This window comes from Centrocercus urophasianus, unplaced genomic scaffold (genome assembly GCF_019232065.1).
Source record: "Centrocercus urophasianus isolate 14NV4802_14NV808 unplaced genomic scaffold, USGS_Curo_1.0 seq_47, whole genome shotgun sequence".
Lineage (NCBI taxonomy): Eukaryota > Metazoa > Chordata > Aves > Galliformes > Phasianidae > Centrocercus > Centrocercus urophasianus.
Genome location: NW_024885055.1, coordinates 2,724 through 55,938, shown reverse-complemented (window position 1 = coordinate 55,938; position 53,215 = coordinate 2,724). Strand labels below are relative to the sequence as shown.

The window sequence follows — 53,215 nt, the reverse complement described above, 5'->3', positions numbered from 1 at the left end:
TGTGTGCTCATGCACTCACTAGCTGGGCTGCAGCATGCTGAGTGAACGGAGCAACACGCCTCTGGCAGAAGAGCAGGAAGGCAGAGGAGCATTTCCAGCCCCGTCTGTCCCTGTCCTACTGGCAAGCCCTGCCCTCCAGCTGCTCCCACACTGGAGATAGACTGCCAAGGTCCCTGTGGGCTGTGCCAGCGGGACCAAATTCAAACTTCCAAGCCCCAGCTGCGTTTATGGTTCTCTCCCTCTTACACTGCAGCACGTGGCAGCCAGACATGGACACAGCGGTGGTGCGAGGCATGCTCCTGCAGTGAGGCTTGGAGAAACCCTCGCAGCCCACCCAGCCCAATACCTCCCAGCACCAACCACTGCTCTCAGAGTAGAAACAGAACCTCTGGGAAAACCAGGAAAACCTGCTAGGTCTGCCTCAAGAGACACTGAAATTTGGGCATGGTCCTGATACCACAGGAGTGTCCATTCTTGTGCTGTGCCCACTTGAGGAGCATGGGCAGGGCAGCAGGAGGACAGCAGTAAAGCATTGCAGCCCCACAGCTCTGCTCCCAGACTGGCTCCAGGTGAGCCAACCCGACTGCACTCCCCTTGGCTGAGGGCTGGAGACTATTTTTGGAAGCTCCCGAGACATCCAGGGAGGGAACCGCCTTTTCTTTCCCTTCATTCACAGACAGGGTCATCTTGATTCATTCCATGGGGTTCTTTTTATTGTTATTTATTTATCTTCACTTCTACTTTCAGCATTAGGAAAGTGGAGCTGAAATGCAGCAGAGCTAGAGGAGCAGGGTTGGGCTCACCTGTCTGCAACCGCAGAGAGACATGAGCATCCCTGCCGTGATGCATCTGCTCCTCGTGTCCTGCTGGGGGCACGTGCCAGCTTTGGGGTTGTACAAGGAAGGAGGGCTCATGCAGGTTTCCACCAGGACTGCAGCCAAACCTACAGGATCTCATGCAAAGCTCCAGGTTCCCAAGCAGCTTGGCTCCATGTCTGATGGGGCTCTGGCCTGACCCTGACCCAGGACTTTGGGATATTTATGCCAGGGATGCAGCAGGACCCCACAGCAGACCCAGCTTTTAGGAGAATGTGACCTTTAATGTTGTGGGCACCAAGGCTGGATCCACACCTGGAGGCAGATGTGAAGGACAGAGGGCAGTGCTGGATTTATGGCTGATAGTCCCACTCACGTGCCCACACTGGTCCCAACCCTGTCCCATTCACTGTGGCTACACCTGGGGACACCTTCCACCACTAAGGTGACAGCTTCTGTGCAGGGACAACCCAGAAGAGAGGGCTTCACACCCAAGGCAGGTGCTTCCCTCAAAGGACACCCCTTTCCCCTCCTGCCCACAGTCCCTGGCTTGCAGGAAAGGACAAGAAGGACAATTCAGCGCCATGGATCATGAGAGCAGTGGAAAGATCAGGGGTGTCCACTCAAGGCTCCCTCCTTCCTCTCATTGCTCCAGGTGGCATTGGGCCCCTCTGCTCCCGATGCTGCTCAGTGCCTCGCAGGATCCAGGATTTGCCCTTAGGGAAGGTGCCACCAGGGCACTGTGGTCTCCCCATGTGGCCCGGACTCAAAGTGGCTGCCCCTCTGCAGAGACATAGCAAGCTCCATCCACAGGACATTCTGACATGTGAACGTGTTTGTTTCATTGGATGGAGATGGGAAAACAAAGCCCCGGCAGCAGTAGTGGAACAAAATCCCCTGCAGCCACCCCTGGCTGGGAGCTGCCAGCTCTGATTCCACAGTGCTTTTCTGCCTGGGACCAGCATGCATGCAGCTCCCAGCCTGCCTGGCCAAGGAAACAACAAAGGGCAGTAATGAGTCTGTGAACAATTAACACACATGGGGCCAGGCTCTGCTCGGTAACCTTGGCGTGAGGCTGGGGTTGGCGGAATTTCTCCAGCTCCATGCCAGGGAGGCTGTGAACAGGCTATGGTCCCGGGGAGCAAAGGCAATAAAACAGCCGAAATCTTGCTAAAATAATGGGATGGAATGGATTGCAAGCAGGTAAATCCTCCAGTCCCCAGTGCCCAACGCTCACCGCCAGGTACGCAGCCAGGAACAATCCCTCCTGACGTGCTCTCCCTCCTCAATGCCCTCCAGTGATGTCTGCCCTTGTCAACACACACTGGCAAAAGAGAAAAATCTCCGAAACTAGCAGGTGTCCTTAAGTCCTGTCAAATCACATCAGCGCTGTCTGTGGAGTGGGGCTGGCAGCAGAGCTCAGCCTGACCCCGGGTCCAGCCGCGCTGGTCCCCGCAGCACCACTGTAATTAGCGCTGGGGAAGGAGCGGGGCCAGCGGAGGGGAATTCCCGGCCCTGGGCCCATTGCCTTCATCGATGGGATGACCGTGGTGCCGGGGGTACCTCTTGTCCACACCCAGGGAGGGGTGAGCATCTCTCGCTCAGAGCTCACTGTTAATCTTTGAGATTGAACAGGGGTTAAGCACTCATTTCTCCAAGGCTGATGGATTTCGGCGCATGTAGGCTGGAGGTTCTCCAGGGTGCCTGATGTTTTATGTCTTTGGGATGTTTTTGTCTTCCTTCAGTTGTGTTCAGTGCTGGTATCGTGTTTATATCAGCAAAATTCTGGATTATTGCCTCTTTTTTTTTTTTTTTTTTTTTTTTAAACAAACATCTGCCGCTTCTGCTTGTACGCTGTCACAAACTGCTCACGAATGGCGTTCTGTTGGGTTCCAAGTCGTGAGCCGTGGGAGCCCATCAGCCCTTGGGCACACATCCCTGCTCCCGCATCATCCCGAAACTGCAAGAGAAGAGGAATGTGAGCAAACAGGGACCTGCCAGCCCCTCCTGTCCCAGATTCCATTCTACACCATGCTGGGCAGGAGCAGTTTCAGTGGCAGCAGGTGCTTACTTATGGATTCCAGACAAAGGGCTGCACATCTCCATGCCTGTGGTCTGGGACTCACAGCCCCTCCTGTCCCAGCACAGCTCCCCTTAGTCAGCCCCTCTCCATAGTCATCTGCCTGCCCTTCTCTCCCTTCCTCTTTCTCTGCATTCACTGGAGAGAAAAAAAAAGATAGGGGAAAATGTAATCAAATCAAAAGAGAAACGGAAAGAAGCACCTCAAATTTGCTAGACAGGCACTTTCTTTGTGAGATCAAGGGCCAAATTCTGCTTTCATCACACTAGAGAAAAATCTGGTCTATCTCCCCTCAAATTAATGGCATTCCTTCGTAAAGGGAACAGAATTTCATTCATTTGCGCCTTGTACAGCAGCAACGGGGCCATTAATCCTCGCAGCTTCCAGTCACGTCCCAGCCCAGCACTCCAGCATGGGAAGTCCCAGATCATTTGCTTGCATCCTTCCTTGACTTGTCAGCTCATGATAAACAGCATCTCGTCCCGATCCCACGCGGACAAGCACACAGAGTGATTACATCACCTCTAAACCCCTTCCAATAAGATAAAATGCAGCTCGCATCCAGTTGGAACAACTCGCTATTCCCAGACGGGCTCTCCCCACTCATGTGCAGTGCTCAGAGCCCAAAACATGGTGTCTGCTGAAGCATCATTCTATCATGTCTATCATTCAGCATAGAGCCCCAGCTCAAAACTGGGGCCAAGAACACCATGGGGGGAGCCCGAGCTGCCCTGTGGGGTACCCTAAGGAGCCTCCAAACATCTCTGCACAGCTGTGGCAAGGAGGGAGAGCACTAGGAGCCTGAGTTGCTAGTGTGCCAAGTGCCAGGGAGGGGGAGATGAATGCAAAAATTCTTGGTGCTACTGAAACGTCTGGGCTTGTTTTCTTCGGTGTACCCACAGCCACTTGGTGCACCAGGACGCACCCTGATAGGCTCACCTGGACAAGGCCTGCACTAGCCCCAATCTCTATGTAAGCTCAGCTCAGGTCTGTTCTGTTCTTGAAGTTGTGCCTTGGGGTGCAGGTACCTGCTGTGCTCAGGTCATCTGAGATGGTTGGGTTGGACTGGATTGGATGATGCTTGTCTGTGCTAATATCATGGATTGTAACCATCTTTCTCCTGAGCCTCACTCCTGGTGGGAAAATAGCAGTACATTTTCTACTGCAGTGGGGTTTTATTTTTGCTTAAAAGATACAATGGAAGTACAAATAGCTAAAGGTATTAATGATAAATATGGAAGGAGCTCCTTAACATTATGATTTGCATCTCTTTGAAATTTGATTCAGCTCCTTTAAAGCTCAAGTCGGTACCCAATTTTTGTGATGAAACAGGTGCTCTTCTTCCCAAAAGGAATAATGGGAGCACTGCTGAACCCTGCTCCCAGCCTGCCCAGGGCATGTGGCATGGAGTCAGCCTGCAATGGTGCTGTCATCATCCAGACTGCCTCTGAGCCATTGCACCTCAAACCCTCTAAGAAGGTTGAAGTGGACCTGGAGCCACTCAGCTGGAGAGGCAGCAAGTGAAGGATTGTATTATGTGGGCAAGCACTTAAGAAGAGTGCACAGAAAGGTGCTTGGTGGGTTTGGCTCAGCACCTCACATCAGTTCTCCCCATGAAGCAATCTGGTGCTGCCCCAGCACTGCAGGCACTCTGTAAAATCAGTGAGGGTGGAGAACAGCATCCCCAGAGCCCTGTACTTTCCTTCCAAAGCACAACTCAGTTTGCTTGATGAGAACTAGGGCTGTATGAGAAAGTGGCTGCAAGAATTCCCAGCACCCCCCAAGCAGTGCTGTGGGAGCTCAATGGCTCACTGACCCCAGTAGGTTGGGTGCATAAGGGTTTCTTGCCCTCCAGCAGCAGTCACCTCCTAGCATACAAACCCAGAAATTGGCCATTCTCAGTGACAGCAGTCACAGGTCGGAGCGATCTGGGGGCTGGGAGGATCCCTGACCCAGCAGAGAGGGGTCCGTGGGTTCCCCTTTGTTTTATTTCACTCGATCGATCTGCAAATGAGGCAGAGCAGTCCCACAGATGGAGTCACCCCATTGATTTATACAAATTCCTCCAGATTTATGCCAAGGTTTATGCTCTACAGGCATTTGCATTTCTGCAGTCTGGACAGAGGCTGGGAGCTTTTATTGGGTGGATTCTAGGAAAACAGAAGCCAAGGAATAAAAATAACCATTTTTTCTGGGCTGGGCTGATTGCTCTCACACCGGCACGAGTCCAGGCCAGCTCTATTGATTTTTAAAGAGTAACTGGGTTTATGTCGGTGTAACTGTGTCCCCAGAGCTGCATGAAATGTTCACAACAAAACCTGTAATTACGTGAAACCAGCAGAACTTCACTGTTTGGGGGTTTCATTACAAATTTGAATCTCAGATCGAGCTCGTCAAAGGATTCCTTAAGGTTCATGAACCTCTCAGTCAAGCTTTGGCCTCGAGTCAAGCTGAGCCTGAGCTGATTTATAGTTCTGCATTGAAATAATGTGAAATCGGTGGTTTTGTTTGGTCTCGGAGCTGAAGCTCAACACTTGCTTGGCTTTCAAGAGGTCAGTTCTCTTTGAAAGCTGAGCTCCGAACCAAATCTGCAGTGGGAGCTAGAGGAGAGGCTGGCTGGATGAAAACCATAGAGGAAGAAGGATGAGGGCGGCGAATGCTGCCCAGCCCTGATGCGAAAGAAACGAGGTCTGAGCTGCACTATGTACATCATCTCGCTGCTCTGGGGCAAGGATCAGACGCGATTCATTAGGACACGAGGGCAAGCAAGGATCACTTGATTCAGCTGGCTGCCACAGCGAGCTAAGTGCTATTAGTGCTAATCTGGCAGTCCTGTGCCTGCCCCGCGGAGAGGCAGGAGATAGCAGCACTGCTCTGATATTCTGCTTCACACTTCAAAGCTGGTGTTGTTCCCACTGGTTATATATTGCCTGCGGGATTAAGATTCACAGGCAGCAGTGAAGCAGCTGACAATGTGGTTTGGCAGCGCCGGGACAGCAGCACATGCCTCCTGCTCGGCCAGCGCTGGATGCAGCGCTCGCGGCAGCCCCGGGAGGAGAGGAATGCAATGTTATGGCTCCCTGAGCTGTGTGGGGCCACACTCGCAGCCTGCCCAGCCAGTCGCTGTGGTTTGTTGCTTTTCTTGGCCAAGTCGGGGTGAGGAAAGCCAGGAACGCTACATTCCCACCTTGCACAGGACTGGTATAGGGCTGGCCATGGCATGGTGTGTCTGATGGCATGGAGTGTGGTGGGACGCATGGCTTCATACATCATTCTTTGGATGATATGACTGCCAACATGACTAACAGCAGTCTTGTTCAGGCAGTCTGGGGACTGGGCTTCACTGGCCAAACTACACTTATCTAATCTGAGACTACAGAGGGAGGCATGTCATCTTCCTGGGCAATCACAGATAATGAGTGCACTTCATACACTAACTTCTGGCCAGCCATGCAGAGAGTAAACAAGCCAAAATGAGATTAATTGAAAATCAATGAAAGGGGCTTGACATGTACTCATGGAGATGGCCCAAGCAAAACTAGAGGCTAAATTCAATGGATAAATAACTCATTGTGAGTTATTTGCTCGGCTCTACTTAAGTGGTTGATTATGTGGGTCTTTGGTTAATTGACTTACTGAGTGGCTGGCGTGGGTTTTTGGCTGCTTGCTCACTCCCTGCACATTTTTGCTATTAACTCAGCTGTTTGGTGGAACAAGTAGTCTATTGTCTATATTTTGCTGGCTAGGTTGGTGTTTGGTTGGATGTTGGCTCTTGGGCTAATCGAATACATCTGCTGCTGGCTGTATGGTGGTTTTGCCAGGTTCATCACTGGCTCTGTTTCATTGCCTGCCTAACATGTTGGTGGCATTGCTTGTCACAGATCTGGTGCTCACCTACCTAATTTCCTGCTCCTTCACACTTGCAAGCCAAGTTCTCACTTTTTCCCTGCTTGCCACTTGTTTGCTGTGGGCTTCTTCCATGATGCTCAGACTCCAAAGCAAGGACTCCTTGGCAAGCTGCATGCAGTATCTCATCTCCAGGACATCTGAATATTGTCACCGGGAAGGATGAGCCACTTTCTGGAATTCTGTTCCCAGCTGTAGCTCTGTTCTACAGCCCTGGCGTGGCTCCATCCTGACCTTTTATTCTTTTCATTGAATTCCTCGTCATTTTTCTTCTATGCCACATTTCCCAGCAGAAGCTTTTGGTTTAGAAACAGGTGGGTTGCTGGCTCAGAGCAAGGCTTCAGCTCAAGGAGAACAGAGGAGGGAAACAAGTGGAGCAGGGAAGGGACCTAGTCAGGAAATGATCTCTGAAAATTTAATGATCTCAGCTGATTTGATAGGCCCATTTCATGCTCTTCTGCTTGCTTTTGGCCCCGATCTTACTTTAATTTCGGGGTGAAGGAATATTTTTCCACTGTGTAAATACAACTCCTCCAAAATGCATGCTGTGTAGGCTGGGAATCAGCATCACATGGTAAAAGGTATGTGAGAGCAGAGCCAGGAGCCAGCTGAGAACTTCATGGGGGACATGGGTGGAAGGAGAGAGAGTGTTACCTGCTCTTCTCCTCCTCCTGCTGAATCTCCTGACTGCAATTAGCTCATGGGCCCTTAGGCAGCCTGGCCTGGCTGGTCTCTGGCTGACATGAGGTGTTGACCGTACTGAAGCTGACTTGACAAGGCCCTGGGGAGATGCTCAAAGTAGCTCCCTTACAGCTCTCCTGCTTTTGTTTCGTCTGCCATGTCTGTAAAACAGTTTTGGAGCAGACAGCAGTGCTCACATCCTGCTGTGAATAATAGAATCATTAATGTTAGAAAAGACCTCTAAGATCACCAACTGTCGACTCACTCCCACCATGCCCACTAAACCATGCCCCATGTGCCTCCTGTTCTGCTGAGGGGTCTCAGTGGGATGCTCAGTGCCTTGTGGAGGTGATGTGAGAGCCCCCAGGGTCTGTGGTGGCCCTTTCATGGTGTAACCAATACCTCTGGATGTGATGGATGGCAAATGCCCATGGTACCAGCAGTAAGGAGTTCATCCTGAGCCTGGAAACCTGGGGTGAAAAAAGCCACCCATGAGCAGCCACCTCTTGCCATCCCTGCCTTGGGCTCTGTACTGCATGAGGCCGTGGCTCAGGGAGCATCTCCCTTGTCCTTCCAAGGACTGTCTCAGGGATGTTGTTGTTTCCCTGTAGTGCATTGTGAAACCCCTGGTGACTGAGTGATGGAGAGCTGCATGAAGAACATCCTCTGTGCTGGAGCAGCTGTGTGCCTCAGCTTTCTGCTGCAATTCCATACAAGACATCTCTCGGCTCTGTTCACCCCACACCCCAAACACTGTGTTCTTCAGGTGAGCTGCATCTGTGAGCTTGACCCACAGCCCCGCTCTGTCTGTTCAGCTCTCCAGCTTAGTGACAGGAGAGCAAGGGAACACACTGCCTGTCTGCAGCTCCACAGAGGTCACCAAAAGGTAAGGGAATAGAATAGGCTGAATTCTATGCATTTTTGCCGGTCTGAAGCTTCTCCTGTCTTGGAAAATGCCCACAGGGTCATCTTGCTGGAATCCTTCAGAAAAACATGGGGCTTTTGGAGGGCAGATGAAATGAGGTGGCTTAGAGCTTGGAAGGTTGTTTTTTTAGCTTATTGGAGGGGCAGCAAGAAAGAAAACAGTGATGGGATGATTCCCACTTAATGTCAGCTTGAACAAGGGAGATAGACAGGAAGAAGGAGGAAAGGAAATGGGAAGAGACTAGATGATCCACTGCTTGCACTCCTTGGATTTGGGCTGGGGTAATGGGGTGTCTCACTCTCTGTTTTCCAAGGCAGGGCAGAAATATTTCACCTGCCAGCAGTCTCATGGCTGGAGCATCAGGTGAGGTTGGCTGTGCAGGGTGCAGAATGCTTCCAGCACCATTAGTCCTCTGGATAACGAGGCAATAAAACAGCAGTTCTGGTCAGGGATGTCATGTCTGTCCTTGAGCCACCACAAGGACTTTTCCTTTTGAGCCTTTCCCAAAGCAGCCCAGTCAGCAGCACACGTCTGATTCCCCACATCCCATTTGGACTTGTCTGAGTGGAGCACAGAGCTGCTCCATATTGCAAAAAGCCATCCAGAATGGTGCTGTTAGGACATGAAATGTAGGGGGAGGACAAAAGATCACTGAAGGATCCAGAGACAAATGCCTGGGTGGTGTGGAAGTGCCCAGCACAGCTCTGTGGCACAGGTATTGATTACCCTGAGCCTCCAAACTGGGTTTTTTCAGCCAGGTGGGGTGAGAGTGAGTACTCATGTATGGATTCTTGTATAGCAAGGAAGAATTTTCTGGATGAAAGCTTTAATTAGATTTGTTTGGACCATGTTCACATGCCTCCTGGGCTCACTCTCTGTGAATACTTTAAATAACAGTTTTATTGGCAGGAATATTTGTGCAAACTGCAAATTTGGGGTCAGCATCTCAGCTAATATAAATCAGTGCAGGCAGCAGAGGTCCACCAATTTACACCCGCAGAAAGGCAGACTCCCTGCATGAATATTGAGAAATTACTCTTGGAACATAAATCTGGAGTGAAAACCTCCAAGTATTTGTGCTGGAAACTTTATCCTGAGGCTGCAGCAGTTTTCAAATGGCAGCAGGGAGCATCAACCACCGGTCAGCAGGAGTCCTGGCACACAGACAGCTCCGGCATCTCTTTACCTCTGTCTCTTCTGGAGGATGGGTTGGGAGGGAGGGGCGGCTGCAATTCATGGTTTCTCCCCATACTGCAGTGCTCTGCTTCCATCCAGCCCTCCCCATACTGCTCACCTTCCTGCTGGCACCTTCTGTGTCTGGACCCTCTGTTTTTTCATCCCTGTAGGTACACACAGCACTCACCCCTCCGGGGCTCAATCCAGCCCAGCGCGGGGCTCTGGGGTGTTGAAGTTGGATGCTTAAGGGATGGAAATTGTGGGGGAGGGCATTGAGCCTGGGGACAGTAGGAGAAAAAGGAGAGGGCCCCTCTGAACGCTATCTCCTGGAGGAACTGGAGTGTGCCCAGAAACAATAAATGTCCAGCGATGATTTGATGTGAGTTAAGATGGAAAAGCATCACAGGGCGCGTCTGAGACGAGCTCTCCCTTTAGACTTCAGTGAACTTTTAAACAAACCCGTGTGCTTGCAAGGCTGTGCTCCAGATGGGCTGGTGCTGGGAGGGGGCTGCTCTCAGCCCCATCCCTTGGACACAGAACTGCCTGGGGCAGCAAGCTGCAAATGGGCAGCTCAAGAGACTGAGGGAAGGTTTTATCCTTCAGCGACCTAAGCAGATTATTCTTGCTTCCTAGGCCAGGCATCCTGGAGAGGATGAGGAGTGCTCTTCAACAGGTTATTCTGCTCATTGCTGCTATTCTTCACACATGTCCAAGGGCAGCAATCTGCCTTCCTCTCTGCTGCTCCAGAAAGGTGGAGGAATTATTTGGAGAAGTCCCCATTTTGCCATAGGGTTGGGGTGCAGGTGGGCTGCAGTGATCCCGGCCAGGACTTGCCTGCTGTGGCCCATTCCAAGGGAAAGGCAGTGGTGCCCTGCTGGTGGGCAGAAAAAGTGTTCTGCATCTCGGCAATCACTCAGAATGAGAGGGAGAGGAATGTAAGGGGAACACACTTGGAGAAAAGGGGCAAAGAAGGGTGCTGAGTACCTCCCAGGGGTGCTGTGAAGGAGCAGCACTCCTTTGAGAATGGGATTCCAGTCCCCAGCATGAAGAACAAGCACCTCTTTCCCACAAGGCTCCTAAAGTCCCTTCTCTTGGTTTGCACTTCTCCTGCATGTCCACACAGGGTTGCATGGCATCCCTGCACACACATACATGCATGGATGGCCCCATGTGCTGCTGATTGGAGCATCCTAAAAGCTGGCCCAGGTCCTTCAGTTCCTTTCTGGCGTCGTTTTGGGGTGGGAGCAGAGGGAGGCCGGATGTGTGGTAGCCCTGCCCTTACACCCAATAAAATGGATCTGTCTCTGGTTTGTATCTAAAGGAAAAAAAGAGAAAGGGAGAGAGGGGGGAAATAGCCTCTCCTAAATGAGATTCCTGAAATGACAGTGTGCTGACATGCACCGGAGTGTTTCTGGCAAGAAATGGGAAAGCTAAGTAGGAGCTGGGGCTCGCAGGCACCATGGGGGCTGGTGGGGTGCTGGGCTGTTGCTCCCCTTCCCTGTGTCCCCTGCTGGCATCACTGCTGTGCTCCAGCCCGGCCAAACAGCAGACTCTGCACCTCAGGTTGGTGTTCGCCTGTTTGTTTCTTCCTTCTGTGCTGTTGCTGTCCCCCCATCCCTGCATAAGCCATCAGAGAGGGGGTGGGGAGGAGCTTCAGCTCCTCTGTGGGAAGACCTTCAGGTTGTGGTGCTCAGCACGGGATGGAGCAGGGTGGCAGATGCATCACATCCCAGTGTGCCGGAGAAGCAGCAAACCCACACTGAGCAGCTCCACCCTCGACGCCTTCCCTGCGTTTGAGAGCACTGCTCCGCAGCCAGCTTTCTCCGCATAACGAACTGTTTGCTCTGCATAACAGTACAGTGAGGCTGCATCCCGGCGGGGCAGGGGGGATCACAGGCACATTTTCAAGCATCTGGCGCTTGAATATTTATAAAGTAGAATTGCAAACTGAGCTGCTGCAATCACAGGAAACCCAACCTGATGCTTGGAGGCACTAAAGTGCTCAGGAACTGGCTCCTCCCCCGGGGAGGCAACAGACAAACCCATCAGGCAGCTCAAAGCTGCGGGGACATCGGCGCAGGTTTATTTCTTTGGTCTCTCTCTGTTTATTTGGTTTTATTTTAATTATTTGTAGTAGTTTCTCTGAGTGCTCCCTGCGGTTTTTTTTTTTTTTTTTTTTTTCCTTTTCTTATTTATGGGCTTGAGGAAAGCCGGAGCAGAAGGGAAATGCTATCAGCCAAGCTGGGATGTCTACCACATGCGTGCATGCAGGTCCCCCCCGCCCGTCACCACCTACATGCTCTGAGGAAGCCAAGAACACGGTTTTCTCCAGGCAGCAGCGCCTTGCCTGTATTCCTGCACAGAAGGAGAGCTGTAAGGACCCCCACAGGACCATGGGCAGTCTGCATTGCGTCCACACTCAGCTGCTGGTGCTGCTTCAGGAAATCAGGGGAAATCTGGGGAAGTGGGGTCACGACTTTGCACTGCTTGCCACCACAACAAAACGAGGCAATACGCCTTGTTTCGTACAGATCATCATACCAGCCATATGGGAAACATTGCAGGCTTGCAGGGTGGGATGCATCCCCACTGAGTGCAATGGGGCACAGCAGCCCCTCCCAGCACGCCTCTCCCCTGCTTTCCATCCAAACAAACTGTCAAGCTCTCAGCAGCTGCCCCAGCACCGAGCTGGTGGTGCTCAGACAGGCATGACAGAAATGTGTCCTACCTTCCTGGGACCAGGTGGGACAGAGCCCAACCACTGTGGTTGCCTTGAGTCGGATGGGTGGAAGGAAAAGCAGGAAGTGGGAGTGCTGGTGCTGACAGAGAGATGCCCACAGTTGCCTCTGGTGGGAGGGGATGCAAATCCTCTCAGTCCCTCTAGACTGGCCCCCCACTAACCCTAACCATAACATTTTCCTATTGCCAGCTCCTTCTGCTTCGGTTTTACCTCAGTGGGATCTGAGAAGCTGCCAGAAAAACACCTGATCTTGGTATGCCAGACAAAAACAGGAGCCAGGAAAAAACGTGGGGTGAGCCAACAGTGTGATACCTGTCTGCACATCCCTTTCATGTCTGGAGGGGAGCAGGGAATGCCAGCACTCCCGCTGTCCTGTGGAGCAGGCACCAAACCTGTGGCTGACTTCTGCTGGGGAGCATGGGAGAGAAAAACGCCGAAGAGGAAAGAGTGAGGGTCACAGCAAAGAGATGTACTGCCCTGGGGTGTCCTGGCTGCATCCCTTGCCCTCACTGCTACATTCTCCCAATCTTCTTCCCCATTGCAGAGGGAATCTGGCTGAGCAGCCTGGTCTGACATCATCCCCCCAAAAAAAACTGAGAGCATCAATATGTGCAGCAGGAACAGTGCAAACGCAACCCATCTGGTGCAGCTTTCACATGGAGACCCAGCCCACAGCTCCGTCTATCCTCGCAGGATGGGTGACCCACACCAGTGCTTATGGGGCGGGCAGGACTGGGTATATCACCAGGGCTGGTGGAAGGTGTTGGGGGGGGGTCCAGGAGGAGCTGCAAGTGGAAGGGTTGGGATACGTGGGAGAGCCCAGCAGCAGCATGGGGAGGGGCAGCAGCCTTGGGACACAGAGGAGTGACAGCTGGGAGGAAGGGATGGGGATGGGTACAGGTGTCTGAGCAACCCCTGGTCCCCTCCTGCAAGGAGGGACAGAGGAACCAGTGGGGCATGAAGCAGCATGAGACAGGGAGGAGCAGCAGCCCCACAGAACACTTATATAAACAATTTAATAAGACAAAAACATGCCTCTCAGCTGAGATTCATCAGGGAGAGCTTTCCAGGAGTAATAACATGGCAGGCAGCCCCCAACCAGCACACCAATACCTACATGCCACTGGGGAGAGGTGCACTCCTGGGAAGGAGGTTCAGCAGCATGAGCCCTCCATGGGGCTGGGGCAGGAGGAGTCAGGGGCCGCTGGGGTCAGGGTTTCCTGAGATCCATTTGCAGGGGCCCCAAAGTGTGCTTTAACCCCAAAAGGCTGTGTGCTGCAGTGGGTTCGGGGCTGGGAGTGGGCTGGGGGAGTGGGAAGATTCCTAGAGTAGTGCTATAGGTCCTAAAAAGGGAATTGTTGGAGTCTTTACCAAAGAAGGAAGGGCGGCGGCGGCAGCAGCAGGGCGGGGGGGGGGGGGGACAGGACAGACTGCAATACAGGTGTGGGGCTCACTGTATGCTTGCTGAACTCCCTGCCCCAGCACTGCCCAGTACAGACTGGGCCAGCCCCAGTGAGAATGAGCCAGGGCTGCGCCCGAGCAAGAGCTCATAATGGACACGGGTCAGCTGCATTAGTGAGAATGCATTATTAGAACTCAGTAAATGCACTTTTAACAACCATCTGGCCCATCTTTTATATGCAATAACCATCCCATTGCACTGAAATAAAATTCACATTGGAGGTACTTAATTGCATGAGCAGCCTTCAGCTCTTTCTCGTCTCATGAAACACTTCTCTCGTTCTGTCTGCAGGCCTCCAGCCTCCCCTCCAGGCAGCATGGCTGCATGGGAGTTTGCTATCATCTGACGTGGACCTGAGCAAAAGAGAAATGCCATTTCTGGAAGGATTTTAAGAGTCTCTCAGGCTGGCTCCCCTCCAGCCACGAAACCCATGGGACGGAAGCTTTCACAGAGGGCCCAGATGTGCTGCTTGCTCACTGCAGGCTGAGAGGTGATGCAAGCTCTGCCATGCAGAACAAAAGCCCTTTCTAGGACACAGTGGTACAATCAGACGCTCTGAGGCACAATGCTTTTCCTCACATTTTTCCTGGCAAAGCTTTGCAATGCATTTTGGAGGAACTGTTGCTTCCCAAGGGGAACAAAAGGGAGCAGTGGGTTTGCTGCATAAACAACAGGTGAGGCAGCCCAGTGCAGCCTAGGGATGAGGTCTGGGGCAGGAGAAGGTGTGGGATCACAAATGTTCCTGTGCTGCCCACCCCCTGCTCAGGGACAGGAGCATCGTGCCTATGCTCAGCCTCCTAATGAGGTGCTCCCAGGGGATCTTCCCAGCAAGGCCCAAGCACAAGTTCCCGGTGCCCGCTGCAGGAGGAAGCGCGGCCCTTTCCCCCAGTTTTGAGGCCAAGTGCTGGCATCTGCTGAGCAGAGCTGGGGCTGGGGGCACAGCATGGCGTGAGGAGGCACTGTGTGACACAGTACAACATGACATGATGCAGCATGATACAACATGGCACAACCTGGCATGATATGACATGCCATAACATAACACAACAAGTAATGACATTACACGCCATAACATGACATGAGATGAAAGGACACGCCAAGACAGGACACGGAACGACAGGACACGGAACGACACACAGCACTTTCCCGTCACGGCCCCTTTAAGGCTCTGTGCCGCGCTGAGCGCCGCGGACGGTCCGACCAATCAGCGCAGCCCACATCCCTGCCAGGGGCCGCCCCGCCCGCTGCCAAGGGCCGCCGGAAAGACCGTACCATTCCTCGATGTAGGGGTGCCCGTTGGCACTTTTGGATGCTCCGCCTCCGGCCCGCCGCCGGCCGCCGCTCGCCCGGTCCTGGAGCTCTATCATTTTCTACAGCTTCATGTCATCCCCGTTTGGCTCTTGTGGAGCGGAGGCCTCCTGGCGAACGATGTCTTCGCTCCGCCCCTTTCCCCCCCTCCGTACCGCGGTGGTGCGCGCCGGACCGGAAGCGGCACCGTGGCCTAGCGGACAGCAGCAACAAGATGGCGGCGCCGGGTGAGGCGAGGGCTGCTGGGGGTCGGGTCGCGCTGCGGGGTAACGCGGTGCTGACGAGATGTTCCGTCGGTTCTCTGTTCGCAGGCCGGCGGCTGCGCCTGGTGGCGGCCCTGCTGCTCCTCGTCGGCGCCCAGGCCCTCACTCCCAGCCACCACCTCACCGCGGGGGACCTGGCCCGACTGCGGGCGGCCCTGGAGCGGCCCTTCGCCGACCTGCAGGCCGCCTATCACTCCATCGTGGGCCTCCACAGCCTGGGGCTGAGTGTGGCGGACGAGAAGGTGGGTGTGCGGTGTGCAGTGGGGCTGGGCGGAGCCGTGAGGGAGAAACCGCTTCTCCGATGGGCCGTGCAGAGAAAGCAACGCAGCCGGGTGTTCTTCGGCGTCAGAGCAGCGCCTTGCGTGTCTGCGGTGCCTGAATAAAGCTGTTCTATCGCTCTCTGGGTCCATCGTGTCACAGCTTGCAGTTTGCTGGTTCAAAATGGCAACCTCGGGGTTCATTCACCTGCACTGTAATTACACCTTTCTGTGGCAGCAGTTTCTGCCTGTGAGACAGGAGTGCTCGTTGCTTTCTTTCAGATCCATTGCCATACTCAGTCAGGCTGCTCAATTTTGCTGTTCTTCTTTACAAAATACATTTTTCTATGTGTAAGTCAGAAAAAAAAAAAGCTGGTGGCATCAGCGTGATGCTTACCAGCTTTGATAATCTTACAGCCTTAAGTGTATCCCTTTTGAATGCTCTAGTTTGTTCCTGTGCTCTTACTGAGGTGTATTGGATCATTAAGGTTGGATCAGACCTGTAATATCATCTAGCCCAACCATCCATCTAGCACCATTATTGTCCATTAAGCCATGTCCCTCAGTGCCACATCTCCATGGTTCTTGAACACCTCCAGGGTCAGTGACTCCCCGATCTCCTCAGGCTGCTGTGCCACTGCATCACCACTCTTTTAGAGAAGAAATGTTTCCTAATTTCCAACCTGAATCTCCCTGGGCACAACTTGAGGCCATCAGCTCTCGTCCTATCAGTGTTAGCTGGGAGTGGAGGCCAGCCCTTGCATCACCACAGTCTCCCTTCAAGGAATTTTAAAGAGTTATGAGCTCTTTCCTGATCCTCCTCCAGAGTGAATAATCTAGTTTCTGTCACCAACACCTAGCTGTGAACATAAGTTTGTTCCTCATAATTTCAACTAAGTTAGAGTTGTGAAACCATTCGGGCTTTTTTCTTTTTTTTTCTTGGGATGTTGTGTATTTGTACGACAAACTTCTAACTGAAGGTGCTGTGTTTAACTACACTCTGTACCACGTATGTTTGGTCATCTGTGGGCTTCTCCTGGAATTGTTGCTTTACCTTTTGTCTGCATGGCTGGGCTTTTTACTGGTGCCTACTTTTGACAAAGGTAACATAGCCTTTGCATCTGCAGGTAACCAGTCATTTCTTTTGTCCCTTAAAGTTTGTGTTGACAATGACTTTTCTGGGCAGTGTACCTCTTCTCAGCGTGAGACTGTTAAAGAGGTAACAGTAGTAAAAATAATAGTGGTAAAAATAAGCATAAGACTGGAACATAACATTCTTGTGTATCTGGAGCATAAAGATCCTGTCCCACTTGTTAAGGCTTGCTCTGTTCTAGGATATTTTCTGATTAAAATAGGATGCTAATGATCCATGCAGTCAGTCAGTAATGTGCTTGTTTCATACTGTAGCTGTTTGCCTGTTTTTTCTCTTTCTATATGCTTTGAAATTCTTTATTTTGCATCCATAAGTACATGTGTGATATACAGCTGGAAGCAAGTTTTCCTGCAGAATAACTGCTCGTCTGTTATCTATCCCCTAAGCTTTTATTTAGTAAAGGTATATGGATCTTTTACTTTGATAGGTGTTCTGTAGTAGAGTTAATTTGAAATTCATCCACCTCTTTGAACAGGAGCTGTGTTCTGCTGCGTCACAAATACTGAAATTCTTTTGTTGCTTTATATCTTTTTCAATACAGTAATACACACCAGCACACGTGAAATCATCTTTAAGAGTATAACTGAAAACTCTTCTTGGTGGCTTAAGACTGATGCATAATTTAAAATTCTTTTGCAGGCTGCCTGCAATTTCATCAAATCCCATGTGGACTCCAGCAGTGTTGATTCCCTTTTCTATGCTGCACAATCTATCCGTGTCCTGTCTGGTTGCGAGGTGAGTTTAGAGCCCTAACTTCTGAAGACAGGTTTACCGAGTAAACATTTACCTTAATTTCTTTATTCATCCATTTTGTAAGCATAATTTCTATATGACTTTCTCTCAATGGGTTGTGCTCTATGTCTTAAGGAAATAATTTACAAAGCATCCCAGACATGGCAGAGTTCAAAGATAGGAGGCAAGTATTTTTTTCACTGCACCCCTGAGTACTTGATCCAATACTGTCTCCTCAGACACTTTCTGATGTTTTAACAGGGTAGAAGTTGCATCTCTCAGAAAGTAATGCTTTGTATTTATTTCCATGGAAACTATAGCAGATACTAAAAGCATAATAACACTGTTTGATAGAGCACATTCTCAGCTACAAAACAAGATTTTGTCAACAGTGACACCATTAGTTATCCATTTTCACCAGCAATGGACAAGAACCTGCACCCTACATTCATCAAAATCTGCAGCCAGCAGAGATGCCCCACTGTTGCTCTTGCCACAGCTGAAATGCACCACCCACTGCTTCACTGTGCTCACATCCACTGTTTGATCTCCATAAATGTTCAGCAAGTGTTGATGAATGTCAGTGGGTGCTGTTTTTTCTGCATGGAGGAATTCAGTTCCACTTCTTTGTTCATACATACTCCGTGTCAGATGCTGTTCTGTCAGACTGCCCCTCTGCTGCCATCTGTCACACAGAAATGTAACAGAATGTTGGCTGGAAGGTACAGCTCCTGCTGCCGTACCATCACTGTCTGGCTCTGGTATCACAGGCCAACATCATTAAATGGGAGGCATTACTTTTGGAGCAGCCTTCATATTTTGAACCTTCTATTTTGAACATCGTGTCAATCAGTAAATGACAAGGCTAGGCACTGCTGTAAGAAGTCATTTTTTGTTAAATCTGGTATGTGTAAAATCTGTTTAATCTGCTGCATCTTCAGAGGTGTCATCATTTCTCTGCCCTGAATGACATGGAAATCTAACAGAGGGTTTCTGTGCCTGGCCAATACCAACCAGATAACTGAAATGATAACAAAATGAGTAAATGACTTTACTATTCCCTTGTCTGTGTGTCACACTTGGTATCCTTCTTGTTTTCTACTCCCTTTTTACCCACCCAATTCAGCTCTTTCCTGACTCTGCATGATGGCTGGCTCTTTCACCCAACACACAGTGAATTAGTTCAGTGAACGGTCACACTTCTACAGAAGTAAATAGTTCTTCACAGAACTGATAGTTAGAACGTGGATGGCTGTGAATGCTCCCAGACACTCCTAGCATCCTCGAGCAAGATGTGCACATGAATGCAGAGCTGATCGTGCATGCAGCACAGCCAGCTTGTAGATAAGAGTGATAATAGAGAAGGTTGGAGGTCAGGTCTCTCTATGAGACATCAGTAGCTATGGAAAAAGAAGAGCATTTGAATAGGATTCACCAAAGCACCAAATCACTCACAGTCTTTGGAAAGATTGTAAGGTGTTGGAATGAAAGCCCAGTATTGAAACACTGCAGTAATACACACAGACCACACTTATTAGTAAATTGCAGTTGCGTCGCACACGCCTCACTTTTCATCAGTATCAGTGGGTGCTGCACCATTATGTGAGGTAAGATGAAAAGCTATGTGAGGTAAGATGAAACTAAGAAGTTACCAGGATAAATCTGAACTGTGGATTATCCTGACTAATTGAGAGTTGACAGCAGTGTTTAGGTACTTAGTTAAACTGAAAGATAATGAGTGATAAATGTCTTTTTCTCTGCAGCTGATAGTAGTTCACCAGTCAAGCGTACTGCCCCAGGAGGAAGTCAGTGGAAAGACTGAAGAGATTTGTTCTCAAGTGTAAATCAATGTATTCCCTGTGCTCTCCCTCAGGTTACCATTTCAAATGAGACCAGGGAGCTGCTGCTTGCAGCTGTCAGTGAGGATTCTTCAGTCACCCAGATCTTCCATGCTGTTGGGGCCCTGAGCAGCTTTGGCCTTCCTTTAGCATCTCAGGAAGCACTCAGTGCTCTTACGGCTCGCCTCAGTAAAGAAGAAAACGTGCTGGCGTAAGTCTTTCAAACAGAAATGTTTCACTGTTGTGTGTGTACTTTCTAGTCAATTGGATTTTGCAGTACAGGGTATTTTAATGTTTGGTTTGGTAATCTGGTTGTAGTAGACCACCCTGTATTTTCACTTGGGATATTTGTCCAGTTCATTATCGACTCTCTGGGAAAATTTGGAAAGTGTGTTTTGAACTGTTCTCTGTGATTTTGCCTAAATCTAATCTACTCAGTTTAGTTCAAGTAATGGTCAGAGGATGATGTGTGCCAAAGAGGCCTCTTCTTTTAAAAAGATTCAAAACAAATTAAATCAAGACATAGTTCTTGATTATTTAGAGTTGAGATATGCTGGATGCTCTTCCTTAGACTTTTTTCTTTGTAGGCTGGGATGCATGTACTGTGAGGTGGAAGAAAATGTGCCAGTAAGCAGAAGGAGTCTTTGCAATTACTACCAAAGCATTGCTGAAGTAGTTTTTACTGCAGAGGAGAGAATAGAGCTCTTAAAAGCTGGAAAGAAAGGGAAGCTTGTAACGACTTGGCTTCTGAAGCCTCAGCAGCATGTTTGGAGGACTGTGCAATACAAAGATCAAAGTCTGGTTTCTTCTCTGCCTTTGAATCTATGAGTTTATTGCAAAGCTGATACAGCTAAGGTGGCATTCTCTAAGGAACTCTACATTTCCAGTAAATCTCATCGTGTTCATTGTGTGGGGTCAGCTGAACTCGTTAATGGCTACTTTACACATCATTTGGAATAGGGGCTGTAGTTGCTTTCATTTGAATGATGTATGACTTCTTAGGAACAAAAATCATACAGTTGTTTGTTTTTTATTGTTTCAGAACCATCCAGGCTTTGGAGACAGCATCTTACTTGTCTCAGCAGGCAGATTTAAGTGGCATTGTTGAAGAGATAGAGGTAGGGAGACACTGTGGTCTCCAATTACTCTGGAATTTCTGCTAGATGTCTGTAATGCTGAAGGATGTGTTAATATGAAACACGCAGTGAAAAGCCAATCTGGCTAATTCCTTTTCTGTATCATGTGAGTTGGCTTGGCTCTTAATTTCAAGCAGTTATTTCCTCTGAACTTCAGCTGTGTCACACTGTGACACAAAGTCTGTTGACTAAAATATAATTAAATTCAGTTAAAGCCAAAGGCATTTTTTTCTTCCTGTTTCTAAATTATGTATAAAGTACTCCAATGAATCCACTACCAATACTCTTGATTAGGCACTGAATGCTACAGTTAACTTCTGTGGATCCACTGAATGCAGTTTAAATAGAAATGACTCTTTCTGTCAGGATCTTGTTGCTCGCCTGGATGACTTGGGTGGAGTTTATCTGCAGTTTGAAGAAGGAATCGAGACCACTGCACTGTTTGTTGCTGCTGCCTATAAGCTGTCAGACCACGTGGGAACAGAACCAGCAATGAAGGAGGTCTGTACCTGCCTTTTCCTCCCTTGCACGCTGTGGCTCACAGGAAGGACCTGCCTGGTCATTGTTGCACACTGCAAGTGTGTGTCATAACTAGGTAGGATTTCTACTGGAAAAAGTAACGAGCACACTTTGCAAAAAGGGAGTGTGAATGTTGAATAACAGAACATAGAAGGAAATTTCATCTTCAAGTTCATAGGCTGAATTTGTGGTGTTTGTTTTCTTTCTCCAAATGTACAGAAGGGAATTACAAGTGAGGCCTGCTTTTTCTTTGTTGAGAGAAGCTGTTGGGAGGGAAAAAAACCTCTTGTTTCAGAGTTTCTTCAGGTATTTGGCACTTCCAGGTACTTTGCAACACTTCAGAGCGTTTCACAAATGTTATTTACTTATGACAAAATACAGACACCCTCATTAATGGTGTCCAAAAGGGAGGCAACATCAGTACTGTACGTTTTCAGGAATCCGAAAGCTTGCATCTGCACTGAAATTGAAGATTGTTTGGAAATTCCTTCGGAGATTGATCGAGCTAGAAATTATTATTTCAAGTTCTCTACCTGGTACTTTTTTTTTAACAAGTAGATCTTTTGATTGAGAATGGCAGCTTCCAGAAGGACAAGCCAAAGTGTCAGGATTGAGACAGAAGCAGTGTGAGGTGTCTGAGTTAACTGCTGGCTCTCTTCCGTGCTGCTGCCAGCAGACTAACTGCAAAGTAATGTTTGTAATGTCATCAAGGTGGTGATTCTGCTGCACACCATTCTAACAGGCAGCATCCAAACAATATAAGAAAAGAGTAAAAAGACCAATTAAGGAAAACTTAGCATTGATTCAGAATTGGGCTGTCAGAAGCATTGTTGTTAGGACTTTAAAGCTTTATCTCCTATGAATGGTGGAAGTGCCTCATAAAAGCCACAAAACTTGCTTTAAAAATTAACAGATTTTGTATGTGAGAAAGTGGGAACTATTTTTTTCTGAATTTAAATGTGTGTGTCAGTTGCTGGTTAATGTATGGAGCCATGCCAGTCACTTCACATAAATGAAAAGCTGTTTGCATTACGCAGGTTCTGTAGCATCTGTCTGAATGCTTTCTGTAATCATGTGCTGTGCTCGAGGGCACTCATGTACAAGCTTGAGGCTGAACATTTGAGGTGCAGTAGATTTCATTTAAAAGTGTTCCTTGTCTGCAAGTCATGAAATGTTGTAACTATTGCTTTATTTTGGATTCTTTGATCCTTCTCATTTCTGATAACAAGTTAGCCCACTGTTTCCTCTGTTTGGATCAAAGCACAGGTAACGAAACCCTCATTTTCCATACTAGCAGGAAGTAATGGAAGAATCTGTATAATACAGTGTAGTCTGCAGAGAGCAGTGCAGGTGCATTAACACTACAAAGTCAGGGTGCTCCTAGTCAGATCTGTGCTCTCAGGGGTACTGCTTTAAAGCACAGCCTCTGAGCTTAGGGATGCTACTGTGCTCAAGGGGATAAGCCTGCGTGGGCCTGGACTGGCTGCTTCTAGAGCCATTAGGATGTTTGCATCACCACTCTAAGGTTGTCCCAGTTTTACTGGTAACCAGAACAGGCTAAGCTGTAGCTTAGCCCTTCTCTGCTCTATGAAGGCAGCTGATCTGCTCTTGGAGCCCTGCATGAAGTCTGAATAGAGCCAACAGCATCTTCCATTCTGAAACATGTAATCTGAAGAGGTAGATCTAAATTCTGGTTCTGTGCATTTTAGCACAATTAAAATGATTGTGGTTGGAACCTTCCAGCCAAAAATAAGAGTACTAATGTGGCATTCAAAGGATAGCTAATTTTGGGTACCTCGTAGCTTCAGCTGTTTTAAAATGAAACAGGAGAAATTAAGCAGTTTACATGAATGGTGTTTTTGTTAATAGCGTTTTACTGAGCCAGCTGTGGTAAGCTGCTGGTGCTAACGTGTGTTTTTTCTTTTGTCAGGATCAAATTATCCAGTTGATGAATGCCATTTTTAGCAAGAAAAATTTTGAGACGCTCTCGGAGGCCTTCAGCGTTGCTTGTGCCGCGGGGTCGCTGTCCCACAACCGCTACCATGTGCCTGTGGTCGTTGTCCCTGACGGCCCTGCGGCTGTGTCTCACCATCAGCCCGTACTTAGGGTCAGTCCTTATGTGAAAACCTGAACTCATCTCTTGGCTCACTCTTTTGTCTTGTAGATCTGGGCAAGCTGTGTGATGTGTAAGGTGATACCTTTAATTGTAGGCTCGGGGCCCAGCCTGCTGTCAGTTTGGTGTTTTAGTACTTCTGTGAAAACTGTTAGAAACCTCTGCTTACCCAAGGCTTAGCAGATGCTACATTGAAAAAGCACGCTGAGACCTTGTCCAAGTCAGCTTTTTTACAAACATTAGCTTTCTCCACTGTGTTAAAAGGGACTGAGGCAGTCTGGGTCTCTGGGCAGGAGAGAAGCCTGAGTACAAAATATAGAGGGGGGCAGCCTGTGCAGCTGCAGTCCGTGTGAGATGGTGGATTTCACAGAATTTCTTGTTTCGCTCTTCTAGCTTCAAGTGACCAATGCTATGTCCAAGCCACTCACTGGAGCTTCTGTAAAGCTAGACTATGCCAAGTCTGCATCTACCAAAGCCACTGTCCTCCAGCAGACAGCGTTTGCTCTGTCAGGGTAAGAACTTATTCTAGAGTTGAGGGAAAATAAATGTTATTTGAACAGGTTTGTATTTGCTTCTCTTTTTTGTTTTTCTACCAAGTGTATGCTTGTATGATGGAAAACCTCAAATGCTGTTGTTACGTTTTGTTGATGGTGGATGACTGAGCACTGCTGTGATGCTGAATTTCTGTTGGATAGGTCCTTTGATTGCAAAGTTGCAGCATGCTCCTGACTTTGAGGGAACTTTGAGCACATTTCTCACCCCACACTAATTAGTTTTAGTTCTATGCAGCATTTTTTTTTGTCTGTTTAATAGATTGAGAGACATCTGGGTAGCAAGATGTGTTACTTATTGTGTGCCACTCTGTTCATGTTCTAGAGGGTTCTTAACACTTTGCTTTTTTTTTTTTTTTAGGGAGGTCTTTGAGCTGAACTTCATGAGTGTCAAACCTGCAAGTGGGTATTATGATTTCTCTATCAGTGTTGATGGAGACAACAGATTTATTGCTAACAAGGTTGAGGTGGGTGTGTGTTTGGGTGGCATTTCATTTTTGTGCTATACAGTGAAATAGCTTTTTATTTGTCTGCTAAGAATGTTGCATGGCATTTTTAGCATGTGTTTTCCTGGCACATGGATTGGATTTTGGCTCAGGATTACGACCAGTAACCAGATTAGTGATGATCAAAAGAGATTTCTGTGAACTTCAGAACCAACTTACCACTTAGATATTTGCTGATTTGACAGCTTGTGGACAGAGGCTGGTAGTGGAAGTGTTCATGTAGCAGCCCGTATTTTTAAGTAGCTATGCAAAGACAGGTGCTAACAGTGTTGTTCAGAGCATTCGGGTCAGAACCTGTAAATCACAAGGCTTGGCTGGCGGCTGAGTGATTGCCTGGAGCTTGCCTGATGTCTGGAAGTTGAGCATTTGGTGTCATCTGCCTGCGGAAGCTCTCGAGCTTTACAAAAAGAGCCTTGCTGGTCTTTTGGCACCTCCTAACTGGGTATGAGTATCTCTCTAAAGGGGAGACTTGTGTTAAACATTTGGTTTTACTTTCCTTCTCAGGTTGGATGGTGAGAAGCATGCGTCCTCTGGCTGTTCATGTGTTCGTTGTAGTGTCTACAGCTGAAGTGTCTATTCCTAGGGTTAATTTTTGCTTTTAATTGCCCTACTTAAGGAAAAGATTAGCTTTTAAAGTCTTGCAACATCATCAGCGTGGAGTGGAGGAAGACACTGACTTACAACTGCTGACCTTTAGCGTGTGTCAAATTGATGTTGTCATTGTAGTAGTAATGGCACTTAGGAGTGTCAAAAGGGGATTGATTGGCCCTGCTTAAGCTCGCTGCTGGCACACAGAGGTACCAGTAGGAATGCATTAACGCTGGGGTGGCTTTGTGTGAGCCGCTTCTAATAAGACACATTGTTATGGGGGAGGACTGCTGGGGGAACTGCTTTTTTTTCCTTGCTGTTATTAGCATTAATTGTCCTTAATGCACCCGTCGTTTTTGACAGTAATGAGCTAAACCAGTGGGTTATTACTCCAGGCAGAGCCTGCATTTCCTGACATTAAAATATTTGAGAGATGTTTGTGTACTGTTCAGTCAGAGGGGCTGTGTGCAGCAGCTCTGAGTTGTAACTTTATTTTTTAATGGTTATTTCATCAGTCCATCTTTCTTTGCTCCCACCTTGGAATGAAATATGCTTTTGTTACAGTTAGTCTGAGTAGTCTGTATGCAAATGAATCCATTTTCAGTGCCAACTTCTTTATTAAATTACACCTTTTGTTGTAAAGGAACTGTCAAAATTGTTGTGTTTGAAGTCAGACCTGAATGGTTTGGTGGAGGCTGTTTCACATGAGCAAACCAGCAGCAACAAATTGTAGTATATGATGGAAAATATCTTGGCAGTGAAACTGATTCTCCTGGGGAGCATTTGTAAGTTGTGAGAACAAATGTGCTAATTAATAACTACACACTGTAGGACCTGCTGGCGTTTGAGAGGAGGTATGGAGTTGGCCAAACCCACTGAAGCTCACTGTCTGTGGTTTGGGGTGGGAGGGGCAGGAAATCATTGCTCTGCTTGGCTTTGTAGAGCACTCAGCACAGAAGAGTTGTGACAAATGGCAGAGCCTTATTGGCTGCCAAGCACTGAATGATAAATAGCAAGCCTTCCTTCAGAGGCACGGTTTAAAAAAAACAAAAACAAAAAGCCTGCAGATCTGCAGGAATGATTTGGCTGTTGCCTGCTGGTAATACAATGAAACCAACAGAAACCTTTTAGGCTTTAGGAGCCAACGCAGGCATAGCTGGCTGCTGTCTGGAGACTTCCCTCATCTCAGGTTGCTGTCCAGGACACAATGCATGCATGTACAGCTTCACGTTGCATGTGATGCCAGATTTAATTGCTAGCTTCTGCTCGTGTAAGAGGAAAACTAGCTGGATGTGGATATTTGGAGTGTTTCATTAAAAACAGTGCTCCAGGGGGAGCCAACTCCTGCATGGCTGAGAATCAGCTGTCTTCAGAGATGGCAGCTTGTGGAGGGGAAGGGAGTGGGCTGGGGTTAGTGACTGATGTAGGAGCTTTGCCAAAAGGGAATTTGCTGTAGATCTGCCTTTCTGATTGGGTTCTGTCTTGGCTTAGTGAGGGATTCTTTGTGGGGAAGGGGACAGAAGAACTAAAGCTTCTGAAGTGAACTTGACCATAATTAATAGGAGTGGTCCCAGTAACTTTCTGTTGTGTTTTGTTGCAGCTGAAAGTAAAAGTGTCCACGGAAGTTGGGATTACTAATGTAGATCTTTCTACTGTGGATAAAGATCAGAGCATTGCACCAAAAACAACCAGGTAAAACACTTCACTGTGACTCTAAGGGGCAATTCTGGCTCTAGACTGCAGGTCTACAAGCTTTACCTGCTTAAGCTAGATCAGGAAAATCTTGCCAACAAAACTATACCAGTGCTATTCCTCTTAAACTCTTAAACCCCAATTTTTTCTCTCTGCATTGTGTTTGCGGGGGGGGGGGAGGGGGGCAAATAGTGATTATTTTTATACAAGGTTTTCCTTAGTGTTAAAATAAGTACTAAGAGAAACCAGGCAACCTTAATCTTCTGCTCCTCCAGTGTCGAGTCTCTGTAGCAAAAGCAAGTTAAAATATTTGCTTTAATGTTTCTGTTATTACTGAACTTTGATAGAGAAGCTCTAACACAATGCACAGTGTACGTGGGGGGTTGATTATGTTGTGGCTTAGGTTCACTTGAACTTTTAGCTGCTTTTTTGACTGCCGTCAGTTAAAACATAATGGATAGAATTTAACTTATTTGCATGGCTTCACTGAGGTCCTCCCTGCATTGCTACAGCTTTCCTGTGCTGAAATCTGAGTGGGTTCTTCTGTTACGCTGCCATCACACCTTGTAGCACAGCTTTGTTTAAATGAAACCTGGGGTGTAGGATTAGCAAAATTTTCTTTTGTGTTCCTTTGAACTCTGCAGTGAACTAATGTTTTACATAAAAACATGCAAGGTATGGAGCTCACAGGAGTAATATGGAGGAATTTTGTTCCTTTTTTTTTATTATTATTATTATTCAATTATGTCAGAACAGAAAGGCATACTCGTTGACCTGACTTTTTGTTAAAATAGATCACTTGTGCCTGGTAGACTACAGTGCTGTTAGTGCAGCTTGCACACCTTGGTTTCACAGAACACCAGGCCTTCTTTTGGATGATCACCTCAATTCTGTTTGTTTTCTGCTTCCTAGGGTAGCTTACCCAGCCAAAGCCAAGGGCTCCTTCACCGCTGACAGCCATCAGAATTTTGCTCTATCCTTCCAGCTGATAGATGTGAACAGTGGAGCTGATCTCATTCCTCACCAGGTTAGAACAAATTCTTGTCATTACTGTGTCAGCACAGTGTTCCATTTTGTAGCATCTGAGATGACAGTTGCTCTTGGAAAGATTCAGTAGGCTTCGAAAAGCCTTATGTTTTTGACATGGACTGTGGAAAAATTACTTGTGTTGGTGGGAGGGAGGTGGATTCAGCCCATTTGTTCTGTCTGCATGTTCCATGAAATCTCTCACTGCTCAGATGCTGCAGGTACTGCAGCAAAATAAGCATCAGTAGTTTGCACTGTGAACATTTCTGTCCTTTGGAATATAGATTGAGAAAGTCCACGATTGCAGTGTTTATTTTCTTAATGTATAATTTTTTTTAAAAGAAAAGCAGATATGCATGCATCCCTCGTGTGTTGTTGTACTTCCTCTCTCCAGTAGCATTCATTATACTGCCCTGTACCTCAGGTAGGCCTCTGGTCGGTGTTGATCCTGTGTTAATAGAATTATTTGAAGAGGCATTGTACTTTCTGATTGTTCAGGAGTGGAGGCAGCAGGCCTCCCAGCTCATTCCCAGTCTCTCATTTCACACAGTGAGATATTCCAGCAACGTTTTAATCCTTCCTTTCAGACTTTTGTCCGACTTCACAACCAGAAGACTGGCCAGGAGGTGGTTTTTGTTGCAGAACCAGATAGCAAGAATGTATACAAGTTTGAACTGGATACCTCTGAAAGGAAGACTGAATTTGACTCTGCCTCTGGAACCTACACTCTGTACTTGATAATTGGAGATGCCACTCTGGAAAATCCAATCCTGTGGAATGTGGTATGGAGCTGGAAGTGTGGTGATGTGGTTCTGAGATGACTGACAGTCTGGCAGGAGGATTTTGTACAGGCTTGGAATTTTAAAAAGGAAAAAAACTCAGATGTTTTTGTTCTTGTAGTGAAACAAAACCTTTTTGGCCACTTTTGGACTCTGAGGTTTGTTGTTTAAATATTCAAACTCCAAGTGAGCTTCAAAGTGGGTTTTTAAATAAATGTTTATTTCTTCACAGCGTAGATTAGAAACTTGAGAGTGTTAATGACTTTGATTATAAGTTCACAGCAAATACTTCAAGGCTTAGGCTTTCTGTGCTCACTGTGCTGGAAGTAAGTCCAACTTCTTCTGTTTAGGAAAAGTTTCTTTTTCAATTCTGGAGGCTTTTTTGTAGATTCCTTTAAGACAAAATCGGTCATGATTGGCAAACTGGCACCAATAATGTAGTAGGTTTTAGAAAACTTAAAAAATATTAAAGTTCCTGAAGTTATGTGATTTCATTTTAGGCTGATGTTGTGATTAAATTCCCAGAAGAAGATGTGCCATCCACAGTCCAGTCCAAGAACCTCTTTGTTCCCAAGCCTGAAATTAAGGTACAATCAAAACCAAAAGCCATGTGCAGAGACTGGAGGGAGGGGGCTAAACCTACCTTAGCTTATCTAGTCTTTGTTCTCATTATAACTTTGTTTTGATTAGTAATCTCTCACGGAAGTGTTAATTGTGTAAGTAATGTAATTAAAGAAAAGAGATTTACCACTTAATGGGAAGAAATGCTTTGCAGTCCTCTGCTTTATGAATAAGCTGTGTGTCCTACCAGGAGAGAGCAACTGTGAGAAGACTCAAACAAGAGAAGTAGAGCAGGTAGTGGGCACCACAGAAAGCTTTCTGCATCATTCTGAACACTTGTGCTGATGACAAGTTAACCACTGCTTCTGTGAGCATGAGGAAAAGTTAACTGAGTGAGAGATCAAATGTTCAGACTGCAAAGGACGCTACTTTAGAGTTGTGCTTTGCCAGCAGAGGAATGCTCATCATCCAGAACAGCACCAGACAGCAGCAGGGCTGCAGCTGGCCCTGTGTGGAGCTGAGAGCGTGCTCTGTTGAATACTTTCTTACCAGCTGAGTTTGTCTGTTTACAGCACCTCTTCAGGGAACCTGAGAAGAGGCCTCCCACTGTGGTATCCAACACATTCACAGCACTGATTCTCTCACCACTGCTCTTGCTGCTCATTCTGGTGAGTGAACTGAGCCACAGAACAAGGAGAAATCTTCCCATTCAATCTGAAGTCACTTTGAAAGTCAACCATCTAAACTTTATGTTATAATTCCTAGTTAATTATAATCAGCACAGCACTGCTGCAGTAATAGCTAGCCAGTGTCTGTGCAGAATGTTGGTTTGTTTTGTCTCCTAAACTGTTTTTCAAGTTTAGAGTAAAAAGAGAAAAATACTGTTGTCAGTTAGAAGTGGGGTTTCTCCAGTGTGGTTCTGCAAGTCGTGCTCAGTAATGGTGAGCAGATAAGTTGTAACTAACGTCAGACTTCTACAGGAGAGAAGCAGTGATTCTGCCTTACATAACCATCACAAAATCTGTGTTACTTAATCCCATCAGCCTGATTCCCATTTCTAGACTTAATTGGTATTTGTCTATTGGTAGTTGAAACATCTAGCTCTATTTCAACTGCATCAATTCAGTGTCTTGTACTTAATGTGTGTCAGATCTCATCTAGTCAAGTTAAATTATACTGTTTGGAGGGTAAACCTGATACCTTACTTGCTTTGCAGTGATTTCCCTTTAGCTGTTCTCCGTGAAAGTTGGCATTCAAATAGTCTTGTCTGCTGCTCTCTGCAGTTAGCAGTGCGTGTGCTGATGACAGACCACTTCAGTGAGGAATTTTATTGCTACCATCTTTCTCCATCTTTCATGCCTTTCTCTTCCATTCACTAAAAACTGAAGTTGTTCTTATGAAGAAAGATCTTTGCATCTGTAGGTGGTCTTTTGTTCTGTCCAAAACTTGAATGCTACCTTTTTTGTTTTTTTTTTTTTTTTTTGTTGTTGTTGTTAATTGAAATTAATTCAGCTGGAAATAAATGACATTATTTTTTCTGGAAAACACAGATTTGGAATAATACCCTCTCATTGCTTTGAGAAATGAGGAACTGCCTTTGCAGACTTAAGCAGTAGGAGAAGTTTCCACTGAAGGAGCTCAACAGTGCTGTCTTTGACAAAATTACTGCTCTCCCGTACCAGGAAACAATGTGTTTCTGTAGAGAATACACTGTATTCATTGAAGAACTTAAGTATCTTTGACGACTGTTTCCTTGATGTTTGAAATGAAAGCTTGTGTTTTACAAGGACAGTTTGTTCAGGTTTTCTTTCTTTTCATTTTAGTGGATAAAGATTGGTGCCAACATCTCCAACTTCAGCTTTGCTCCCAGCACTATTGTTTTCCACATGGGACATGCTGGTAAGTGTCAGAGGCTCTCTGCTATGTTTGACCTTCTCACCTGGGAGTTACAGATGTGAGCCGTGTTGGTAAATGGGCTTGCAGCCTATTAACTATAATGACATAATAGCATAACGTTTGTTCTCTTGTTTTCATCTGCCTTCCTGCTTTTCATGATTGTTAATATGATGATAAATCTGTCTTGGCCGTCAGCTTATAACAGCGGTCATTATCTGGGCTCCTCTCACAACTGTTCATCAGTACTTAATAGAACTTCTTATTTCCGGAGGTCACACTTCTGTTATTGCATGTTTATCCTTTGTAAGTAGAGTTTCTGTAGGGATTGAAACATGTGGGACTACTCTCTACATCTTTTCTTTTACACTGCTTTCTGTGAAAATCTTCTTAGGCTGGACCAGGTTTTGTCATCAGTTTTATTGCACTTTTGGTCACATAGCTATTTATTGCCTTGGTAGACTCTCAGAAACACAGCAGGTCGGGAGAGCATTGGGATCTACTGCTTTCCATATGACAACATTCTGCTTAATCCAAGCCAGTTTCCTTGAAAGCTTTATAAGCTCTTAAAAGTAAGCAAAGATTAATATCCTCTGTTACAATCCAGAATACCCTCCATCTTTTAATAGCCTCCAAACTCTGTGATATGTCCATAATTATGCCACTGGAGGATTTGTTGCAAGCTGTCGGTGTCACATTTTTCTGAAGTATGGAAACCCAGATGCCTCCTTCTCCTGGCAGTTATACATACACAGTCCTTAAATCTGTCCCTTTGGAGCTTCAGAGACAAGTTAGAAACCAAGTGCTTAGGTGTGGCAGTGCAAGAATCGTTCTGGGAATAGCTAATGGTCTGTCTTTGTAGTACAGTTTCAACTCTGGACTCTGTCTTTTTTCACAGCAATGTTGGGACTTATGTATGTCTACTGGACTCAGCTCAACATGTTCCAAACTCTGAAGTACTTGGCCATTTTGGGTGGTGTCACGTTCCTGGCAGGCAATAGGATGCTGGCTCAGAAAGCAGTAAAACGGTAAGCCAGGCATAGATGCATTGGTGGGAGCTGCTTTTAAATTTGCAGGGAGGAGAACACATCAGTGTATATCAGTAACTGGTACAGTGACAGGCGTTGCTTTTAGTTCCTCACTCTTGGATGGGGGGACTCTTATGCCTGTTTTCAAGGTAAGCCCTAGAATGAACAGACTAGGGCAACAAGGTTCCCCCTGAGATGCAGCTGCCTGCTCCTTCAGAGCAGATGGGCTGCGTGTCTTCTTGTTGAAGTGGTCAGATGCGTGGGAAAAAGCAATGAGTGAAAGAAAGCATATACACTGTGACATGGGGAAACCCACTTTTGGACAGATGTTCCCTGACACTACTGTTTCACTTAGTTGTGTACCAAGTTTTAATAATATTAGGTAATTAAAGCTGGTATAAATGCAGAAAATCTATGCTCCTATGCAACTGTGCTTGTGAGGTACATTTTTAAGAGGAGGAAGGTAAGTTGTGGATTATCTTACTGCTGTCTTCTACCTGAAGCAGAATTAGAAAAGAGAGGTAGCTGTTTTTTGAGGCATTGTAACAGCAGAAAAAGTGCAGCACACACAAGGAGCAACATGGAACATTCTGACGAATGTTAGGGATGCAGAATTATTGAAGGTGGACAGATACTGGAAAGGAGGATTTAAAGAGATTGTAAAACCTTTATTTCCCTGGAGACGTTCAGAACTTGGCTGGATATGATCTTGAACAATCTGCTTCAGCTGTAAAGTTAGCTCTGTTTTGAGCTCACAGTTGGACCAAGTAATCGCCGCAGGTTTGTTCCAACTGAAACTATTCTGTGATTCTCTAATAAATGCACTCAGGTATCTACATCAAGCAGTGTGAAACACCAGCCAGCCCTGGGCAAGATTTCTCTACAGCTAGAGGTTGTAGAGCTAACCCAGTGTGGTTTTGTTCCTAAGCTGTGCAACCCTGCTGGAGACAGGGCTGCTGCTGGGACCTGTGCCATAGCAGCTCTGTGTCACTGAGTTGTACTGTGCACACCTGGGTGGGTACTGCAAGCGTGGTACAGCAATGCCTTACCCAGTATGGACAGTCTTTGTGTGGATGCTTCATCTCTGTGCCCTGTGCCACACCAGGCAGCCTGCAGTCTGGTTGCTGACCCAAGCTTTCCATACTGTCTGTTAATCAGAAGTTGGACTCTTATCTCGCCTGCACTTCTACCGCATGGAGTTTCCACAAGAGATCTAAATTTTAGCACTTTTGCACTAATACAGAATTTGGATTTGAAGATGATCTCATGACCTGCTTTGCCATCAAGCCTGTGCTTTTCTTGCTTCTTCTTTTTGAGCCATTAGAACTCTTTATCCTTGCACACCTATTTACATAAGTGGCCCTGAACTGTCATATTTTTGTTACACTTGTCAAGAGGACAAGAAAAGTTCAAAAAAGTAAAGATAAACAAGAAAAAAAGCACAGCAACAACAAAACAAAACCTCACAAACACAGAAGAGTAGAATTTTCAGGGGTTTCATGCTGGTGTGTTGCCTTTCAAACATCTCTACTTGCATGGCTGTAGCAGGGGGGACAATTATAATTAGCTCTCTACATGCTGTCCTTTCAGCTGCCTCAGACTTGCTCCCTTGAATGCCCAGCCCTCTGCAGTATGGCAAGTTCTCTTGTTTATTTTAATAATGTTTCACTTTTAATTTCACAGATAACAATAAAATCATTATTAACAACAGATTTCTTAGCACACAGATGCAAGGGGGAAAAAAATACAACAAAGTTTACTTCTAAGTGTCTTAGCTCAACCAGGGCTTCTGTTAGCAAGTAGATGCTGATGGCTGGTTCCTACTTCAAAACACTGCAGGGGCTGTCTCTGCTTTTTCATTGTACATGACATGAATCTGTGACCACAGTGGCAGATTTGAAAGTAGAACCTGTACCTTAGGCTAAAGTTAAACCCTTTGTACATGACTTCAAAGCTCCAAAAGACAACTTTGTTAATGTGCGGCAGGTCTGGCTCAGATGTTAAGTGCACTGATAATTAACTCAATAGCACTTGGAGGCAAAGCTGCTGTTCCACTATGGAAAATGCAGGTAGGGGTTGGAGGGGAACTGTATATAAACCATATTTTTTCAGAAGTTACCAGAAGGCCTGGTTTTGCTCTTTGCATTTCTGTCATGGGCTCTGGTTCCCAGAGCAGAGCTGCTTTCCTCCTTCCTGTCTTCTCTGAACCTTTCTTCCTCTCTCCTTTTGGCAGGATCGCTGCAGAGCAGAGCAGTAGGTTGGCAAAGTATAGAACGCTGCGGTAAAAAGGGCTTTTGCTAGTGACCAACTCTTCTAGAAGTAAGGGTCTTTTTGGAATTTGACTTTCTTGGGTGGGCTGTCTGCTTCATTTCACTTCATTCCTCATTTCTTGCACAAAAAGGTACCTGAGCTGAAGCTGCCTCCTTTCAGCGTTGTTTATTTGGCTTTAAATCAGTCTTTGGGTGACCTTGGCTACAGCTGGGTTTGCATACTAGCAGTGTGTGTCCCTGAAGACTAAATGGTCTTCATGTGATTCCTTAATAATCTCGTCTTGTGGTGATATGTGCATGTTAATATGCTGGGTGGGTGTAGGAATAAACATAGTTCAAGCAATATTGTTCCTGTAAATAATTAGCAGTGCTGGCTAGAGGAGAACATAACGAAGGCGGCTCGCATCTGAGCCTTCCTGTCCTGCTGTGGGTACTCCTACCCCACCTGCAGTGTCCTGGCTGTTCAGCTGCTGGCACTGTCACTGCTGGTGGAGCTCAATTAAGTCCTTGCTCGGGTGGCAAGTGCTCTGTATGCTACAGAAGCCAGGTCAGCACAGTCTCATTCAGCTGAGGACATGATCCAGGATTCACCCTTCAATTAGACTGAACTGGTCACGATGGCTCAGTCAGTGGCAGCAGCAGCCAGCTCCCCATGAATGAATACAAGCATGTGATAGGATCTCCATTAGCCCGTGCTAATGTAAAGCCCTTCATTTCCTTTGACTCTGACCAGGTAAGGTCCCGGTTTGTTACATCCACAGTGTGATGGGAGGCAGATCTGCTGCCGCTCTGCATGTTGCCCATTTTGTGTGTGTGGCTTCGTTTCTTATTCACACATTATTTCATGAAGGGGAAGGGAGAGAGAATGTGGGACAAGTCCAGGGGACAGAACTACTGCAGAATGTGCTGGTGCACCCAGTCTCGTGTTCATAGCCAGCACTCCAGGTATTCACACAGACATTGGACAGAGCTCTGTTTTGTGGTGCAGGGCAAAACAGTGTGGGTGGCTGCATCTCAGAAACCGTGTGCACTGTGCTATAAGCTCCTGTTTGCACATCAGATAGCATGGAGGATGGCTTCAGGAGAATTACCAATGGACTATGAGCATTGTATCCCATAGGAGAAACAGCCTGGCACCACCTCTGCTCTCCCTGGAGTATTTAGAGGCATAATAGCAGCAAACAGTCTCTGACAGGTTACTGGAGGTGCATGTCACTTGTCACTGTGTTCTGGTTGCTGGATGCTTCTCTTTTTACCACAGCTCGGAGCCAGTGTTTTTCAGCTTTAGTGGCCTGTTGCCAAATACTTAGGAAGTGTGTTCTCCACAGCTTGCAAATTTTCTGCTTCTCAGCTGGGTATTTTAACTCCTTAATTCCCTGTGGGCTATGAGTAATCGTGGAAGATCTTGGAAATAACTCATCCACAAACCGTAATTGCTGCCATGTGCAGCCACAGCGCTTTTCCTCACTGCTGGGTTTCTGGTGCCCCAGATATGTCTGCTAAGACTGTATTGCTACCAGCATCTGGGGTTGGACTGTCAGGTGCACCCAGCTACGCCTGTATCTGTCTCCTTGAAAGGGAGAAGGATGCTAAAAAGGTGGACTTACTGTGCCCACGTTGTTGAAGATCTTTCCTTTGTGTTTACCAGCTGGTTGCAATTGGATATAATGGTCCTGTTGAAAGTGGAGGAGTGGTAGAGCGGCTGCAGGCTACTTTGCATTCAGCCCTGCTTTTTTGTCCAGTTTTGTGTTTTTCAAGGCTCATTTGTTCCTTTTGCACCAGACCTTCATTTTGCCTGAACGTTTCCATACTGCTTGTACTGATTCCTTGGTTATGTTGTAGTGCTGGTTTTATCACCCTCCTCTCAGAGAAGCTTCCTTTGAGAGAGAAAAAGGGGCCTGGGGGCACTTGTACTATGTGAAGAAGTGCTTTGTTGCCTGGGAGAGCTAATTGTTTTGGTTTCCCTTTCCAGGACACACTAGCACCAGAAGAATGGAAGAAATGGGGAAAAACAGAGCAAATGCCTTCAGAATAGAAGTGGAAAAGTAATTGAAAGAGCAGAAGAATGAAAGCAGCAGCAGATTTTTTTTATATATATATATAAAGTCAAGAGGGTTCCAGTTAAACTTTTTTTAAAATCTTGATTTTTTTCACTGTTGTGTTCATGCTACTTGAGTGTTTTTCATATGAAACCAGAAAGTCCTTTCTTCCTTGCATCCCTGTCCCCCTTCTCTGCTCTTAGAATGTTTTAATTTCTTTTTGAAAAAGAAGGAAAATGTAATTCTGCCTTTCCCCAGGTGCCCTCTCCTCATACTAAACAGTTTGTGAATAAAGAGGAAAGAACGGTCCTGAGTTTTGTTTTGGCTGTTTCAGAACCTGTGGTTGGAAGTTGGGCTCACATGAACAGAGCTTTTTCTGGTGGGTAATTTTTGTGTATTAGTCACTGTGGTGAGGAGCTTCCTGTTCTTTTCTGCCCTTTCCCAGAGGTACACATTTATTTGGGGACACTTCCCACTCCTGCCTGTCCTCTGTGATGCTTTCATCGGCGTTTCTCTGCTAACCAGTGTTCTCTGGCTCAGGATGGAGCCAGGCTGCGTGGAGCTGCTGGGCTGCTCCCACCGGAGTCCCTGGGTGTCCCTGTGGGCTTCCTGCCTGCCTGTGTCTGCCCCTGCAGCTTTGCGGGACCCTTCTCACTCACGTTTATTGTAACACCGAACTTTGAAGTTGCATTCAGTAATTCTGTATCATCGAATTAATGACCTGGGAGGTAGAAGATGAGGCTGTTGGGGAATGGAGCAGATTTCTGGAGAGTTCTCCTGATGAACAATCTCCACATGGAAAACTTAGCAGTTGCTCCTGGCTCCCTCCCCTGCATCCATGTGTTGGCTCCCGTTTGTCCCATGTCAGACGGGTTTCTTTAAAGACCTTTTGGCAGAGGAGCTTCATGAAACGTCTCTTGGAAATCCGAGGGAATTGTATCAGCCAGCAAATATGCGGCTGAGGGGCGCGGGGCCAATTCCTGCGCAGCACCTCGCATGTGTGAGGCATGGCTCTGCTTTCTCACAGCCGCCTTGCCTCTTCCCCTCTGCAGTCGCTCACGCTTAGCTCACCGTGTCTGTTCTTTCTCATACCAGTTCCTGGTGAACTCATACCTTTGTTCATGGTGAACTTGACGCTGAAGATAGTACGGGTTTGATGAACTCTCCTGCACTCCTTCAAAAGCCTGATCTCACGCTGGATTCAAGCCTTCTGGGAGTAATGGGATTGTAACCAAGAAATAGTTAACCTACTATTTGTGGTAATATCCTCTGGGATTCCTTTTCTGTTGAGTTCCTTGGAGCCTCGTGTTTTATTTTGTTTTGCTACACGCCTATCAGCTTTGTGTCAAACCTTGTTTTTCTGCTGCTGCTCCCGGCAGGACAGAGATCCCAGTTCTGGACTCTCCGAAGATCTCTGGCACGTTCTCAAAGGAGAGAACCAATGCAAAAAGACAACCGTGTGGTTCTGCTGTGATGCATTTCCTAAACTCTGCTTGTTGCTATTGGGTTTTTTTCTACTTTTTTGTTAGGAAAGGATGCATTTATTCTTCTGGCCTTTTATTCATCAGACACTTTGTTTTGTTTCAAACATTTCATCTGCCAGAGTTTGAGCGTTTGTTTCCTCACTTTGACAGCAACTTGAACGTTCAAATGAGCCTTTTTTTATGACACTTGCAATTTTTTTTTGTCACCTTGTTTATTTTCAGCTATAGGAATCTGCTGTTTTGGATGGGGTTTTTTGTCTTTTGTTTTTTTTTTGCACATTCCTTTCCTTGGAGTGTTCTGTCACACCAGCCAACATGCCTGAGGCCATTACAAGCACTCTTTGAGCTGGGACTTCAGATCATTCATTCTGTTGCAGGTCATTCTCCAGCTGCACTGTGAAGCAGAAGGATGTCTGTCTTGCCGTGACAGTTCCCTGTGTCTGTAAGGGTTACAGATGACCCATTAGAGCACATACTGCTGTCACAGCTTCACTCATGTACAACATCCCCTTGTTCCTTTCCAACCTGCTGGGCAGCTGGTACTTCTTTTGTAGTGCTAGAATTGGAATCTGAACAGAGAGAATGTGATCTGTAGGGGTTTGGTGCAAGTAGGAGCTCATTTCCACGTGTGCTGGAGCCTACTATAGTAGAACGTGATCACTTCAGGGAAAAGGAGATGATATGTATACTGCAGATGAGCAAGGAATTGCTCTGGTGCAAGGAGGATACTTCAAGAGGCCCCAGTGTGTTTGTGTGCAGGTGTATTTCCAGCCTGGTCCTGAGTGGTTGGCACTGGTCCTTTGCGAGCACAGCTCTGAGTTGTATTCTGTGCTCCTGCCAGCCCTCCTTGAGTGCTGTCTTCCACTGTGTGCCCACAGTCAAAAAGTCAAAAGACTCAACAGACAAAGAGTCATCTTGACCTGCTGTTGAACAGGTTTATTTAGAACAACTTTTATTCCCTGCTAATGATGGGAGTGCAGACCCCATCCTGACATTATTTACATTGCAGAAGACGTAAATATTACACAAACAGTAGAAGAATTCAGGTGACAGGGAAGGAAGTCGCTGTGTGAGAGATAACTTGTAAGTGATAGTGCAAACATTTACTGCTTAACCCTATGGCCACGGTGGAGTTCAGAGCCACTGCATGGCACATGGAATTAAAACAGCGTCAGCCCAATCTGATGCACAGAGATCTCTTAACTCTTGCAGAGTAAAGCTGTACCTTTGGTTTAAACACCTTGAGGCTGATCAGTGACTGCTTATAATAAGCTTTGTATATTCAGTTTTGCTGCCAGGGCTCTATCCAGGAGCCAACGGCCCACAGCAGTGCTTGTGATGGGTGGCAAACGTGTGGATTCATGTCTGACCTCACCCTGTGCCGAACTGTGGGTGGTTGTGCCATCAGCATCTGTTTAGAGGAGGCTGTAAGTTTCCTGAATCGCCCAAAGGTGCTTTTTGGTGGCCTCGTGTACGTTAATTGGGCCCTCAAACAGAGTGATGATTTGGCAGAAATTTTGCTGCTCTTCATGATCTGAAAACTTTAGTTAGTAATTAATGTCTCCAGGATTACAAGTGCACTGGTTATTCTAGCAGCCTGAGGTTAAACCACAGAGCTTTGGTGGGTTTTTTTTCTGATTCACTACACAAACCAGTGTTTAGAGAGGGGAATTAAGTAGTAAAGACTGAAGTAAATGAAGTAGTGCATCAGAACTGCATTCCTTTCAGCAGGTTTGAGGAGCGTATGCATCAGTCTCCAGCTGGTCACCTCCAGGAATGTCTTCATTGCTGTGAATGGTTTACTGTACAGTTAAATCCACGGGCTCTGAATCATTCTGGACAGAAACAGGAGGTAAAGAGAATTAAGAAAAAGCTACTGGTGAGCACGTGCAGATTTTTTTCCCCCCTTTTTTGAGTATTTTTTTGGCTCATCTTACTTATGGGAAGAACCACCAACACCGACATGGTAAGCAAGATGCCAAAATGTCACGCTTTCCAGCTGTATCCATAGGCATCATTTCTTTTGTACCATTCTGGTCTTTCCCTGCTACCCACAGCCCCTCTCTGCGTAATATTCGCACAGGTCTCTTCACACTGCTTCATAATATGCTGACTATGGGTAGGCAGGCTTAATTTCTGAGACAGAGGAATAAGATGGGATTGCTGCATAATGGAAAACACATTTGTGTGAATGGAGATGATAGCAGCAGTGGCCTATCTGGGGACACTCAGTCCCACAGGGCTGTCAAGGTTTAGAGCATATTTCTAGTTTCAGATGATTAATTTTAGGACTGGGGAGTACAGAACATTGTGAGGCTTCATTTCCCATTCAGTGCACTGAGAGGGAAAACCTGAAATGTTCTGGACATCTGAAGGTAGGTTCTGCTCCCTGGGAGAATTTTGTTTGCTTCTGCCATGGCCTTGATACTCAATGCCTCAGCTTTATGAGGTTGCTTATGGCTGCTGTGAGTCTGTTCCCAGCTGCACCAGTGGGCACTGGAGTTCTGCTGGGTTTGCTGATGGGTCTGCAGTAAGGGCTGTGCCTGTGGGTGAGCGCTGCAGCAGTCAAACCAGCTGGCATTCTGGGGAAACATGTGCCTGGGTCTTCACAGCACTGACGGGATCTGTTCAGTCTAATGGGTCTTTTGATATTTAACAAAACTCACTGGGAGTTTTTTCCCCTGAAATTGCAACAGATGCTCTGTCCTTTGTGAACAGCAGCGGCAGCTGACTTTGCCAAGGCAGAACCTTCCAGCCATGTGCTGGGTGCTGTGCTTACAGAATTGCACAGGGGATGGTACTCACCAGAGCATGGGGAGACGAAAAAGGGAAAAATATTTACATGAACTTAGCCAGGGTGCTGGGAAACCCCTCTAACCGAGTGTTGGTCACATCCTGAGGCCTGCGAAAGAACAGAGTAGGATGAATAATGCCTTAACTGGGATCAAGATGATTTTTTTTCCCCCACTGCTATTTGGCTGAACTCTGGATGTGAGGAGGCAGCGTGGGGAGGTGCTGCCGAGCTTTAGATGTGAGAGGCAGCACAGGGAGGTGCTAGTGCTGCAGGCTGGCCAGAACTGTGCCTTACCTGCACCCCACCTGCCCAGGAGTGAGCTTGTGCATACAGGTAGGAGCTTTATTCTTTCCCTGGGTGTATCTGAAAGATAGCACCTGGTCCAGTAGCTTCACTACTGCTTCATGTTTGCCAGACAGCAAAAAGGGCCTTGTCTCATTCCTGCAGCAAGCAGATAACAAGGTGGCTTCCGCCTACCTTTGATGCTGCAGCATGGCTCCCAAGAAGTCCCTCAGTACCATCTGCTGGTGGTAACGGCTGTCCATCAGGATGCTGTCTGACTGGCGCCTTGTCAGGAGCTCGTGCAGCCCTTCTCCTGGACTGCTCTCGCTGTTTCTGTCATGTGAAGATGAGAAACGGATCTGTGTGAGGTGCTTTCAGTCCCTTGCTCAGATGGCTCTGGCTGAGCAGCATGGCAGAGAGCCTGCTGGGCCTGGGGCTGTTCTGTTCTCCCTGAGAGAGCACAGCTGCATTTGCCCAGAGCTGGCTTGCACCTGCCTAGTTGGGCTTATCTATCTAAGCAAAGCTACCCTAGTGCTGATAGAATGGCAGTTTTCTATGTTCAAACAGGCCTGGAACAACAGCATAACAATGGGTGTTTCCTTCCAGTGAATGATGGTTGCAGCTGTTAATCTGCAGAGGCTGCTGCTTGTTGCTCGTGCGGTAGAGCTCTCAGCTGATGTGACACTGATAGGCTTGGAGGGAAGGATTAATTGGGCCGCTTGATAATCGCTGTGATTAGAGGCATCTTAGAAGTGGGGATACAGAACGTCCTTTTGGGTGCAGCGCAGCAGGAAAGATTGCTTCTGTCGCAGCAGAAGGCAGCTATTTCTGCTACGTGCACAAAAATTTGTCAGCAAAGCATTGTCCCAAGGACAGCAGACCCCTCATGCCTTACCTGAGTCGCTTGCCAATGATGGTCTGTAAGAATTTGCGGGCAGAAATCTGCCCCAGGAATTTGCGGTAGTTGTCAGTGAATATGGCATCAGCATGGCGCTGCATCCTGGGGGGGAAGACAGGAAGAGGTGTGCTCAGCGAGCCCATGGTCAGCCTTCTGCTGCAGAGTGGGTGCTTCACATGTCTTAACAGACCAGATGTAACTGCTGAGCTCAGTGCCAGGTGAACGTACTGAATATTGAACTGAGTTAGTGGTGGAGGGTAAAACGACGTGGGAGAGTTTGGCCCTGACAGGTTGGCATCCAGCAAAGCAAAATAAATCTTTTGATCGATATTTGTACACAACTAAGAAGTGCCAGCAAAGCAAAGATGAGGTCAAGGAACAACGGGAAGAGGAAGAACCAGACTGGGAAAGGGCTGAGCTGGGAGTGGGAAGTTCCTGTGCTCTACAGCAGCACTGTGGTTTTGTGGGACACCCCTGTCCCAGACACAGGGTGAGCCTTGGGCAGTTCTCCAGCCTGTGCCTGGACACAAGCTACAGAAAATCCACGGGTTAGGGAAGCATAAACCATATGCATGACCTTCAGTGCTGCAAGGATGAATTGTTTTTAAGACAACCAACCATCCCTTGTCTCTTGGTAGGAGAGGAAAGGAGAAGCTCTAATAGCCATGCTGTGGGTTTCCAGAGCTTGCTGAAAGACAGTGCTCCCTGCAGAAGTGCTGCAGCAGGGCTGAGAGGTGAGGTACAAACCTTTTCTCAGTGGGGTCTGTTAACAAACCCTCCTCATCCTGTTCCTCTGCTGAGGGACTATGGCTCTGCAGCAGGCTGTGGTCCAGGAGATGGAAGTTCACAGACTTGCCAGTAACAGGTCCTGGGCTGTACCTTCAAGAAAAACCCAAAGCATGCTGTGAAATGTGCTCAAATACCAGTCAGGGGTTGGTCATCTTGAGCATTACTCTGCATTCTGCTTTTTCTTTCTTTCTCCTTTTTCTTACCCTACCTTTTCAGTAACATCGATTTTGTACATTGCTCTCTCCAGTCAGAAACTGCCCTGAGGCAGTGAAAAGGCAATTGGTAAAGCTTCCCTGAATACATTTTCTGAGCTGCCAGCAATGTCGAGCAAAACTCCAGCAATTATGGCATTGTCGTGCCACGGCTTTAGCACAAGTCTAAAGCATTTTCTATGAGACAATTACAAATCTACATTACAGAGCCCTATGCCCAGTTTTGTACGTCCATCAATTTGTAATGGTAGGAAGTAATATTAACTTTTCACAGTTGGTAAGGAAATACTTGAAATATTAATTAGCAGCTGTTGAGTTCCCATACTGAACCTGCAGTTCTCATTTCAGTGCAGGTAGCTTTCAGGCACAAATTTCAGTCGGTGATGGAGCTGGTGGCGCTGGCTGCTCTGGAGATTGCTAGATTTCCCTTTATAGGACAGAGCATTCAATGCCAAAACCAATTGCTGGGCTGAAATATTCCACATTAAGTGTCTGACATTGTGTCAGTTCTTGGGAAACTACCCATAAACTAGCAGCATTCCCAAAAAATTAAGCCAGAGTAAAGACGTTTTCAGCAGTGGCTTTCAGAAGGTCTGGCAAGCTTCATTTGACATGTGCTTATTTTGCACAAGGTCAGAGGTGAGGCGGAGAGTTACAGTATGGGTGAAACATTCAACATCTTACCTGAGAGCTGGGTAGAGAGGAAAGGAGATGGAGCTCGCAACTAAATGCAGGAACAGGAACAGGGTGGCCTTATCCAGCATCTTCCACCCTTTGGAGTCACCTGGAACATGGAGCAGTGACTCAGTGGCACAAGTTGCCCAGAGCAGCCTCCCCACCAGCCCGCATCACTGGACAACAACCTCCACCGTGCTCCCTGGGACCCCTCCTGCCCAGCTATGCCCAGAGGAGCCCCCTCTCCACCAATAAGAGACACCTGTGCAGCTCTCAGGACTTAGGTGAAAGCAGGATGGACTGCACCACCAGTGTGTGCTGCACACAAACACTGCAGTGTTTCGCATCCTGAGGCTGGCTGTGTGTCCAGCATCCCCTCAAAGCATCCCTCCTCAAAGCAAAGAATCGCCCAAGGTTGCACAGCACCAGCAGGTGAACTCAATGCTTTTGTTACTGGAAGCAAGAGATGGTGGGAGAATATTTCTGTTAACATCATTCCTCGGTTTTGATCAAAAGCAATTGATCTTTAGCTCAAAGAAGATTCTTTAAGAAAGCAGAATGTGGATGGAGATCTTTAAAACATGAAGTTTCCTTGTTCAGCTGTGTTATTTTACACAAGAAAAGGGCAGAAAGATGTTTGATCTCCATAAAAGAGAAAAGCTCATGTTTTTAGGGGGGAAGAAAAGAAACTTCCAAATGTTTAACAATACTTGCAACAAAAGCAGTTTCCAAGTGGAAAGGATCTGATTGGGTTTCTAATTTCCCCAGTGAACTTTCCAAGCAGTGGATTTTCTGGATGATGGTGGCAGGAAGCAGCTCTGATGGAAAATGTCAGCAGTGAGCACTGATTCATTGCACAGGTACAGCTGCCCACATTCAGCTGAGTGCAAACTGGACAGCATGGGGAAGTTTCTCTACGCACTGGTGTGCTGTGCGTGTGTGCAAGGGAGCATGCTGCTGAGAGAGTAACAGGACGAGGGGGGTGTGCTGAGTGGCAGCCCATGGGCACAGAGGTGCACTACGAATTGGGGTTCCTTAGTGCAACCCTTCCTCGTTCTGGACCCTGTTCAGTAGTGCCGACAGCCCCGATTTGAGCAGAGCTGGGTGCAGGAGGGCACCCTTCCTCCAAACCTGCTCTAAAGGAGGGCTTCACCCCTTGGATGGCCAAGGAATGCCCAGAAGCAGCATAAGAGGTGACTGAGAAACACAGGACTCTTGCTCTGGATTTCCATTAGTTTTCTATCTTTCACTTGAGCTTGGAAAAGCATGTCCCTCTCGTGCCTCTCTCCCTTAAATAGCTCAAATTCCAAATCAGAATTACTGATTACTCTATATGTTTTGGAGGGTACCAGGAGACCATGGCACCAGCATCTAAAGGACATGCCAACCAGGAGATGTATTCAGTTCCAAGAAAAGCCACTATGTGAACTGAGAAGTGAAATACCGATGTAAATGAGAAGAAAGTCTCACACCATGTTGTCCACTTCCCTTTTTTTCTTCCTAGGATGCAGCCTTGATTGCCTGTGCTGGATTTTCCTCCAGAGCCACTTTTTGTCCCTTTGAGATTCTTTTTTCTTTCTCTGCTTTTCATGTGATTATTTTGCTTTGTTTCACCTTTCTTCCCATCTTGCTTTGCCTTTTCTCCCCTTGCTGCCATCAGCCTCTCATCCCTTCAGCTTTTTTGGGTATGTCTGCCTCCTCTGGGAAGGAGCCTAAAGCCTTTCAGCCTCTCCTCACAAGTGCCTGCTGTTTCAGAAAAGAGGATTTAAGCATCACCCTGCACATGGGCAGATGACAGCTCTGCAAAGCCGTGACACCTTCACATTCTCCCGAGGTGAGAATTTTGCCTTTCTTTTCTGCTCTGGCAGCATGTGGATAAAAATGATTAATAAATTCCGCTTTAAGATGAAGAGCTTTTAGCACCATTCCAACAGATAAAGCACAGTAGCTCCGTTCCATCCTGTGCAGCGTTAACACAGCGGCGTTTGTGAGAATGATGTTGGGAGAGATTGATGACTATGACTCCCAAAATCTTACCTGATCGGTCTCAAAAATAACACTGCAGAGATGAAACGGAGCTTCTATTGCGCCTGCTGGTTTATGAAGTTCAGACTTTTACACCAGGATTTCTGCTTTTCTAGCACCATGTTTCATTTGAAGGGGCTCACTGCCTCACAGCTGGCTCCGTGTTACTGGAACACGCTGTTGCATTCCTGCTCACACTTCGTTTGGGCACAAACACAACTCTGCTGATTGGTGAGTAGAATGGCATCCATTTTTCGAAAGGAATTTGCACAGATGTAGCAAAAGAAGGAATCTCTGCTTCGTTTAGTAACTGCTTGGCAGTTTTACAAGGCTCCCCTGTATTATTACTGTACTGCTTTGTCCTTATCCAATAGTTCAGTTACTGTTTCCTTCTCTAACTTCAAACAACAGAATCCTATATGATACAAAGGGCGTTACATCCAGCAAAGCTAATTGCCAATGCGAGCTTAGATTGCAATTCAGTGTAGTTTAATTGCCTCTGATTTCCAAATAGGAATTATCTTGCTGAACCCACATGCAGAGACCCGTACTTACCGTTCCCTCAAAACGAGCCCTTCCTGGATCAGCTCCTGCTCCGATGTGTCTGCAACAGGGGAACGACTTCTCCTCTGTCTGTGCGCGCTGCGGAGCCGTCCCCTGCACCAACCCCAGGCCCCCAGTGAGCAGGGAGCGCACTGAGATCTGCCCCCAGCTGTCCTCTGCCTGCCGGGGAGGTGCGCTCCTCCTCTTATACCTGTGCTCCTCTGGAGTCCTGTGGGCTTCTGCGCGTCACAGCATCAATTATCCCCATGGGTTTCAAAGGCTGTGTTTAGCATCCTCTTTTTTTGCGTGTGTTAGGGAGGTTGTGGGGAAGGGGTTTGACTATGGCTTAGGGCTGTTTGCATGTCTTTATCATTCAGAGAGGGAAAAGCAAATAACAACAATGATAATCTGGCAGAGTAATTGACAAATTTGCTTTGTAAAGTAAACTTATCTTTCCCTTTGCAATTGCATTTCTTCCTCCTACCCAACAATAAAAGAGAGTTAACCATTAATAGTTCCTCACGCTGCCTACTGGGGGGGGGGGGGGGGTTCTCTTTGCTATTTTCTTTTTCTTTGATTATGAGCGTTTTCCTCCTTCTCCTTTGTCACTCACATCTGCTAGCACCAGCGGGGCAGTTCATGCTTCAGTCCCTCACAAACACAGCAGCTTCACATCGGGCTCACGGCAGCTGGGAAGCCCTGCTCTGCTTGTGTGCTCTGCCAAAAGGCAGATGTCTTCCCTGGAGGGCTGCATGCTGGCAGCTGCTGTCACTGCTGGAGCAAGGAGTGAAAGCCCCCCTTAAAAAGGACACATACCTGGGGCACTGGGAAGGCTGGGGCCATTCAAAGGAGGTGAAAAGCATGACTTCTGCCTGTTTTCAGTGCTGACTTTACAATGCACAGAACTGATAGAAACCCAGATCTTCTCATCTTGGGGCTTGCACGCCTTGGTGCTGGGTGGAAGTGTCAGCAGTGAGTGACTCATCTCTGCCTACTGCAGGATGCCATCACCTTGCACTCAGCGCAGCTGCTGCTGGCAGAGGCCAAGTGCAGGGAAGAGCAATGCAGATGGAATGTGCAGGAGATTCAAGTGGTCAGTGTTGGTCCAACTCCACTGCCCCTTTGCTTCTTGCAAAGCAATCGGCATTGTCACTGTGGCTTGCTTCTTAGTGGAGCAGTGACTGGAAGGTCTTGATAAGCAGTAACCCAGTGGACAGAGAGGTGTGAGCCAGCTCAGCATGCCAAATCTACAAAGGATTAAACAACAGCCACTCTGTACCTAGACCATAACCTCTAGTTTTGACATGCTCTGAGGGCTCACATTCCCTTCAGTGTAAATCAGTGCCAGGCAACTTCCCTAAGAGATCAAGAAGGGTTGAAAGAAGCAAAGCAGGAGCTGGAGTCAGCCCTCAAGTAAGCAGCTGACCAGAGGACTTCCGAGATAATTCAAAAGCAAAACAGCTCCACGAAGAGAAGTGAGAGCTGCTGCTTCCCTTACAGCTGTGAGAAGTGGCATCAGCCTGCCCAGGGGGAGAGGGTCTGCTGTAAGACCAGGCAGACAGATGTGCATCATCCTTACTCTGGACACTGGAGAAAGGTATTCTTGGATAGCACAGAGCAGGGTCTTCCAAAACTGCTGTACTGATGCACGCTCCTGTGCCCTGTTTCTGCAACTGGAAAAGGATTTTTGTCTGTGTTTTTGAAACAATCTGTTCACGTTCTCTCATGTGTGAGGCCAGGTGCACCAATTTTTCAGCATGGCTTATTTTTCTTCCACTGTCTTGGTGCCACACCAGCTGCACAGATGAATCAGCCCACGCCGTTAAACCAGTTGAGAGCCGATGCTGCTCCAAGATATTATCCTACAGATTGTCTCTGAGCTAATTCTCGATCTGCCTGGCCCACTGCCTTACACAGAGCTGCTGTAAGATACAGGGCAATATCTCTCAGTTCAAAGGGAATCAGTCGATAATTGACTCATTTATAGCTGCCTGCTGCCCACCTTGGATTATGAGAGCTATAATCTGCATTTGTATCTTAAGTGAGCTGCTGTCAAAGAAGGCCATGTAAAAATCTCTGTGGTGGTAGGTGCTTCCCCGTTCTGCCTGGACTGGGCTTCTGTCATGCACAGCTGGACCCAAAAAGGCCTTGCAACAAAAAGCTCTTTGTGACCAGGTCAACTGTGGGAGGCAGCAGAATTTTCTAAAAGCCCTCCAGGCTCCATTGGGTAGAAACAGCTTAGGAGTTCCCAAAGTATAAACAGAGCAGCTGTTCTGGCCCCAGGATTTCCTGTCTTGTTGCCTCCCACAGTGGATAGCTGCCTTTTTTCCTAGCCCTACAATTGGTACAGAGCAAGTCTGTGGCCAAGTACAGGCCACCACGGGTATCTTTTGCTGGACTTTGGAGTCATGTCTGTGTAGATGTGACCATCCCGGGTGAAGCACAGGACAGGTAGCTGTATTTCACTGCTGGTCCTTTGCTGACGAAGGACACAATCTTAGGATCCTGCAGCAATTTCCCAGATATTGATTTCCTCTTCGCTTTACCTCCTCCAGACTGCATGCCACGCTTTAAAAAATCTCCCATCTGTTCCAGGTGCGTAGCACACAGCTCCAGATAAGCTGAGCAGCATGCAGAGTGGTCCTACTCACCTTGGGAGGCCGAACATAAGGACAGTAAGAAGTAACCCATCAAATGACAAGAAAGAAAATCATCCCCAGTTCTTCTCTGTCAAAAGCGTTTCTGCACTCCTCCAAAATGTCACAAGCAGTGGCTGCTGGCTCCCCGTTCCTTTTAGAACAAAACCAAGTGTTTCCTATGGTTTTCTTTCACTCGAGAAGTGTGGTGGTGACTAGTTTGCCACAAGTGCCCTAACGTTACATTAGATGCACCGGACTGAGAAGATTGAGTTATATTTTTGGTCTAACTTTGCCACCTTACGGGTAGCATGGTACACGTTTTAGTTCAAATGTCTTATCCCACATGGTAGACCAAAGGCACACTATAATTAAGTTACCATCAGTCATTTAATACATTGTCCATTATTCATGAAAACACAGAACTTTTTGTTCCAAACTTCTTTACAAAAATGCAATAATTTCCGTGGCAAGAAAGCAAACAAAATGAGATGAAAAAGACCAGGTTTGATCAGACTTATAATTACTTCTAAGGAAGAAATGGAGAACCCCAAATTGGAAGACTTGCCGTTAGAAAATTATGCAAGTCTTGGCTTCTCCATCTTGAAAGGATAAAATGTTGAGATGTGGATCTTCAGAGCCTCCAAAGCTGACCCTTTGAACACTAATAGCTTTCCTGGGCAGAATTTTCCCTTGAGGAATTCGAATTGGTAGGAACCTGAATACAAACAATTATCAAAATTATCTCCTGAAAAAGGTCCTTCTGGAAGAGATCACAGTTTAGACTATGAAAATGAGTCTGAAGCAGGGGATCAGATTAAAAATAGCAAAAATAATTCCCTAATTCAAAATGTACAAGAATGTGCTATTAGAAAAAGACTGTCTCAGAGAGTTAAAAGCCTGCTTGAAAAGCCTACTTAATCTTCAAACATTACCGCATCACCCAGACTACAATGGAACAAATGGCATCAGCCTGCAGGATCCGTGTCTGTCAGAGGCCTGATGTGCTCTGCGGGTGCAAACCATTTATAGAGCCGGCACCTGTCTGGCTCTGTTTATCTCCTCGAAGAGCAGCAGGAGCATTTCAGCACTGCCCAAGTGAAATGCCGAGCCTTTCAGCCAGATGTCAGTATGTTACAGTCAGCTGAGAGTTACTGGCTCCTCAACTTCTAGCTCTAAATACCAGCTCCTTCCTCTTCCTCACTGGCAAACAGAGCTCAGATGCCAGCAGTGACCGCATCTTCGGTCTACCACTTTCATTTCATTTGGAAAGGAGCCTTGTCTGGAAGGTTACACAGGACAGGACAGTACAACTAAAGTCAAGAAACAAGGGGAGCTGGCGTTAATTCTACCCCTGTCCCTGGTTCGTGGTGCTCAGGTGCACTGAGGTCCCTCGGCTGCTGGTGCCTCTCCTGAGGACCCTGTGTTCCAAACACTGATTTGAAAGCTTCTGCTGAAAAAAAAAGGGTTTGAGTAAGATGTGTTACTGATATCAAAAAAGTAAAGTGGTTTACAGAGTGGGAGTGAGGAAGGCTTTGTTTCCAGTAAGGATTGGAAGGGAAAAAAAAAGAAAAAGAAGGAAACAAAAAAAAAGAAAAAAAGAAAAAAAGAAAAAACAAGAAAAAAAGAAAAAACAAGAAAAAAAGAAAAAACAAGAAAAAAAACAACAACCAGAAGTAATTAGACTCATCTTTTCTTGCATGAATATAATATACAACCTGAGGATGAAAAGGTATCAGTGCACAAGCTCATGGTGTTTGCGCAGTAAGTGGTCTTGCTGCTGAGACTTGTAGGGAATATTGCAATGCAAACCACAGAAGAAAGTTATAAAGATAAAAAAGCTGAGGATGATTTGAATTCAGAGGAAGACTTCACATCTGAGCTCTGTCTGCTTAGAATTATGTGCTGACACAATTGCCATTTCTGCTTGCTGAACCAATGTTAGCTTTGAAACCCACTCAGATTTCAGAGGCTTTGGAAAGTAATTCAACCAGCCTACATCTTCAAATGGCTGTCCTTTTTATCATCTCAAAATCAGTGCAAATGCATGGCTTGGTGTGGAGCAGGTGAAAGGCGTGCAGCTGGAGCGGGCTGATGGCACCACCTGCTTGCAGTTCAAAGGTGGCATCTCTTGCACAGATCCTGGCAATGCTGCCACGTTACATGATCTGCGGGAGGCTGGTGGTGGAGGGATTCGGTAGGAGCAGTAAAAAAGATGAAAATTTCAGCTGTTCATTTCTTCTTAAAATAGGTACTGCCATTTCTGCTGGTGGAGAGGAGGACAAAGGAAGAGCTTTAACCAGGAAGGTGTACACGGCAGTTTGCAGTCTAAATGCGTAATTTACTGTTGGTCTTCAGCCTTCAAACCACAAAGTTTGTAAAGGTAAATGGAGAGTGGCACAAGCCAGTTCAGGTACTGGTAGTACTGGAAGTAATTTAACTTGGCCACACTAACCAAACTGATAGGATATCACTTGGCACTCACTTTCACAAGACTTACACCTCTGTCCTCTGTGCATTCATGTCCTAAGTTGGCTGTGATAGGATGGTGAAAGGATTTATTGCCCTTCTGGAGCTCTGGGTTGATCCATTCGCCATCTTGTGTACAGAAAGCACTACTAATTATTTACCTAGAATAATTATGACACAGGAAATCCTTAGTGAAGTGCCTTAGACCTCTGTAACTCACAAGTATATAGATACTACAGTAGGTTGTAGAATTTTATACGTTCAACACAAAAAAAAAAAGGATTAAAGGATCGAAATGCAAATAATGAAACCTTAAAAACTGAATCACTTAACATGCACAGGATTCAAGTGCTTGGTAAGAGTGCAGAAAATTCTCTTAATGTAAAGACTAAACCTTGTCACTAAAAGAAAGGAAAAAGAAAAGGAAAAAAGAAAGTAAACAAAAGGGAAATGAAGGGAAAGGGAAGGTGAAAAAAAAAAAAAAGGATGAGAAAGGAAAAGAGAAAATAAAAGAGAAAAAACCATTCCCGAGGGGAATCCGGCAGCGGAGCCCGCCAGCTGCCCCTCCGCCTCCTCCAGGCCCCGGGCCGCCCCCAGGCCGCCCTCAGCAACGTGACGCCGCAGGCGGTTGGAGGGCCGGGGCAGGAAGTGGTTCCTGGCGGCGGAGAGCACTTCCGGGGCGGCGCGGCATGGCGGCGCCGGGCCGGTGAGCGGGGCCGGGAGGAGCGGGCTGTGTGCCGGGCACGGGGTCGGGCCTCGGTGCGGGGGCATGGAGGGGCGCTCGGGGGAGGAGCTGGCGGTGCTGCCGGCACGCAGAGGCGATGCGTGCGGCGCCGGCGAGTGGTGCGGGGTCGGGGGGCGGCTTCCTCTCAGGGAAGGCGGTGCGAGTGCGGAGCTGTGTTGGTGTTTCGGGCGTGTGAAGGAGGAGGCCCCGTAGGGCCGAGTTGTCGCCAGCAAAGCCCGGTCGGGCAGTGGAGCAAGGCGCCCGGGTGCTGTGTTGGCCGGAGGGTGCGGAGCTGGCAGAAGGTTTGTGAAGATGTGCTTCGTCTGGACGTCCGTTGTCGGGACGAGCCAGGGCTGCAGTGGTGTGTGATTGTGTTTGTTGCTTGGGAGAACTGCTGCCTTAGTAGGCTGGGGGGAGGGAGAGGGAGATCATCAGTCAGGAGCACGGCACGTTTCTGCCTGCTTTGCTCATGCTGTTGTGTGGGTCCCCGCGAAGCATGGGTGAGCCAGGGTGGCCCCGTGTGTGTGTGTGCCAGCATTGTGCGCGGCTGTGGAATGGAGTCAGAGTGATTGCAATGAAAATGCAGCTGGCCGTATTGATTGTAGGGAATGGTTGAATCCCCAGCCGTGAGGCGCAAGAAGAGGCGCTGGATGCTAAGGTGGAAAGCGGAGCTTGTGTGTGCCAGGAGGCAGGCGTGGTGAGGTGCGCTTTGGAGCCTGCTGTTGTTGGCGCTGGGCTCGGGAGGCCCCTGAACATGGCGCTGTGTGCTGCGTGTCCCAGCCCCAACAGATTCCCGTGTGGAAGAAGGGAGAGGATGAAGGAGGCCGAGGGCCCTTTTCTCGGGGCCGGCTCCTGTGTGGCCTCTTGCTTGCCGGAGAGAAGGGCTGCCCGCTGGGCACAGGGAGCGCCTTCTAGCTGCCGTCCCGTGCCCTGTCCTCCAGCCCCCTCCTCATGCTATGTGGAACGCCATTGCCAGCAGTGCGGCTGCCATTTTAGAACCTTCGCCGCATCACAGCCGTCGCCTTGGTCACCGCTGCCCCGGCCAACGCACTCGCCTCTGTGAGCTCTGTCAGCCATGGCAGGAGCAAAGAGAGCGAGGGGCGAAGCTTGCCCAATTTCCAGTAGGAAGGGAGAGCTGGGGGCCCCAGTAGCGAAGAGGAGGAGGGGGGCCGCCTTGACCATCAAGCGGAGGAGGAAGGAGAAGAGAGTCCGTTTCCATCGCGCCTGGACCAGCGCTGTGACCACCTCCGTGGAGCCCATGGAGGTGGATCCACCTCTGGATGAGCCCATGGAGGTGGATCCACCTCCAGAAGAGCCCATGGAGGTGGATCCGCCTGCGGCTCAGCTGGCCTGGCACCACACCACCGTGCCAGGCCCCGCATCGGCGCCGTCCCTCCACCGCCGCTGGTCCAGGCGCTCGGCTCCCTACCCGCTGCGCGGCCCCCGCCCCCAGCATTAGCTGGGTGGCATGAGTTTCCATCTGCTCCTCCTCTGGAGCCAATTCTGCGGGCCCCCAGCTCCATCTTCCCCCTGTTATGTCCCCGCCCCTGTTTTTCTTGTTGATTTTAGCGTTAAGTTTAGTGTTAGTGTTAGGAGTAGGTTATTGTTCATGTTTTAGAGTTAGTTCCTGTTCTTATGTTAGAGTTA

The 53,215-nt window shown here is 47.4% G+C and overlaps 3 protein-coding genes across 6 annotated transcripts in view; 2 read left to right on the top strand and 1 right to left on the bottom strand.

The window, feature by feature from the left end:
* The first annotated feature begins 15,150 nt into the window (after positions 1–15,150).
* Positions 15,151–36,038, top strand: RPN2 (ribophorin II). Its single transcript, XM_042834554.1, is given in 18 exon segments — positions 15,151–15,234; positions 15,236–15,320; positions 15,405–15,598; positions 17,406–17,501; positions 19,372–19,547; positions 20,379–20,454; positions 20,839–20,973; positions 22,922–23,098; positions 23,498–23,616; positions 24,017–24,122; positions 26,350–26,441; positions 27,354–27,468; positions 28,055–28,249; positions 28,747–28,833; positions 29,380–29,475; positions 30,631–30,706; positions 31,599–31,728; positions 33,962–36,038. Coding segments are annotated over 18 exon segments (2,076 nt in total). The 5' UTR covers positions 15,151–15,165; the 3' UTR covers positions 34,014–36,038.
* Positions 36,039–38,442: 2,404 nt separating this feature from the next.
* LOC122168895 (glucagon family neuropeptides-like) lies at positions 38,443–46,052 on the bottom strand. 2 transcript variants are annotated; one of them, XM_042834556.1, is made up of 7 exons: positions 45,752–46,052; positions 43,181–43,280; positions 42,243–42,374; positions 41,493–41,597; positions 40,793–40,930; positions 40,327–40,423; positions 38,443–39,356 (listed from the first exon to the last, which is right to left on the bottom strand). In XM_042834556.1, the coding sequence occupies exons 2-6, from the start codon at positions 43,258–43,260 to the stop codon at positions 40,360–40,362; spliced, it is 519 nt and encodes a 172-aa protein (XP_042690490.1). In that variant the 5' UTR covers positions 43,261–43,280; positions 45,752–46,052; the 3' UTR covers positions 38,443–39,356; positions 40,327–40,359. The 2 variants fall into 2 exon arrangements, with proteins under 2 accessions (XP_042690490.1, XP_042690489.1); XM_042834555.1 differs by having other exon boundaries at positions 40,364–40,423.
* A 4,640-nt stretch (positions 46,053–50,692) lies between these two features.
* LOC122168896 (protein MANBAL-like) overlaps positions 50,693–53,215 on the top strand; it is a 4,446-nt gene continuing 1,923 nt past the window's right edge. The window contains exon 1 of one of the 3 annotated variants that reach the window (XM_042834557.1): positions 50,693–50,758. In XM_042834557.1, coding sequence (XP_042690491.1) covers positions 50,708–50,758 — 51 coding nt within the window. In that variant the 5' untranslated portion in view covers positions 50,693–50,707. Of the gene's footprint in view, positions 50,759–51,485; positions 51,551–53,215 lie in introns of those variants that run through there. The other 2 variants (XM_042834558.1, XM_042834559.1) reach the window with 2 other exon arrangements.

Excerpts from the sequence above, each read along its gene's own strand:
- LOC122168895 (XM_042834555.1), bottom strand. The coding sequence starts at position 43,260 with ATGCTGGATAAGGCCACCCTGTTCCTGTTCCTGCATTTAGTTGCGAGC. Across the intron at positions 42,375-43,180 it reads CCTCTCTACCCAGCTCTCAG|GTACAGCCCAGGACCTGTTA; the intron begins GTAAGATGTTGA and ends TTTTTCTTGAAG. Across the intron at positions 41,598-42,242 it reads ACAGACCCCACTGAGAAAAG|GATGCAGCGCCATGCTGATG; the intron begins GTTTGTACCTCA and ends CTTCCCCCCCAG.